This window comes from Labrus bergylta, chromosome 20 (genome assembly GCF_963930695.1).
Source record: "Labrus bergylta chromosome 20, fLabBer1.1, whole genome shotgun sequence".
NCBI lineage: Eukaryota > Metazoa > Chordata > Actinopteri > Labriformes > Labridae > Labrus > Labrus bergylta.
In genome coordinates this window covers 3,608,737-3,669,684 of record NC_089214.1, presented here as the reverse complement: position 1 = coordinate 3,669,684, position 60,948 = coordinate 3,608,737, and the positions used below count along the sequence as shown (strand labels likewise).

Sequence of the window (60,948 nt, the reverse complement as noted above, 5' to 3'; positions counted from 1 at the left end):
TCAGCATGGTGAAGCTCGCTGTGCAGGAACACTGTTTTGAAGCGATATGGGGAATTCATTTTAGATTAAACAAATTGATTTTATTCTGGGCTAAAACATGTTTATACTCAATTGGTGGTTAGATTATCATTCTCACCATTTGGACATTTACTCTAAGGTTGTATTAGGGGCCATTTTTAATACTGGTAGGCACAATTTATTCTTTTGAGCAATGGAAAAAGTAATCACATTAAATTAAAATATGTCGGACCATTGAGCCGGTTGCATCCTGCAGATGTCCACCAAAATAAATAATCAGCAGTTTCTGTTTTCTTTTACGGCCCTCACTCGAACTGATAAAGCATCAGTATCCCTAAGTTGATTTAGCATCAGGAGTTATCTATCATGTGTTATTCCATGTGGCATGCTAATGCCTTAGTAACATCAGACAGAATCTGTTCTACTAAAGCTCTAATCATGCAGTCACATGTGAGGGAGGGAGAGCGGGAGAAACATCCTCTCTTTCTGCCAACAGAGACCCTGAAGAGAACAGAAGCCCCTCTCACCATGTTCTCTCCACTCAGCACGGGGTCACTGTGGTCAAATTAGTGGCAAGACATGAAACATAACGGGACGCACCATTAATGAAGAGATGGAATAATAATCACTTCTCGCTGGGCTCATGTGTCCCGGCGTAGCGGGTCGGATTCGGAGCATTTCCTTTGATTCATCCCACCGGACAGAAAAGTGAATTATTGTATGACAAGCGAAATTATTCCACAGGAGTTTTACATGTGAATTACTGCTTTTTTTTAAGATGTATGACTCTTCCACACATTTATGAGCAAATACTTTCGACATGCCCGAACCGATATTGTATTTGCGGTTTATGAAGATTAATGCTTCATTTTACCCACAATCAATTCAATAATAGAGAAAATTTAGTGGCCGGTTATTCCAATGAATGTTTATGTGTTACCTCAAGCTTAACAACATCAACAAGCTGATGAGAATAAAGAAATAAAAATAGTACATTTATAAGAAGATTGTGCTGTTGCTACTGAACTTAATTAGTGCTTGATAATAGTGGGAAGTTTGAGAAACAGACAAAACATTTAAAAAGGAATGAATTAGCATGTGCTCATTTGTTCAATCACACAACCTGAAAGTCCCCAATCACCATCCTCAGAGTTGTTAAGGAGCTGGCTGATCTACAATGAGATACAAAGATGTTGATGTATTTACAGTAGGTTACACTTTTGTCATCCTCATTAAAAGCTGAAAGATGATAACTATGTGAAACACAATTTCCTCTCCTGTGTTAAGCAGTGTGCCCGCTGGAATCTGCAGCTGTGGCAGGAAGGTGACATGAAGCAGGTTAGTCAATAATAACTGTGTGACGGTGAAGATCCGTGGTTGAGGTGCAGCAGGGAAACATTTAGATTCTACAATCTGATCAGCTAGAAAAACGCAATTTAAACTAATTTTGATTTTCTTTGATTGTACACAACATTTCAGAAAGGTTTTGACTGAACTCTCTTTAAAGCCTTGGTGAGGGTTCATATAATGGAGTGAATCATTTTGGGGGAGTGGATGAAATAATACCAACACCTATTATTGCGAGAAGTTTAGAGCAACACAAACACGAAGATAAGTGTCAAAATCTTAAATAGGATTTGGTAGAAACAACTTTTTCTTATTGTTAGCAGAATTTCCAATGTCTACCTTCAGCTTAACAGCTTAACTATAAGTGTTCAAGGTCCCTGTAAATGAATTATTTTCTTTAAATAGACAGACTAACTAGATTTGAAAAAGAAAAAGAAAAACAATTTTATTTGGCAATTCAATCCTGTGGGATTGGTGCACATTTAGAAAGTATTTCAGGAAGCATAAATCAGAAAAGAGGACAGGTGCTAAATTTGCAGAGCTGCAACAGTGAGCTGGCAGCTGCTAAGATTTTAAACCAAGTGAGGTGACGTGAGACAGGAATTGATTCAAATCTTTTTTTTTTTTTTTTTTTTATCTCTACAGCTGCCCAATAATCAGAAAATAACTCTGCTGATAAAGACAAGATCGGCAGCTAAATGTGTAATTAACCACAGGGAGTCCTTTGTTCTTGAATTAGAAAAAAAAGAAAAAAAAAAGTATTTCCCAACTGAGTGTAATGCTTGAAGTTTTCTCTTCCTCTCTAACAAACATCAAGGGGAGATTTAATCATTGTTGTCTCCAAACAATACCTGTTACTCATTGAATGCTTTTGATGTTGGAACAGCAAATTATATCAAACAAATAGATCAATTTTGAAGTCCGATTTTTTGAAAGAAGAAATCAGAATCTTAACTGAAAACCCAAACAAAAAAAATATCTAATCCATCAAATCGTCCTTGAAACACAACTCATTTCTCCCTTCACAATTTAAGGTAAAGGCAAGATGACATGTTGAGCACAATGTGATCTGTCCTGGGCTTTAAAATATATATAAATATATGTATACCTGGTGGTGTAGTGGTGCCTAAAGAAGTGGGTATATATAAGTTTTCCATCCAGCAGAGTATAAATGGCCTCTGTTATAAAAAGTGCCATGTAAGCATATTTGGTTAGTGGGTACCAGCCAATTAGAGGCCGAGTAGGGAGGACCATTCCTTCACCATACTGGGAACAAAATTATAGCATACTACTGAATATTATTCATCAATCAATGCTCAATTCATGAAGTGAGTGTACCCTATGGAGAGGTATACTCCATATACCTGTGTGTACCCTGCACTACACTGACTGTATATACCACAAGTAGAAACAGTGATGCATCATCACATACATTACTTACTCACAGCCACAACCAGGAGATCAAGCCAATTCTAAAAGTCTTACAGCCTGTTTAAATGCACGTTTTTCCAGGTAATAGCCAGGACTGGAGTAGCTGAATAATGGCAGCTACATTTAATAGAAAGATTAAAGACCTCAGTCCAACTATTTCTCCCCTCTGTCCTTAGTATCTGTGTTACTTCTTTAAAACTTTTCACTTTTAGCGGTTGTTCAAACAATGAAATCAATATTATTATGATTTTTTAACGTTCTGGTTTTGTGGAAATGTGTAAAACATTATATAAAGAAAGATGTAGGCTAATAACTGCGATACGTCTGTGCTTAACTTTGCCCAATAAACAAAAAAGTTGCCAAACACACAAGACAAATTCATTGTTTTTCTCTTGATACTGCAAGACAACAAGATAGACAATGTATAGCATTAAGTCATAGCCCAGCAGGCAGACATGAATGGAAATATCACAACAAACCGAGGCAGTGGTTGAAGCAGCTTTGCTGAATCCAGACAGCTTATCAAATTCAGTAGCAAGACGGTTATGCTAACAGGACAGATAGATTTTTAAATTCAGTCCTGTGGTTTTCAGGCAGGGATTGAAGGGAAGTCACATTGGTAAAGATGACTCACTCTTTGGCCACCACTTTTCTTTTTTTGTTGCTCTCTGTGCATAATACAAATGATTTCCCTACTGAACGTGAGTGCTGTTATGGAAACCTTAACATGAACCATGACCCAATATTCTTTATGTCTGGTTATCATTAATAAGAAAAGGTCTCTGTTACGTTGCTCACAGACAGTTATATAAATGTTATCATCAACCACTTGTGCATCGTCATGGTTGAACAGGGTTCGAAAATGCATTAAATAGGGATGCTTGATTTTATTATCAGTGTGTAGTTAGGAATATAACGATACCTCGCGATACAATTGCAAATCGATGTGAGCATGAAAAATTAAACCGATATGTACTATGAGTGTATCGTTACATCCCTATGTGAAGCAGATCCTTTATGACCCTTAATACAACACCTCTTCAGTTTATTTTTTTTACATCATTTTATTAAGAAAATAAGTATAAAAATATAAATATAAAACAATATGACTCAGCATTCAAACAGCGTGAAATCAGTGTATGACAGTTTTGCCTACAACATACACTTTCCAGTACATTTTACACCTATATGATGAAATGAATTCACAGTTTGACGAATAAACTGCACCAACCACTCACATGGACATTGCTTGTCGAACAAAGATAGCAAATAGTATATAGGGTGTCCATCGTTTTAAAAACACTTTGTACATATACAGTTATCAATGGAGGTGGCTGGAAATACCACTCGACTCCACCCCTACAACCCCCGCCCACTCCCGCTCCAGTGCCATTAAACATTGATAGTATACAATACTACTATCGCTCATTACAAAACACATTGTCCACACCATTGTTCACAAAAATCCTAAAATTCAAAGGCATCTTCACTGATTATGACCAAAAAACGGTAAAACTTTGAGAATTATACTGCATCTCCATTAATGAGAAAACTCAGTTCAAGTCTTACTTTTCCGTTTATTTTCAGCTTCCACGGGCGGACTGCAGGAACTGTTGTTTGTGAATCAAACAGACTACTAGTTAACCAGCAAGCTAGCTAGCAAACTAGACGGATAAACAGATAGATAGCTTGATAGATAGGTAGGTAGACAGACAGTCAACTAGCTGGCTAGCTAACTAACTAGACACAGAGCTGTCTGGCTAGCTAGCTAGGAAAAACAGACAGAAAAGAAAATGGGCTTGAGAAAAAGAGACTCGTGGTGACTCGGCCTAGGTCTCTCTGTCGGGGCTTTTCCCTATGTACATCTCCGCCAGTTTCTTGAATTGTGGTCCCCAGTTTCCGAGGTAATCGTAGTCATGGTCCCCCTCAGTGGCCGCGGACTCCAGAGAGCTGAGGGATTCTGCCAGCGACCCACTGCCCTCATAAGCGTACGTGGCCAGGGAGTCATATGGGGGCGCCGTGGGGTCCGAGTCGTTCTCCTGCAGCCTCCCGTTAATGAAGTCTCTGACGTCCGTGTTATCCTTTAAAGGTGACGTCCTCCGAAAGGGAAACAGCATTTCGGGTATGATGTCCCTGCGTAGCTTGTTAGCGTCCATCACCTCTGGGTTGCGCAGCGTGCCGATATCAAAGGCCTGAGTGTCCTCCTCTCCACCCCCTTCATCGTTGTAGCTGACAACGTTGTCTCTGACATCCTCTTTGGAGATGATCAGAGGCTCCTTCTTCCTCTGTCTCCTCAGGGCGGCAAACAGCACCACGATCACTACACAAAAAACAGTTGGAAAGACAGAGAGAGAAAGCTCAGCGTTAAGACGTGTGCCTCATAACATGTGTCATGCATTAAAGAGCACGAGGGAGCAAAGGCGCAGAGGGAAGACACATTTGCTAGCAGTGATAAATCCCCAACACTGCCTCAGGCATTCACCTCATATTATTAAAGATTCAGTGAAAAAAGCGTTCTCTTTCCTTTTCCCTTGAACGGCACATTCACTGTATGAAACGCACAGAGGATGGAAGATCCTCCCCCCCCCCTCTCTTTTCATCCGGCGCACAGCCTCATATCTCACCTCATTCTCTCTTCTTGTTTCCAGCAGAAGACTAGAAGAGATTGCAGAGTGAGCATGTTTCCAGAGAGTGGCACTGTGTAATAAGTTTTTTGAAGCCTCTTGAAATTCTGCTTTGAAATGCTACCAATGTGCATGTAACATAAAGGTGTATAGCCTTATTAAGAGTCTAGAGTTGGGTTAGTTTAAAAAGAACCTGCATACCTATTAGAAAATCCAGATCACAAAAAAAAAACTTATTATACATTCGGCTTGAGAGCAATGGGGTAAAAAGTCTGTTTCAGTTTTAATTATCATCTTGCAAATGCTTTGCTATCCAAATAGTTACTTAGTTAACTACTTAGTAATACTTTTCTTCATAGCTTACCTTTTTAACTTAACTTAAGGCAGTATTGCATTGCATACATATCACAAATTGTATATTCAACATATTTTACTTGTATTTGATGCACGTTTGTGTTGCTCTATGTTGCTCTTGAATTTGTGCGCAATCTGAAATTTAGAGATTTATTGAGATTAATCTAGACTTGTCTAATCTAAGTCTATTTTACTCTATCATACATGATGGTTTAACGTTAGCATATACATAAAATGCTGGCTATTATACCCCTATTTGCTCTGAAAGCTGTGGATGAATATTGGTTCCATGTTATGAAGGAGTAAGGATGTAATGATACCTTGCAATTCAAATAAAATCTACACAAATTTAGACCATTGAAATCTGTTACAAATTAGAATGCAATGACCTCTGACCTCTAAAACAGAAGGTTTTTCAGATTTTACTTTTTTTTTTAAATGATGATAAATCTTGAACCCAGTATCATATCCAGTATTGTGAGTTGAGTGAATCGTAGCATCCCTATTAAGGAGATTAACCACTTATCTCCAGCCTTAAAAGACACTGCAGTTAGCATTTCAGTTCATTCTTGGCTTGGGAATGATACTCAAACTTGATGTGAACAGCTGAATTTGTTGCCATGTTGCTTTTCCTTACAATTTAATCTTGAAACTCAATATCAGAAAAGTTTTGAGAAACTTGAATGACAGCAAATTGTAATATTTTGTAGCTTTGTATACTTAAGTATACATTGCTAAAATGCTATTTGAAATGTATAATTATTTGCAAGAAGAGGAAGTAATCGCTTATTTTGGACTGGTCTAAAATCTGCTCAACCTGTGCTCCTCTTTTTTTCCTCCTTGCCTTTTTTGTCCTACCAGCAGGCACTATAGTCGTCTAACTCGCCTCCCACCTGGGTGTTAATTACAATGCCTTCATTGTGTGTTAGATGGAGGGTGTGAGTGTCTGTTTATAACGTCATTCATGGACATTTGCAACTGACCAGTGCCACAGTTTTTAGATAGTGCAGAAGGCTGCAATGATGAGGAGCAGATAGGGAGAAGTGATCCAGCTCAGCGGCTGCCTGTCGGAGTCAAGCGGAGGTGAATGAGACAGCCTGCCGGGGAGGGGGGTGGGGGGGGGTTCATGCGCGAGAAAGCGACGGATAATGAGCAGATGTCACGGTATTTTGCTCAAGAGAAGAGCATGGAGTTTAACCTTCAGTACACCCGATACGTGAGAGAGGATCTGCCCACCATCAGAGGAGGAATTTAAAAATTTGGAGTCAAAACAAGCAGATGGAAGGAAAGCTGATCAATACTAATGTGCTCGTATCACAAGGTTAGTCAGGCACAGATCAAATAGGACACAAACTTCAGAACTAGAGTTCATGACAGGAAGTGGATTCAGATTCAACCCACTGAAACAATTACAGGCTGACACACACACACACACACACACACACACATACATGAGCAGTTTCCTGAGGAGCATTTTGTTAAATATTTTAATCACATTTACCTCATTCTACATTCACAATGTCTACTGAGCCATAATGCTCGCCACCACGCTTGGCCAAGCAAAGGTGAGGTTCAATGGCAGTTGAAGCCCATTACTTATTGATACGCCCTTGACCATGAGCACTGCACATTTGTGCTTTTTTGCTGGGTAAAACGATAGGCACTGATGCTGTTTTGCCCTGTATGCTGTTACATACTGCACTGGGATCATGTGGCGAGCTGAAGTGGTGCTTTAGAATGTCAGGCGCTAACTAACATACTTTACCTTTGAGATACACATCGAGCATTTCGTTAAGTGGATATATCTGCTAATAAAATGAGCTTAAAACCCCAGTCGGTGTGTGATTTTCTCAGGGAGCTCTGCAACATTTATGTGAATATGCAAAGCATTTGGCCTTCATTGGACCTGCCTTGATTACTAATGACAGCTTACATGTTAAAAGGAACCTCAAACGTCCTCCTGGACCTGGATCAATCATTTCCATGTCTTCTTATAATGATCAATAGAATAACAACTGTCCTCCGCAGAATGAACAAACGCTGATTTGTTTTTTAGGTTTGTGATCTAGACGCAGGTCATCATTAATTGTTTAAAAAAAAAGAAACGTGACACAGGTTAACCACAGGTTTCTGCTTCAGTGCTTTGGTTCTTTTACACATCTCAACCACTCGTTTCTATAGCTTTCCATCAAGCATCCATTCACCCAGACCTCGACTCATTCAGCGCATACTTCCCAACAATACAAGCAAGGACCTTTTAAAGGAAACATACTGTTAAAAATTGTTAGATTTTATTGTCGCTATAGCTTCCAAGCCTCCTCCAGCCGGAGTACGGACCGCTGGCTGAATTGCATATTCTACAGAAAGCTTCTTATTGATTGCCGCGAGATGGGACTCCAAGGTTTCACTCAATGCCCTGTTTGTGATGATAGACCTTGTTATATCAGAGATATTCACTGGTTTTTGTGTGCTCTCAGCAGCACATACTTGAGCAAAACAACTCACTCTGGGCCATGTTATTGACTTCAGCAGCCTGAAATGTCTGCAGCAGGGAGTTTATAAAAGACAGACCTGACTGGAGTGCTAATGTTGCATGTTTTGTGTGCTGCGTATCCACAATGAGATCAACTTTAGAAAATACATAAACACGTTAAAATAAGTATGACTGAAGCATAAAATGAGGATTTTGTTATTGACATTGTTTTTATCTGATCTTATTTGCTACAAGTATAGACTTGCCATAAGCATCTCTGCACATACACATTCTCATACAGGCGGGGGGGGGGAGGGGGGATGGGGGGGGGGGGGGGGGGGGGGGGTGACTTACTGAGGAGGATAACGACACAGAGCAGTATGGCCACCAGGGCTCCAGTTGTTAGACCGTCTGAGAAGGGCAGGACCTCGGGGTTGCAGGTTTGCATGTTTCCGCGGCTGTCGCAAGCGCACACGCGCACTATCAGCGTGCTGGTGCTGCTCTGGATGGGGAAGTCGTTGTCTGAGATCACTACAGGCAGGAAGTACATGCTCATCTCACGCCGGCTGAAACCTCCCCTCCGCGTCAGGATATTAGCGGTGTTATCTGCAGGAAGATGTAAATGGGGGGGGGGGGGAGCTTGTCAGTGTGAAGATGTTTCACTTAGCTAAATGATCATTGAAAGAGCAATATCTTCTCCTTCCTCTGTGTATCCTGTAACAGACAGCTCGTAATGATTTTGCCAGGGCTTTCTAAATTCACTGTGAAGACATTTTAGAGCAATCAAGAGACAAAAACAAGCATATTTATTACAAGTTACTTCGCTCACCGACAATATTCTTCAAAAACAATTTCTCATATTCGCTTAATCAGTAATTATTATATAGTATTCTCCCTTTTAAAAGTACACAAACATAGTGGTCACGCACGGCCACTCGCTCCTGCAAAACTAATTAAAGTCCAAAATGTGTTTATTATTCCATGAAGCCTCCTCTTCCTGGTTTCCTCTTAGAGTCTGGGCTGCAGTATTTTGTTTGGCTCCTGGAATATATTGCTCGCTGTTGAAGAGCTGTCTGCCTATAAGCTGAAACTGAAGTCTAACATCGTCTCATAGCTTAATGATATCATCAGTCAATGACTTTGCAATTGGTGTAAGAATTGGTGTTGAACAGGGTCAACATTTATAGTCTTCAACAACTTTTCAGTGGAGATTATGTCAAGCTCCAGGGTGAAAAATGCCAATAAGACAAACAATAGTGTAGAAACTGAAGCACCTTTTGGCCTCTTGTGTGCAATGGTTTGGGTTGTCTGCAATTAATGAGTCCATATCTTTACCTGGGTTAGCATTGTGAGCCTCTACACTTGCTTTTCTGTCCTTCCGTAATACTTAAAAATCCCACCATTCTGTCACAGTCAACCATCCTTGCAACAGTCTCCTTACAACAAGCATAAGCCAACAATAGCATCATAATCAATGAGGACACAACAGAAGTTCAAGTGCTTTTGGATGAAGGCCTCTGAGTGTGCTCCTTTTAACATCCGTTCAGCAGGTATACTTCCTGTCTTGGGCTGGAGAGATCTCACTCTGGTTGGTTATAGTGTAACTGTAACTTTTACACGATTCTAGGAAAAGTCGAATAGTATTGATCACTTTTTATGATACCACAGCAACAAAAATAGAGGTGTTCGTCCCCGTATTGGGTAATTTCTTGTTTTGAATGACCAAACGATTGAACACTGTCTTCAGTTGGACAAATATTGGGGCCAATGGCGTTGCAATCAGATTTGCTCCCCATATATGGAGGCTTAAGTCCTCCAAGCTGGCAGCCTGGCTTCATGTCCAGCCTGGGGTTCCTTTTCTGTTTGTCCCTACTCTTGATTTTCTACTCTGTCCACTGTCCTGTCTAAATAAGTAGACTAGAAAAGCACTATAGAAGCTCACGTCCATTCACCATCCAACCTTTGACTGCCAGCATGCTTAAGTGTAACAACATGTTTTCTCTTCCAAATACTTCTTATTCCAATGAGATTTATTTTCTATGTGACAGAAAAACCAAAGTCTGTCTGTAACACAATGCAGCTTATATGTGGGACGCCTGTCAGATGGTTTGCTTTCACAAAGACTCTTCTGTAAATGCACTTCGCACAACAACTCCAGTCGTTTAAATGCTTTTCAAACAGTCAATCAAAAACTTCAATCGGACAAAGAAAAAATATGTTCCAATTTATGATTTTCTGCAGCATATTTGAGGTAATGGCTCTTTAGATTGCCATCATATGAAACCCCCTCTTTCGCTCATTCCCACATGAACATCTTCAAAGTTTAACTTTAAAATACACAGAGAAGCACTTTCATTTGGTTTTCCAATAAAAATGCAAATCGGCTTATCTTACCTTCCCTGTCAACAATGGTGAAGTTCGGGTTGGTGGCACTTATACTAAAGACAAACTTGTGTCCAACAAGGGGTTCATCTGTGTCAACAGCACTTATTGTCTGAATCAGCTGCCGAGAAAAACAGAACAAGGGATCAGAAAAAAACACATTTGAGCTTGTTATTTGTCTTTTCAGAGAGAGGGCGGGTATAAAAGCATCTTATCTTGAACTCATGAAAATGGATAAATACATCCGAAACTTGAACATTTCATGCATTATAGTTCACTGACTTTCAAAGAGGACTCGCACTGTAGTAAGAAAAAAAAAACAGTCACTGAGAAGAAACTCAAATTACACTCATCTGCATGTAGTGCGAGGCGTTTGGGATTCGCTGCCTCTCAAAACTCAACAAACACATACTCTGCAGTGTGAAAGACTGTCCCCCAACACAGATCTATCAGTATTCAACACGCACCGTGAGCATTGTGGGTCACCTCCCCTGTACATGTCAGGAAGTGACCGGCGTGAAACTCCTCCCTGAGCCTCCCTGTTGTTTACTGCCAAATTTTGTTTGGCCTTTTGCCCAATAACACTGGAAATATGTTTCCCCCAAATGGTTTCCAAAGACTAATACATCCCCCCGATAACTACAGGGTTTTCATACTTCAAGGTTATTTAAGTTAAATGCATATATGTATTCATATATTCTGGTGATTATACGTCTCCCGCACACAGATATCAATTTCACTTTGACAGATTCTCTCCGGACTGTAATCCGACTGAGGGAAAGTTACTAAAAGTCATCTAAGTGCAGGGATGGCTGGTGTAAATGTGCTGGCAGGTCTAAGCCCTTCATTTCTTATACAATACATATAAGAAAAACAAACTTACAACAAATTGTTTTAAGGTTTGGTAGAACCTCGAGTAGCAACAGAACAGAAAAGTTTCAAGAAAAACACCTGATATCTCTAAATGAGCTAATACTTTTTTAAAGCTGCTCAAGCACAGCATTCTCTTTCATTCACTTCCACAGTTAAAACTAGCGATATGTGTCATGGTAAAGCCCCTTGATTTGCTGATCACTTGGGCTAAAATCATTCAGCCACCAACTTTTCACCAATGACACTACGGTAGTAGTGCCAAAAATATGTTGACACGTTGGCATAGCTTTAGATTTGAATTGACTTCAACTTGTCCTTAAACAAACACATTCTTTGATTAACATTTCAAATATGAGATAATAAAATTGTATTACCTGCCCTGCTTTGACGTTCTCACAAACAAATGTATCGTAGGACATTGCAAACTCGGGAGCATTGTCATTGACATCCAACACCTTAATGAACACAGGCACTCGAGTGGTCTGACGTGGGTTATCTGAAATAAATGGATTTTTCAAATAAATCAGCGTGTTTTTGAAAAGAAGTCAGAAAACTGTTGAAGAAATAGAAACACATCTCACTTATTTCAGTAGCCACCACAGAGATGTTGTGCCATTTGGACATTTCTCTGTCCAGGGATTTCAGTGTAGTGATGGTGCCATTCACAGAATCAATGTTGAACAGCCTCTCGAGATCTGTATGCCGATCGATGGAGTATCTGAAAGTATGAGACACAGAGACGACAGAGTAAATACAAAAAGAAGGAAAAAAAGAACATTTTGTGAAGTGTAAGGATTTAACACTTCACTTAAATTAGACTAGCCTGTATTCATTCAAGTGTTTTCACCTTCATATTTTAAATTATAGGCAGAAAGCAAATCCCCTCGTTGCAAAAAAGAAAATAAAGAAATCTATGCGAGAAATCTCCTTATTCACAGTTGATTAATTACCTCAGAAAACATTTTCTACCGACCGGTTTCAAGCCATTTTCATATTAGAATGATGTTCATTAAAGTTAAAGTATGGTCCCGTTTATGTAAAATAAACAACAAGAAAGAAGCTGGGACTACTTAAGTAGTGATTAGATTTAAATCATGTGACTTGACTAGAGATGTAACATTACGTTAAAGGACACACAAGACTCCATAGCAGTATCGACGAGCTCAAAAGTGATTGATTTTTCAGGTTTTGAAAAATACAATTTTGATCCCCTTCCCTAACTGCGACTCGGTTTTTGAACATAAACAGCTTTCAATTGAATTACAAATTAAAGTAAAAGCTTTAAAATTCTTTCTTCTTAGAAAAATTCAATTTCCACCAAACATACTGAGCACCCAAAGTACATCTGTACTTCATAGAAATCTGCTTTATACATTACATCACTGTTGGTTTCCAAAAGACAGATTCCATATTCCCCCATGTCTAAAGATGATATATCTTCCCTCATGCCAGCTCATTTGTCATAGTCATCTTTCATATTCCACTGAAATTTGAATATGCAATACAATACGCCATGTGGCACGCGCTGGGAGTGGCGTATCTCTGTGTCAGAGACGGGCAGGCGCCATATGTGTGGAATGGCGGCACTAAACTGTGTGAATCGATACAGCAAATGAAGCTCTTTCACTTTGACTTTGTGCAGTGCCACGGCGGGCTTACATAATGCAAAGAAATAAACAGAGTCTGTATTCACTTCACAGGTCGGCCGCCATCTTCCACTGGGGAAATGACCAGGAGAGAAGCATGAATAATATCCTTTTTTTTTACCCTTCTCCACCTACCCTCCCTCTCCTCCACACTGACACATGGCAGCACTGATGGATTAGATTTAGCCAAGTGGGCACATTTTCAACCTCCTGCTAAAGAAAAAAAAAACTGATACGAGGAGACTTTGTATTTCTGCCTTGCTTGTTTTCATATTGATTTTAAACTAGTTTAATTAAAGCTGGAACAATGAGTTTGGGAACAATCAAATTGACACAATAAGGCATTACACCCTCCGGGTTGGCGAGGAAATCTTTGCTTAAAAGGTAATTGATTATCTTCTAAGTTTGCAGAGTGGTGAGTGCTTATTTCCTCAGGGGTAAAATTGTGTTGTCGAAAAATTGGTATAGTTAAGGTAGGGTAGTTTAGAAGAAGAAAAGGAGGAGAATAAATCCATCAATGCAGACAAAGCCAAGGCTTGCACACGTAACCTAAGCCACAAATAAAAATGATGAAAATGACGATGATTATTCCAAAGTTTTGCTGCTATTTGGATCTTCATCAAGTGAGAATGTTTGGAAAGTGGAAACCACACTCACATGTTACACTCTCCACATCAATAGTCTCAAAAGCTCTAGGATATCACTAGTGCTGGAGGCTTAGATCAATTGTTTCAAAAGTATTGACTTTGCCTTCATAACCCATTCATTCATGCACTTCTGTTTTGAACCCAAGTTGAACATTCAGCCAGCACGGCTTAAGCCAGAGGTCACGATATTGGACAGTTTGGATACACACTTCAACAACTCTATCCCAGATTAATCCTGGTTGTATTGAAGAACACTTGAAACTAGTAGTGAAGACCATAAACTCCTTAAAGGAAATGTTAATAGAGGTTATGAATCAATTTTGAAGTAGGCTCATTTTCTGATCTGGTTCCAATACAATTGGACCATTTTCCTTTCACGTTGGCTCCTCTTTAAAAGCAATTGGCAACACTTATGTCTTATACGTATGTACGGGTCAATGATTTAAACAGTCCAGGGTTGTTAATACAATAAAGTAGTATTCAGAAAAATGAACATACTTCAAATACCCATATAGAAATCTGCACCTACTCATTCTGAGAATATGAAGTTGGAAAACATAATTATGTGAACAGGTCTTGTTTGTATACCATATTGGATACAAACAATCAGGAGAAATCTGTTTTATAGAACAAAAAAAAAACAGATTTCTGTGCAGGTTGTTAAAATTAAAAGTAGGAATGGTAGTAGTATAATACTTTCACAACCTGCTATATTCATGAAGAAACACTGTTGTTTTCTTATAATCCTGTGGAATACCTCTTAGTTTAAGATTGTAGAGGGTTGAAATTAAACATTTTTGAGGTACGAGTGAGTGTGCAGGCTTTGTTTTTTTTTCATAAGGAAAGAATGGGACATTCGGCTTTGCCTCTGTCTAAGCTCCAGGCACTTCTCTCTGAGTCTCATAACATACTTGACTGGCTTGTTGTCGGCGTCAGGGTCCCTGGCCGACACCGCACCGACGAAGCTGCCAGCAGCCGTGTCCTCGTGCACCTCGATGATGTAAGGGTTCCTGGTGAAAACGGGCGGCTCGTCCACATCCTCCACCGTTACTTTGACTGTGGCATAGTCTTTGAATTGCAAACCGTGGATGAACCTTGCATCTAAGTACGTGTTTCTCACCTCCACTCTGAACTCATAGTCCTTCTTACTTTCGTAATCCAGTGCCTGGAGATGAAAGAGCATCAGAAGTCAAGCTTTAGACTTTTCCATAAAAGAAAATATATATGAAAAAAACGTCTGCCTCCAGGATTCTGATAGGCAATTCATTGCGTTTCATTTGTCTGCCTTTATCTCATTCACACTCTAAATTCGAAGTTACAAATCCAAGTGAGGAATACTGATCTGGGTGATCTTCAGGGAAAAACTAAAAAGTGTTTCTAGCAAAAAAGGGCTTTATATTATTCATTTCACAGGCTTAGGCTATCTGATTCTACACTGGAGTTCAAATATATATTCCGTCATATGTCTTTATTACAAGAACAAATGTTATCAGGGGGCTGTTTCTAATCTGAAAGTGTACTATTCTGTCTTTCCATTGAAGTCAAATGTACATATCTGGTCGAGATAAAACGAAAGCTCAAATTTTAATTAAAGCCTACACTACAACTTGGAAAGCAAAGAGAAACCCCTGAACTTTGAAGAACTGAAATACCTTCTTTTTTTTTTTCTTTTTTTTTACAGAAATAACACACACAAGCACATTCCAGATTTTTACTGCATGTATATTTAAGTTTCTTTCTGGAGTTGTGTAATCATATTTCAATCCAGGTTTAACTCGATGTATTTTCCAATCTATTTATTTCAAAGGGCTCAACTTGAAAGCCCTTCAGCCTGTCTTGAAGGCAGAAAGATGTTTCATTGGAGCTGTATGAAAACATGTCACTTGTCACTCGATGTGTTATGTCTGATTGCACAGCCATTAGCAATCAAATCATAGTTACATAACAGCTAAGGGTGTCTGGGTTTGATGCTGACTGCGGACTACAAAGTATGAAGAATAAGGACATGAGGGACAGAAATGAAATTACCTTTTTGATTATGATGACTCCTTCCTGTGTGGTTTGGTCGGTGATGATGTTGAATATGTCATGACCGCCAACAATACTGTACTCCATCTCTGCATTGCGCCCAACATCTGGATCATCAGCCTTAATGCGACCGATGGCGCCACCGATCTCTGTGGACTCCACGGAAGTCACACGAAAGGAATCTGCACAGGATCAACCAGTCAAATTTGAACTGTGTAGAACTTTTTATCACCAGCAAATACATCAGAAAGTGTTTCATAAGCCAGATCAAGCAAAACAGTGTAAAACAAATATATACCTTTTTATAAATACCACACTCATAAAGAGCAATTTTCAATAAAGCCAAATAAAAAAAAAGATTCATGATAAGTTTTAAGAAATCACATTGAATGCTACTGAGAATTTTAAACTCTAACTTTGTTTATTCCCACATTTATACAAATGAGTACAAGTGACTGAAATCCTTAACTATATGGATGAATGAATAATGAAAACTCAATTAAAACCAGACTAAATAGGTGAAATCAAATAATTTGACTGAAAAATTCATCAATGCAAATCAATTGGAGCCACACTAAATAGGTAAATAAGACTCAATTAAAAGCTGCTCTTTAATGGTCATATATAACATAAATGGAATAATATATAATTAAAACTCAATTAGAAGTCCGACTTAAAAGCTAAAAAACACCTCGAGCGATAAATGAATGAATCACGATCAATCTAAAGTTTCACTGAAAAGGTAGAATAAATGATGTAGACTGATTGAGCCGAGCAAAAGAAGTTGAATAATGTCTAGAAGTCTTTTTGAAATCGGTCGTTGAACCCCATCAGCTAAAGGGAGTAACAACTTTCTGGAGCTCAGAGTGTAGCAAACAGCCAGCCATGAAGGACCTCAGGATATGAATCCCATTGACTTTGTGTACAATCCAACTACATACATAAAAAGTGAGAATGGAGTTAAAAGGTTAAGTGTTAGGTAGGCCTGTCCCCGACTAAGGATTTACATAGTCCAACCTGATTCGTCAGATTTTGCCGAAAGTCAATCAAAAGTTTTGTTGTTGTTTTTTTTGCGCTCAATGATCCATATCTTGATGTGAATTTTTTTTGTAAAGATTTATTTTTGGGCTTTTTGTGCCTTTAATGCAGAGAGAGGACAGTGGATAGAGTCGGAAACCAGGGAGAGAGAGCGGGGAATGACATGCGGAAAGAGGCCATGGGTGGAAGTGAACCTAGGCCTCCCGCTTGAGATGAGAGCCTCCATACATGGGACGCGCGCCCTAACCAGTGCGCCACCAGCGCGCCCCATCTTGATGTGAATTTAATCAGATCATTAAACTATTTGTCTTCTAATCTTGGAATTACAATTCATTCTACAACAGGTAATCGTCTTATCATAATAATCCACCAAAATGGTTAAACGGTTTCATCTGAACACATTTCATCCACAAAGATCCCCAGACTGCTTAAAAAAAACTCTGCTATTCCGCTGACCTTTGAATGACACCTCATTACAGCCTATAACAGCCAATGACAGCCTTTGAAAGGAGATGACACCTCCTGTTCTGACATCCAATTGCACGCGACTGTGCCGATGACTGACATCTCGTGTAGCCAATGACATTTCCAAACATTGATATGCTGCTTCTATCAATACTACTAGGTGATTTCTTCATGCACACACTAATGTTACCAACAGAGGCTAACTGTATGAGCCATGAATTATTTGGAGAAAATGGGCAAATCTATGCAAAAATTAGACATTAAACACCCCCATTTTGCTGGAATGGAATAGTCCTTGTGCGCGACTATGAGAGCGGCAGTCGACTGAGGCTTTGACGAATGAATTGTTGAGTACTCGACCATATGGAGTCACCCCTAGTGTTAGGTGAAGACAACATCCAAGAGTGGATTTGAAGCTGCTCTTTAATGCTGATACATGTCAAACATTAACTTTGGGTTGGATGGTTCAGAGATGGCAATAAAGTGGAATCTGTATTGCATCTTATGTAGATCTAACATATATATCCTCACACTCAGATTCTTTGTAAAACCAGACAAGATGCAAATCAATGCAGCACAAATGTAGAGCTCTTACGATTAGCGAAGCGTGGTGGGCTGTCGTTCACATCAGAGAGCGTAATGCTGACCGTCGTGGTTCCTGAAAGCCCGCCCATCTGACCGGCCATGTCTTTAGCTTGGATCACCACCTGGTAGTTTTCCTTCACTTCTCTGTCCATGCCGGGCAGGGCTGTCTTGATGGTGCCTTTAAAAAGAAATAAAAAAAAGAAAGAAGAAATTATTTCCAGCACTTTTTCCAATTTAAAAAGAAAACTTCATTTTGGTGAAATTGATTTGCCGTCTTGTTGAAAATGAGATCAGATTAAGATCAATTCGATCTCTGTTCTCAACCACGGTTCCCAGAAAATTGCATTTATTTACAGCTAATTAGGTTTGCCAATTACGTTTTGAGGGGAAATGTAGCTGCTGCTTGGCTTATGTTCCCTGGCAACGCGCTTCTAGTGTCAGATGTGCACTCACAAGGTTGAAGGGTGAAGGAGTATAGAAAGCAATGACTTTGGCATCCAGAGTCTTGAACCTCATAGTCTGTACTACAGAAATGCACCAAATGCAAATCCAAATGGCTGTTTCCTATTTAAGATTTCTTCTTGTTTGAAACCTGTAGATACATGCTGTATATTGTTCCAACTTTTAAGAACATAAGTTGACAGCAAAAACAAAAACGATTTTTGCAACTTTTAAAAAAATGTAAATTTAGTTTGGAGTTTCATAATATCTTTATCCCTTGTTGTTTAATATTAACAAATCAAATCAGAGTAACACTTTTTACAGCTCTATTCTCCCTGACTCCTGAAGAAATGAAGGATTACAAACAACTACAATCAGTGATCTCATCTTACGGCTGCTTGCCGTCTATTAGCCGTCTGCCTCTCTCCCCTCACTGGCTCTGTGACCAGTATTTGTGGTTGCACAGAGTTTTTAATCATTTTTTATATCCACTCATTTTCAATATTAATCTATAACCTCCTACAAAGTGATAACACACCAGATCAAACTTTAAAACCTTAACTGTCTTTCCCAAGAGAGCATGTGAGCTGAGTGGAGCCCAAATAATCAGGGAAGAAAAGTCTGGACTGAGCACAGAGCAATTCTGTTTTTACTCTATCCTACTTGAATTTTGCAGTGGCACCATTCACACCATGACTTCAAAACATGCCAGCCCCAGAATCCAAGAAAGCATGACTCTATGTATTTTGCAAGCAGTAATATTATCTGCACATTATGTTAATACAACGTTTTTTTTTCTCATTTCGGAGTGTGCCATGGATATTTCTCGCTCCGCACTCCACAGGACGTCTGATTGAGCGAGGAGCAGCTGTGGGTCAGAAGAAACGGATATGAATGCTGACCCACAAAAAACCATATCTGATGGGCTCGCATCTTAACCCTTTATCTGACTGAAATACAGACACAACCAGCTGATTGACAGTTTGATCGACTGGACTGGGCATGGGTTGTTGGAGGGTTTAAGTGTTTGACGGGTTGGTTGGCTGACAGTCTCCCAAACAAAAGTTGATATCTTGAATTGTATGTGCAACCTCTCTGAATATGAAAAAAAAGAAGTAATTATATCTGCACCACCACCAATCGGAAAGGGTTTAGACTTTGAAAAGTCCTTGTTGGCCTTGATTTAAGGTCACTCCATTTCTGCTTCACCTCTCACACTTATTCTTCTCTTATCCGCTCACTATCTTTGTGATTGATGGCTGTAGTTATTACTTGCCATCTTCCAATCTTTCTTCTCTTGGTGATGCTGTTATTGAAATTAGATTTGAGCTGTTCTATCCTTCACAACACTTCATAAAAGTGAAAATGATTTTTTTTTTCTCTTTGGATTCTAATTTTACAGTTTCTCATCTTTGAATATCAGAAATAATAAGCATCTTTCCATCAGTCGCAACATCACAGTGACTGCAAGACTGTAAGAGAACTGAAGTATGGCTTTATCATTATTTCAGTATACATATTGACCCCTATTGGCAGCCACCAACATCGCCAACTACAAGCGGCTTGACACGATGGATTATTCAGCCCCATTTATTGTGTATTGCAAGCAACGCATTCACTGCCTTAAACATGCTGGGATTCAAAGTGATGCAGATCAGGCTGGGGTCGCAACTTTTACATTTCTCTCCCTCATCAGGTCATAGTCATGCATTTGAAGAAAACAATGGTATACTTTTAAATGAATAAACATCGTGGAGCCTGGTTCGATTGAAAATAATGAATAAATGAATGAAACACAACAAGTGACCAGCAGAGGTGGGCGGGGTAACCATAGACAGAGAGCTTAACTACTGTAATGGTAGCTACCTGGATTGTAAATGCAAAACCAGAAGGAACTAAATAAGCAACACAAATGCACAGAAACTGAGTGTTGTTGACTTTGCAGACCACAATGGAAATCACACTAGAAGACAGTTTTAACCCTTTTCCCTCTGGGAGACCTGCAAAAACAGTCTGATACACTGGTGTGTCTATATTCCTGTATTTACAGTAATTGTTGTGATGGTAAGGTTATTTACTGTAAGAGCCACAGCTCTCACGTGTAGATAAATGCTTATGCTGCTTGTTTATTGCTCAGAGATACTTCACATTGCAGTGCAAGAGAACTGTTTATATCCATGCTTGACATTAAAAAACTGAATCCAAGACATCCTGCTGTGTTTGGCTTACCATTTTCAGAATCTACAGAGAAATAGGGCTGTCCCTGTAGGATGCTGTATACAAGCTTGGCGCTGTTCCCGTATGTTTGATCATCAGCGTCAGTGGCAGTTATAGTAGCAACAGATGTGCCTGGGAAAAAAACAAAAGGAAGAGCAAACAAAGTCAAGTTCAATGCCAAAATCAGCGATTACGACACAATATACCATCAAGTAACAGACTTCACTTATTTTATGCATCCACTGTTCATTTAGAGAGAATGTGCTGTTAATCTGACAGTTCTTTTCAGCAATGCAATGAGTCACACCGACTGATCTTCCATCGTCATGTCAAACATGAGGGATCTGCAGAAAATCAAATAGTCGGCTCCACAAAGGCTGAGAAGTCTGAGTAAAATCAATCAGGATTGTAACATTTGCAATCCCCCCTTGGTAAAAAAAACAACATAGTATAGATACTGCAGATTTGCTCAATTATTCATAAAATAAATGAAAGGCTTGCAGACCATAACTGAGTCTCTTTTTGTTAGTTTTAGTTCAAATTATTGCTTTGATTAAAGCCTCTGTGCTGCTCGATTGATGTCTTAAATAATCGTGAGAGTGAAAGTGCGTACGTCATCAAGATATCGAGTGAGGATGTCTGCCTCTATGAGTAAGATATTTCAGGTTGTATGATAAATTCAATATTCGCTGCGTCCTGTAAATAAATCATATGATGTTGTTGTTTTTTTAGTTGTCTGTCTCAATATATGGACTCAATGTAATGAAATATTTACAGATCATACAGATCATACACATTTTTTTCTTTCTGCAGTTATTATGTTTGAAAGAATTCGGGCAGCAACTTACCATCCTTTCAGAAACTACTGATTATTTTTCTGATTGATGAATTAATTGCCTTGTTCATCAAATATTCAAAACGTTGTGAAAAACATTCACATCAATTTATAAAAGCCCACTGTTTGTTTTGAACTTTCTTCTTAAACATCCAAAGACTTTTAATTTGTAAAATGATGAGAAGTGGGATACATTTAGCAGCGCTCTAAAGTTCACCTCTGTAGACTCCCATGCAAACATAAATCCATACAAGCAGGGCTGTTTTAAGATAAGCAAGTCATATTATGGTTGCATTTCTTTTTCTGACCTCCTTTGCCAGAGCCAGAGGTGCAAAATCCTACTCAGGAGCTGGGATATAATTACTGTTTTCATCGATTTTCTTTGAGTATATGTGCTCATGGATAGTGATTTTTACAGTTTTACAGTCTGGGATTAAATCTCACCGTTCTGTTCTGAAAGTCTTATCTGGCAAAAAGTAAAAACCAACCAAAGACCTTCTATGCACATATCACACATTACACATTAAAGTGATATGTTCTTCATTGCATGATAAATGTTATTTGTGAGCTAAAGTAAGAGAAAAAGGAAATAGATAGAGATTTCAGCCCTTGCAGAGCCCAGTTCCTCTCAGACTCCCTGTCATTGACTCACTCCCATATTAAGTCCTACATAATCCACCCAAGCGTTTCAATAACGCCACATTGGAAAAAAACGTCCTTGGCATTCAGGAGACCTCTGCCGTGTCCTGTTTGGGTCCGACTGTCTCCATGCATACTAATGAACCCTTGAACATCTGTCCCACTTAGTCCCCAGCACTGATAGCATAAAAGGGAGCTGCTGATTTCTCATGGCTGGCTGGCTGGATTAACCAGCGTGTTCAGTCTGAACGTATAAGGCACTTTATTAGCCCGGAGATGAGCAGCGGTGACCCTGACCCACCTTTAGCCAGTGTGCATACAGCTCAGAAATCTAAGAGCAGCGCACATTATGAATCACAAACAGGCCATTGTTATTTGTCAATTGGGTTTTTGATTCACCCTTGATTGCTCCTGTGTATTAATTTGCGGTTGCATAATTGAGGATTGATTTCAAGTTGCATGCATTATTTTTTATAAGCTTTGTTTATATCCATGCCAATTGGTTTATTTATATTACTTGAATGGAACGAAGTGGAGGGCAATGAAGCAAGTCCTTAATTGGAAAGACTGCGACAATTTAAACTTTCAATATTTTCCGCTGCCTATTAAAAAATGGCAAATGGCATTACTTGTTATGCATGCTCAATGAGCCTGACTAAACAAATAAGGATCACACAAAAAAACAACTCTGAATACGGCATCAAAAGAGGCAAGTCCAGCTTCTTCACAGCCATGTAAGGCAGAGAACAGCTCTAAAACGACACATCTGCAGAGCTTGAACCAGAAGATGTTGGGCTTGATTGCTGAAAACTGCAGTGATTTTTGACATGATATCCAAACAGTGGCCCATTAAGTAGAAAAAAAAAACTAACTTACCAACTTCAGACATCTCAGGGACGCTGGCAAAGAAGATATCCTTTTCGAACTTTGGCGCATTGTCGTTGATATCGTGGATTTTGATATTGAATTCAGTGTCAGGCTCCAGCTCTGCATTGGTGGTCCTATCCAACACCTTTGCATGGAGTGTGTACATTGCCTTCTCCTCTCTGTCCAGCCTCTTGGTGGCGTGAATATCCCCGGACTTCTCATCGATCAGGAACAAGGTGCCCGCCCCGTCCCCGGTCAGGACATACCTCACGTTGCCTCCACCTCTGTCCATGTTTGAGTGCAGCTGAAAATTAGAGACACGGGTAAACTCACACGGAGTCAAACCTTTATGAACACAAGGGGATATGTTTTGATTCCAATGGCAACAGGAAATAGAGCTTTAAATCTACCAAAAAAAAATGAATGAAAGAAAATACAATCCGGAATATATACACAACACAATCACCTTGAACACACCTCTGCACAAAAACAATTCCTTTCCCTGCTTGTTGCTCACATCAAGTCTATTTGTAATACTGCATGTTGTTTTTCGGACTGTGGCTCAACATTTTGTTCTTAAAATAAATAGAAATGTGCACCCATGGGCCTCCCAATGTTGTAGGTAGTAGGAGTATTGCCAAGGTTCTCTTGTCTTTATGCATTACAACAAGGAAATGTGCTTTAATGAAATATCTCCTCTTTCCTATGCCCTGACAAATTCATCTCTCTCTGAGCCTTCCTTCAACAAAAACTTTCAGCATTCCAACGGAAACAGCAAACAGGTAATCTTTGTGTAATTTAAACCCCTCCAATTAAATATTACATGAAAAAGTCAAGGTCTTTTAACTTACTTAAATGTCTATCCTCTGTTGGAATTTTGGCTTTGCCTCTGCTGTCTTTAGGATGTTTGGACATTGATATGAGAATATGATTTACTGGACTAATTTACACTGGATATTTGCGTGTTCCAAGTCCCAAACTTCTTGACACGCCATCGAATGTGTGCTCAAACAGGCCGTTTGGAGATTTTCCCTTCATGACATCACAAAGGGCAGTAACCCCTCCCCTAGGTAGCTGACACTCCCACAGCTATAGGGTGTTTGTTCTGCCCTCTGAGTCCGCCTACTCACCGTTAACAATTGGGCATTGGCCACCCAAAGCCCTTCCAGAGAGGGGGCGTGGTCAAACACAGCTCAATTGCATTTAAAGCTACAGACACAGAAAACAGCAAGAAACTTCACAGACATATTTTGGGTTCGACATGCAGGTGGCAGTCCCTCGGCTAGGCGTAAAAGGACGCACTGAGACTTGTTTACACCTCTCGAAAACGAGCTTATGTGACCAGCAAAAAAAACTCCTCGACAGCTCAGTTGATGAGTCAAACGTATGATGTGCACCTGTGACATCAAAAATGTTGCTTATTCACCGTTCCCTTTAGCTCTTTCCATCAACTTTTCAACCGGTAGCTAGTTCCTTTTTCCGTGCTTAAGTTAATGTCATTACTTTGATCAATCGAAAGTTTGTGTATTTTTAAAGCAAACTCAGCTTAAGAAAGAACAAAATCCAAAATCCAAAAAGCATAGAAAAAACTGTTTTGAAATGCAAAATAATGGAAAGGCAAACAGGCAATTAAAAATATGATTCATTGCGATAAATTATTGAAATTCAGCGATAAATTGCGATTAAAAAAATAAATGGTTTGACAGCCCTGATTTAAACCATAAAAATGTTTTGCAGCTGCAATACATTAACTGAAAAGTATCATTCTTTTGTAGCGTGTAATCTGCCTTGTTTTTGCAACCAGTGGAGGCGCCCCCTTGTGGCAAATAAAAATAAGGTTTCAAGTTTTAGACACTTCCACATTTGCTTCACTTTAGCGATCAAAGACTAAACTAACCTTTTTTTCCTGTATGTATAGTGTATCATTTACACTAATGTCTAGATTAATTTAATAGAATCCCAGCTCTGTTGTGAACACTGAAATAATGGTGTTAAAAAACCCACCGAAGAATCAGTGTGTGAGAACAGAACATGGCCTTGGCAGTGTGACACACTCCATTAGTTCAGATCAAATTAGTCTTAGATTTTTCTTCCAAATTGCGCCTTTTGAAAAATGATGATAACCTGACCTACAGCAACAACTGCTAAAATTAGTCACCTCTGACCTATCCATCACCTTGAAGCCCGCTCTGAGTGTCACTGAGGAGTAATGGCGGCCTGCTGTGACAGACACTTGATTCAAGCTCATTACTGTACTGGAACTGTCAGCAGATATATTTAGAGCACTATCTCATGGGCTCACATTTAAAATGACATGTAGTTAGGGACACAGAATGTACGTCAGGAACTTATTAATATTAATATTCTGCATGCTGTGAGGAAACTAATTACTTTTTTTCCCCCGCAGTTGGGAGAGCGATGTCAACAGCACAACTTTCAATGGAAAATCTGGAAATGTATTGCCAGAGCGCTGGCAATTTTCAGGCCGAATTAAGGAAATGGGGACGCGTGTGAAAACAAGATGCTGTCAAGTTCAAGATGAACAATATGCACTGACTTTCAGGCTGTGTTTGGGAATATTTGAATGCAAATGAAGCCCATTAATCCAAAGTCTATTAAAGAGGAGCCTTCATTTTTCACATGTGTTTTTGTTGTGGGAGAATCTATTTGTTGTTTCTGAATATGAATTCTCTGCTCAGTTGTGGACAAGTGAAGCGAGGATAGTTTATGTGTCTAGGATGTGAAGGCTGCTGCTGCTATTGACTGTGAAAGTCAGGCTTATTTTAGTGACTGAGAGAGTGTTAGTATGAGGTTTTTTGCATCTTAATGGCCTTCACATCATTGCACATTTTCTCCTGTGAAGTGAGCCTTCTGTAGTACCACGTCAACCTTTTTTCTACTCTAAAATTCACTCCACTCAATATTTTTCCAGAGCATTTTTTCATTCCCAGTTCTTAAACATTGATAGAAACTCGATATCATTTTGTTTAAAAAAAAAAAAAAGTACCTGTAGGGTATCATTACAGAGCTCAACAAGACCGACCACCTCTTCGGGGGGCTCTGGTTCTGAGAGTAACATCGTCCATTGACATTTCAGAAAATCCTTATATCCATATTTTTAATCCTGGAACTAAGCCAACCATCTCCCCCGAATACTCGTGAATATAAAACATTTGTTTTGGCACAAAAAAAAAAAGATTGGAAATTGTAGAAAAAGATAAAGGTACAAGACTGTATACAAGATTTTTCATGTGAGAAAAGGAACTACACATCCCACAATTCAGTGTAATTCCAACAAGAATCAGCGATCTATAGTTTAGCTGGCTTCTTTCTGAACGTACACGGTCGTCCTTAGCAGCTGCAGCCCCTTAGCTCACTGTGTGTGTTTTAATAGTTTGAACTATATCTCTCAATACAGCCTTAAGCGTGTCTGGACAAATATAGAGTCTTGACATTTTGCTAACTTACCGGCTAACCGGCTAGCTAGTGGTAGCAGTTGGTGCATAGACTACTTGCCTTTACCTGATACCTGATCCCACATTTCATTATTTGATGTCTGTATCGGAGCAACTGTATGAATAATGGCTGTAATAAACCGGTTCACTTGGCAGAGCATATTTCATTACTGCTGTTCAGATTCATTGCAACACACGCACACACACGCACACACACACACACACACACACACACACCAAAATCATTCCATTGTAATAATTAGGACAATACAATTTCGAACAACAGGAAATGCATTTTATTCCAAATCTTTTGATTGTATCCTCAAGGACCTTCCATCTGATTATTACCATATTTCCTTTCTTTGTAGTTAATCCTGCAAAAAAGGAACCTGAGAAGCAAAAACAACAAACAAGGAGCCATCAAAGGAGTCTCTGCTGCAGTCCCAGCTGTCTGCAGAATAATAGGAACTTTACAGAACCTTGTGTTCCGTATTTTACATATTTCCCTCAGTCGACGTGGGAGCGTGCAGGCCCTTAGCTCCTGCGCTTTGCTAATTATTGGATGTCTACATAGCGTCAGCTTCCTAATCATATGGGTAAACAGATCTGCTCCCCAAGGCCATATGGATTTCTTACTGAGTGGTAGTGCAAGTAAGGAGGTGTTTCGCTGAAGTAAGCACCCCTGTTGTGTTATTATGGAATAGCATCTAAAAAAAGAGTGCTCCTGTTCATGGAACTTATGCAGGCACTGTGCAAACGACATGGAGGTTAACTATTTGATTTTCACAGGGATGTCTGGTAGAAACTGTATGGATTCAATGTATACACTGTAGTGACTTTGAGTTCAGAAGCTAAGCTAAACAGATTTTTGTACCAGAATGGAGATATTAAATGTCCAAATGTAGTTTAAAACCTACTACATCCACTACAGCCTTTAAAAAACTGTGGCATTCATACTCTTGACAGAGTGTTTTCCACACAGCCTTAACAAAATCAAATGTTAGCAGCGCCCAACTATATTTGCAGGGATTTAGTGGCTCCCCTTTCAAGGCCTTGCAGCACAAACACAGCCCTTTTCAAGGCCTTACAACAGAAGCACAGAAGAGAGCCTTGATGAGTTAAATCGCCTTGCACAAACACTGAGGAATTGTCAGTAAAGCAGCAAAATCATTGGCAATTCTTGTCAGGTCTCTGGTAAGCATTGCTCGCTGCTGCAAGGGGGAGATAGCAAAATAGAGCGCGGAACGGATACAGGATAATTACTCTTCCTCACTCGCTTCCTCTGTCTCTCAAGACAGAGCAGGAATTCTGTACTATTGGAAAACATCAGTATAATGCACCGGTATACTCTGCAGGTTAAAGTTACAGCTTAAGGTATCTCTAGTATGCTTTGCATTTTCTTACAAGTTCTGCCAAAAAAATTCATGCAAAAAAAAAAATGTATCGAGCAAAAGGCCCCCTGCAATATCTCAAGGATACTTATTGGCAAAATATTAGCACAACAAAGCGAGCTACCTTGAATATTGTAATTCAGGGCAGCACATTTTTCTTTACAAGGCACAAGACAATGAAATGAGGCAGGAATTTAATAGGATTTTGTTCACTTCAAACACGCCACTCAACTGCTCCGGGATGCAAACTTTGGGCTTGTATTGCTCAGCATTGCAAGTGTTCACACAGTCCACACAGTCCTGCTTAAGAAGTAGGGCACCACAGCTGCACACAGCGAGCGCTCACACTCATTAATGGCCCCGTGAAAGTCAGTTAGAATGAGATTTGAGGGGTTTTCTTTTTTTTTAACGCTTGACGCATGCAAAGCCACTGCGTAGTATATTTACAGGAATAAAAAAATGTACTATGCCTCTTTTTTTCAGCGTTGACTATTTCTGCAGAGTAAGTGCTTGAATAGTGCTTTAAACCGGCCATTTTTTCCTGGTCATTGTGCGAGGTATCAGTCAGCAGCACTCAGTATGCGAGCCTTAAAGCGGCTTGCCTTTTTCGACACCTTGATAAGCAGTAAAAGCTGCATTTATTATATGTTGCAGCGGTGAGTAGTGCTCTCTTTTCTGTTACAAAGTGAGAGTGTGACTGTTCTTTACATCCATCTTTTGATTGCCCTAATCAAGAAATCAACCTCAAGTGACAGTTAGTGAGTGTGTGTGTGGGTTGATTGGAGAGGTTTGTTCGAATGTGAAATAAACAAGGCCTCCCACGGTGCACTGCAAAGGCCATTAAGTGATCTTTATAAGGAAGACTATCCAGGCTGTGATGGCTTTGTGCTGGCCTTGAAAGTGCTTTATTTTTTTGCATTTGGTCTCAATTGTACTCTCTCTCTCTACCTCTCTAGTCTCTTTGCTTTTCTGTTTATGTGTTTAAAGGTTTCGAGCCCTCGTTTGATTGCCTCAGCTCTTTCTGTCCGTCTATTCAGTCACAACATAGTTGGTTTAAATTGACAATAATTCAGTCTTTAATGTTTTAGTGACATCCACAACTTAGACTTGCCTGCTAAGTTTTGCTTAAAAAATAAGATAATACAATAAATCAAAGCTCCTGTGAGGACATTTTAGCAGGTTATGAAACTGACTGAAATGAATGCTGATGCCTTTGTATGACCTAAAATAGCAGACACGACGATCAGGTATGATATCAATTAATTCATTAATGAATTTCTGTAGGGTTACTTTTTAAAGCTGCCACAGGGTGGGTCTCACCCAAGACAGTTTTACAAACATCCTTTACTCCTCTACTTCCAGAAAAGTTTTATACAGATATCTACATCCTGCTAAATGTCTCCAGAGGATTCCTAAGTCTCTCTCTCCCCCTCTCTCCCAGTGCAGCATGTTGGCATGTAAACATGATCTCACATTATCTATCTTTTTGGAATTGATGTGTTTTTCTGATTTTGTATCCAGGAAGACAACTCAACAACATTTCCAATTTGTCCTGTTGATGTCGATACGGGCACCTGACCCAAATAAACTCAGTTGATTCAGAGATTTAAACAAATAAAGCTTTAAAGCTTTACGGTAATAAACCGTAAAAAAGAGTTGCCGATCAATCAGGAATCATGTATGGTCTTCAGCTCTGCTTGTTTGATATCTATCCATCCATTAATGACCTGTTCTCCATCCATCGCGGCATCTTTTCAGAACATTGCTCTCTGTACATCCATCTCTGCTTCCACTGTCTGTTCCTCAACTTAGAACAGATCAGCTCTTACAGTTATCCATACGAGTAGTTTTAGTACTTCTTCCTAAAGGACAGTAACAGTATGTAACTGCTTCGTCCTCCCCTCTGCATTAGTAATTTATTACAGCCTGGTGTTTTTCTGACAGTTTAATAGCGACTGATATTGGACACAGGAGGAGAAGAGGAACCTGTGAACGTGATTGTTGTCATGGTGCAGAAGTTTGGCGCCAGAAGGCGTCAAAGAAAGGCGAAGAAGAAAGCCACATCGCACCCCTCACTGACACATCAAGGCATGGCCCCATTTAGAGTCAGCATTTGCGTTTGCTGCTTCATCACATAACACAACAAGGTGAGTTTCACCGGCCGTCGTGATTGATATGTTTTCGTCTCCCACCTCCTGTTCCCCGTATTCCATTAATTTTTTCGCTGTTCCTTCCTCTCCACCACATCAGGATGAGGCTTTCTGCAAAAAAAGAAGTTGTCATATCCCCCTACTCAACCTCGCACAAGACACTTGTTTACTCCGGAGAATGAGGTGTGTGTGATGAAAGCCAGCTTCCTCTGAGAAAATTGGCTGTCGACAGTCACCTCATTTCCCTCCCTCGAGTTGATAACTGTAGCGTTCCCCATCACACCTGTCTTTATAGTGCTGGCACGGGTGAGCAGACAACAACCTCTCTGATCTGGCTGGGTGGGAAGGAGGAGCATTGTCCAAAAAAACTTTTAATTTTGAGGGGGGGGATTATTGTGAGGAAGGTGTCTTGCAAGTGCTGAAGTTCTGTTATTTAATTTGATCTACAAACAATTTTCTCACTGCTGGGATCACTTAAGTCTAATGTCTTAAGTTTGACTCATCTCTGCCTTTAAGTTCTTCATTATTAAATCGTCTATAGCCAAAAAAAACCCCACAGAAATACAGGCTCTGTCAAACTTCCATACAGACTTATGAAGATTTTCTATTTAAAAAAAAGCTTGTAAGGAGGATGTTGTTTTGTAAGTATGTTTTCCAAGTGTGTAGAGCGTTTTATTATTTTATTTTCTTCATTTCGGAGTGTCCTGTGAATGTCCCTCTTTGCTGACCCATTTTTCATTTTCGAAAGTACACCACTGTCTAAAGTTTCCTTTCTTTCTGTACTTATGCTTGCTATTTTGGGTGCATTAGAACATTCATGAGACAATCGTGACAAAATTCAGTGCACTGTAAGTAGTAAAGCACTCGTGATGCACAAAACTTTAGTGAAGAAACATCTGAAACTTTCTTAATAATGGTCACCATGTTTGCTTAGCTGTTACATCTTTAAATCACATGCCACAGGGGGCACACAACAACAATTTAAAATGATAGTTAATTCAGTTTGAATCTTCACATATCTTCACAGGAAAAAAACTGTAGTATGGTGGCGTAATTTAGCAATCCACCATTAGAAAGAAGACGACAACACCATTAAAAGTTGCCACAGCTATTTGAGTTTAGTGCCTAAAAGCTGTGTTTTAATGGTGAAAAAAAGTTACCTGTTGAAAGTCGCATGCTACTCTAGCACATACAGTACACGATACACCATCCCAACAGGTGTATATGAACTAAATACCCCCTTGTTTGGACTCCAAAGGCCAAAAAGTGTCTAAGTCCTCAGTGTCTAAAGTTACTGATTGGTGACATGTTGATGGTTTGGGGCCCTAGAATTAGCGTCCTGGGCCTACGCTGACTTTCATTGTGAGTTGACCGTGCACATTATCAATACAAGAGATAATAGCATTGATAAAAGTAGAAAAAAGTCATCCATGAACGCACTACACACCACCACCCTAAAGTAGGCAGCAGAGGGAAACGTCCCATGAACGGAGACATGAAGAGCGATTCATGCAGCCTCACTGGATCAGAGCATTGACTGCTAATGAAGGTGGATCAGAGCAGCAGAGCAGACTAGCATGAGTCAGCAGTTTTTATAAGTTTGTCTCCACAGAGTTTAAGAATCACAAGCCTGAGAGTACGAGTATATGGTGTTGGTGTTGTGTGTTAAGTATAATAGGTAAATTAGATCATTGTAATGCTAATTCCGTTAGCCAGTTAAAGGCATTTTCCAGTTCAAGCTAACGAACGTTGATATAGGCAACATCCCGGTCCATCTTGTGCACCCCCGCAGAACAATACACCAGCTACCATTGCTCCAGAGAACACATCAAAGTCACTCAATTCAAATCTAGTATTTGATATCTATATTGAGTATTTTCTTTAATGACTGTGGTTTTAAAAAGGGCTCGCCAAAATTAAGTTTCAGCCTCATTGGCTGATGACTCATGTACCCTAGAATTATTTAAACTGATTTGATGAGGTGTCTGATGAAAATGACTTAAATTCATTGTAAGATGAACCGCCGTTGCGATCCCAAAAAAGATATGAATACATTGATGGCATCTGCTCAACAACAGATAAAAGGGAGTTTGAGTTTTTTTGATCTAGTTATGTGTTTTCACTGTTGACACAATGTGATAGAATGCATTCTTGAAAAAGAACGGTGTAAGGCTGCGGGGCGGAGAGAGGAGTTAGTGTTCCGTGTATCTGAAAGCTCCAGTTAACTGTGCCTGTAACAGCCAGATTCCTGGCAGCCCCATTCGTCTTCAGCCAATTACATCAAACACTTCTTTAACAAGCTAAAACCTCCTATAATTAGTCTGCAGACAATGTGAGTGGACACGTTACCTTGCCGACATATTGATGGTCATTTCCTGTGTACTCCTCCAGCAGAAAGAATTGATTCCACATCCATCCACGTTTGGAGCGCTGCAGAATCCTCCCGTCACTCTCCGACATCCCAAACAGATTCCCTATAGTCCCAGGCGGGAAAGGCAGGGCAGCGCTGGGCCACAGGATGGAGAGCATCAGGAGGAGCAGAACCTGATTGATTATCATGGTATCCAATCAGCTGGGAAACGTCCTGGACGACTTGTGAATTATGGTAATAGGCTTCTTGTAGGATGTGTTATCAGAACAGACATTGTATTCCTCTCTTTGATGTCCTTTAGATCCCTGTGAAAAGAGGAAGCTTCGGTTAGGAAGCACGTCCAGAACACTTACACGTACGTCTTTAACATTGAGCTTTAAATCCTATACGGGGTAGAAGAACCGCCGAGACAGCTTAGACACCACAATAGGGCAACACTTCTTTGGATGAAACAGTCATACCAACATTCCTGTTCACTGGGTTTCTGTTTAATATTTTGATTTAACAGGCAGCAGTTCTCTCTTCAAGGCAAATACAACTCAAAGGTCAGAAATGATGGAGGCAACAAAATACTTAAATCAAGTCACTTCTCATGAAAACAAGAATCTTACACAACAAAGTTTTACTTTTAGTTGGTGGCAGAGAATCCTGAACTTTTTTGGTCGTCTTAGCCTCCTTTAAAAACCCATCTCTAAAAGTACCACCTCTACCTTAATAGAAAGTGGACTTGTGGGTGATGTATGCATTTGGCATACTATGGCCTGCACTTCATTTGGTAATATGGGTCACTCCTGTCTATGGTTCAGAAAATTACACTGCAAAGACTCAAGTCTTAGCCGATGTATTTGTCCAGGTCCAAGGCGAGACCGTCTAATAACACTAACTTTGTGCCACATTCATCCGATAAGTCCAGATAAACATCCTATTTCAAGATGTTTCCAGCAAATTGAGACATTACATCTCGTTTCAAGGAACTTAACAAGTGTATTTCGATTACTGCATTGGCAGCCAGCTTTACTTATTCCAAGCAATGCGATGAACATTGCTTTAGATCACAGCTGGGCACACGTCCATTAATCCATTCATTGTTAGTTATTGACAGAACTCTGCAGGGCTGCCATGGGAGGGCTACTCTCCAGTGCTGGGAGAAGAGAGCCTATAGGTAAGAGGTTTCTACGGCTCATGAAGAGGCATGAAGCCCTTGGTTTCATAGCGGGGAACTATCGCATGATTTGCAGGAAAACCTGTTTAGTTCCCTCTTCAGATGTATCCTGGGATTACTCAAACATGGGTTTACCTCATGATCTAAAACTTTGCCCATGTTTAGTTTGGGCATCCAATATGTAACACTATTTCAATCAGTAGAGGCTTAATTAAGAATGAACAATAATTTATTCAACAATATGGGAAATAAATGTTCAAAGTCTAGACACTGTTGGTGATGGTGAGGATAGGAGAATGCAGGATGTGATGGGTTTCTGGAATGGAGGTGACTGGGGCGGAGGAGCGTCGCAGCGATCACACTGAAATTACAAATTGACTGTGGAAGAGAGAGAGAACAGGTTTTCAAATTTGACCGCGGCAAGATGATTGGTTGGGAGAAGTTGTGGCAGAATCGGGTTGGATTTTTTTAACTTAGAGAGTAAACGCCCAAAATCAGGTGATCACCAGAGCAGGGAGACGGAGGAAGTGGTAGAGAGGGAGTGGCTAAGTTGTAGGAAGAAATTTGATAAATGTGTCAGTGTGGGATCAGAATCATTGGTCAACTGTGAGATTATTTCTTATTCCTGTAACTGAAAAACAATATCTGCTGCTTCCAAACATAAATGTAACTTATTAGATAAGTCTCAAAAAAGCAGAAAACCATTCACAAAAAGGCTCGAATCCAGGAATACTGTAGTAAAAAATCTCAGTGGGGAGAGAGAAGAAGAGAGAACAGTCTTCAAGTATTAAACCCCAAATTAGAAAAAATATTTGGATAGGTTTTATGTCATAAATTTTTTAATTATCCAATAAGAAGAAAGCATGCGAAACTAATGGAAGTGATTAATGACTAAGAGAAATAAAAAATAAAAAAGCCACTGCAGTGTAAGAGGCTGCAATCACTGTAGTGCATCAGCAGCTAAATGAATGTCAGACCCAAATGAAGTTTAATAACTGCAGCTACAACTCGCTTGTCATGTCCCCGTCTCCCTCTGTATTTGAGTTGTAAAGGAGCGAGCCGCACTAATTATAAGTTGCATTACTGATCCGCAAACAGTGCTTCACAGCCGGTGAGTGTGTTTGAACAGCATAATACAGGCACCTCCAGGAGCTGAACGCTTCTGACAGGAGCAAAAGGCACTGCTGTAAAAACACTCCACTGAAAAGGCAGCTCTTCTTCTTTTTTTTCTTTTTTTTTATGTCCTGCAACGCTCTCTTTCGATTTCTTACGGACACTACAGAAGGAAAAAGTGCTTCTTTTTCATCTTGTCTGTTCAATTTTTTTGTCCAAAAACTTTAACTTCTATCCATGTGTGCAATACATCTGGGATGGCACGGTGTTATTCAGATAAGATTCAATGATGAACAAACAGGAGAATACGTCTAAAATCATCAAAATTATCCCACTGTGTGTATGTGTGTGTGTGTGTGTGTGTGTGGGTGTGTCAGATTTGTGCCTATAATAAGGTTTCTCCTGTTATTGGTAAGACTCCTTCCAATACTTCACTAAGGCTCTGTCCCTATTAGGACTCATCCTGATAGGTAATTTGGGTATGCATGCATAATTGATGCTCTTTTGGAAGTTAATCCTCATAAATCTTGCCTCTCTTTCTAATAGAGCCCATTTAGTAGTTCCCCCTGTACCAGAGTTATCCAGACAAGCTTTTCACTGAATCCCTAAGGGGGAGGGGGGGTGCTGCGTAAAGGCACATGCTACGTCCACAATGCCTCTTTGCTTTTGTTCGGCATGCGCTTAAATAAGGACTTTAATGTCAGCAGAGGCATTCGCTATGAGCAAATTAGTATTAGAGTTCCATTGATGAATATAAATGAATGTAATCCTTTGAATAGAAAATCAAATAAGTGAGCTAATGAGATCCCCACGTAAATCATTCTTAGTCGCTCAGACAGTTTTAGCCAATTAAATCGGCAATCGTTTTCAAAATGCCACCCAAGTTTACATCGTTTTTTTTTTTTTTTTTGTCAAAGTTTGACTCATTGTGCTTCAAAAATCCAGTGAAACACAAAGAACTATGGGGGATATCTTGGTAGCAGCTACATGGGGGCACCAGAGCTGACTTTGACCTTCAATAAAAAGTCCAGAAACATGTTGAGTTGGATAACTAAAATATGAGTTACAACAGTGGTTTCTTTATGTGATGCCAGGACAGAAAGTACTGAGCACATCAGTGCTACATTTTTTAATGTTACTTCCTTGTGCGCGCCCATCGTGTGGCTCGAGCGTGACACGTGCATTCCCCGAAATCAGGAAACGCCGCCTTGCAATTAATCTAGTCTGATGCTTGTGATTGCATTTTCTAATTATCATTCCAGCCTGTCCTTGAGTTTTAATAGCATTCTGGATATTAATCTTTGATGTGGTGTGCCTATTAAGCATTAGGGGCGAGTGTGTGTCTTTCCCGAATTCTTCCAAACACTCCATTAAAAAGGATGAGCGAGGAGCTGAATCCAAGCCAGATCCTATAGACTCAAGCTGAGTTATCTCAACTCATTTAGCCCATTAAACGCCGTCTTTATGAAGAGAAAAAAAAGTTGTTTATGATTAGATTAAGTTAAAGACAGCTTATATGGCTTGGCATTTAAAGCCAAAGATGTGAAGGGATGGGGATAGTTAAATATGCTTTTTAAGTGTTTTTCCGCGGCTGTTATTCTTAATCTTGGCTAAAGCGCACTCTGGCGAGAAGAAGCTCGGCTGTGCCCCACTTCTGTAATCTGCAAAATTATACATTCTTGTTTTGCTGAATAAGAATATCTTTGATCAGATATAAACTAGCTGTTCATCAGGATATGCTTCCTGGAAGAAAAAAAAAAAAGCACAGCCTTGCACATTAGTCTGTATAAATTTGTATGCACATGCAGCTTCCAAAATTGAACACGCAGGCTTTCCCCCCACAAACATTAAACGGCGCGCTGCAACTAAGCACTTTTTAGTGCTCCTCTGACTTTAGGAGGACAATCATTATAGGTGCAATGTGCAGCACAAGTCTGGCTGCATGGTAAACCTTTTTTTTTTTTTTTTTACAGAGGTCTTGCATGCATAATGAATCGATGATATGCCATATATGGGAGACTATAAATACCTAAATTGACCATCTGCTCCTGATGTTGCTGCAACCTTTCGGCACAGATTATTGTAAACATCTCCCTCTGTCTGCATGATTTTAAAGCAGCGCTGTACTCTTTCCCACAAACTCCCATTACATGAAACATTTTGCTTTTTTTTTTCCTGCAAGGAAAATCTTCTGTCCTTAATGGATCCCTTTATGAAGACACATATGTGACAAAAGTGTTCCACTCATTACAGTACTGAATGTACTTTCCTTTGTATCATCTACTTTGTCCCATTTCTTGGCTCATTTTCTCTGCTGCAGTAATTACGTCATCATATGTATTATTCTTCTTTCTTTCTGTGCAATGCATGATGACCCTTTGGTTGTACCCTGCCTTCGCCGTGCATTATGGGACTTCTTGAATCCACCATGTGATGTTTAATAGTTATCAACCATACATCCGGGCACTACCACAAAACAGAGAACTCACCATATAACTGAAGTTACAGTAGGATACTGCAGAGAGGGATTTGGGAAACAGACCATTTTTTAGATATTTAAATAATCAAATGTATGTATATTAATTGGTATACATTGCACATGCATATTAAACATAATGTGCACGCAACTTGATGCAGATATAAAAAAAAAAATGTTTTATCATATAGATCACATTTTTACAGAGATTCAGCTCCTCAGCATTCAAATTTCTTGTAGTGCAATGTACAAATTTTACATCATATTTTAAAACATCCTAAACATTTACAGTATGCATACTGTATGTCTGTTATGCAACTGTTTTTTTTTATTATTTCAGATGTTTACTTATGATTTTGTCTGCATGCATTTCCATCCTAAAAATAGATGCAACTCAAACTTGACCCAATTTCCCCCTTGGGATCAATAAAGTCTTTTAGATTCCGTTCCCACATCTTACCACAGAAGCCTTAACCCCCCTCGAACCTAGAAAAAATTAACACACAAGCACACTCGCTCGAACACAAATGCAGAGCTTCATATGGATGGCACGGCATAATTAAGCATCCGCCATCCAAATCCTCCTACCTTCTGCATAATTTCAATGCAAATGTTTCAACTGCTGGCATTGAAGCAACATTTAAATTACAGCTTTCTGCTTTTCTGTTTGAGGAATCCAACAAGTGGCTGTATTTTTAAGAACCATAAATAATCCCAGACGGATATGGATTCATTAGGGGGGATGCTGAGGTAAAAAAAAGAAAATGGAGAGAGAGAGAGAGGGCAGTGGAAGGGTTGCAAGGTCATAAACCCATTGTCACGATTTGTCCGCGTGATCATTTTTAACCTGCAGCATTCTTCCCAGAGCACGATTTACAACTGGGTAAATGCAGTTCTTTTGCAGCCACAAACACTAACTACACGTAAGAGCTGGCTGCAAACTAGTGTGATGTGATTGGCAGTTTGAGTAGCTCCAGTGATTGCTCGCCGGCACTGACAGACCAACAGAGACAGAGAGAGAGTGTAAATCTAGCATGAGGGGCGTCGATGCACCAAGATGCAGCAGCACCTGTGCAAACCTCCACTTGGTGGAGCCCTAGTCCTTTCCCCGTCTCCTGTCTACCACCGGCTGCAGTCTTTGGCAAACCTCAGCAAGCTTTACTCATGTTTTGAAATCCTCTGAGCAGTTTTTTTTCTTTTTTTTTTTGTGATACAGTGCACACTTCCTTGTTGAAAAGCTGCTTGAAGAAAGGGAGGGAGGGCCACTTTTTTTTCTTGAAAAGGGTGTATTGACTGTGAAAATCCAACAAAAATTTTCAGTCGATTAGGGGAAGAAAAAAAATTTCCAATATTGGGATGACCTCAGGAGAATTTAAACATATTGAGGAAGGAGAAGGGGGAAAAAGTAAACACTGCATGTCCTTTTTTTCCTTAAAGCTCTAACAATAGTCTGAAGGAGATTTTATCTTCACCAAATCACAAGAAAATTCCTACAGCAAAAAGATAACACTTGGATCTTAAAAAAAAAGGGGCCTGGTATTGAAGCAGAAATGTTCTTATTAAGTCTATCATTTCTAATATTCTCTCCTCTCTGTGTTCTATTTCCTCCCTGACATGCTACAACAAATAAATATTCATGCTTAATCCTCTAAAAACCAGCTGTGTGAAAAGCTCCTGAGAGCCTCTGTGCCTGTGTGGGAGAAACACATTCCCCACCTCTTTCTCATTCCAACGCCGAAAAGGTCACCCCATATCTGACTATAATTCAGGGCGCGTGTTAGTGGCTAATTTGCGCTAAACAATAATGGCTTTACATGGGCGACCTGGAGCACACTAGCATACCCTACAATATCACTTTAGTGGTTGTAAAGCTGTCAGAGTGCGAGAGCAGCAGGCAGCACACGGAGGACTGAGGCGCTTACAGCAAGAGAGAGAGATAGAGAAGAGGGGAAGAAGAGAAAAGAGTGAGCGGTTGGATTAAGTTTGTGCTGTGGAGGATATGCACATGTACATACTCGGCAACACTGCCGGGTGCGCTCGTCTCGCTGCTCGAACACGGCGATAAACACCTCCATGCGCTTCTTTTTTTTCTTTTTTTCGGGGAGATATCAATGGTACAGTGCCTCTCCATCAAATCTGCTCACAAAGTGTGAATTGCCGTCACTGCCTCATCACTCACACACACACACAGACACACACACACACATAGGAGACACTAAAACAGGTGCACAAACACATAGAGGCATTCATTTATACATTGCACATGTGTGCACATTAGCCGAATGCATCCACCGGTGCACAGTATGGATGTCAGAACAGCACTTAGTTGCATGCTGCACTTTGGAATGAGTGACAAAGTCAGTGTGAGTCTTTACAAACACACAGGCTGACCCTTTAATATAACGTCCACATCAAAGTGACTTAATGCACTATATGACATGTGTCATGGACTGATTATTATGACATGTAGAATTCACACATGCTAAAACACATACTTTAACATGTTTTTTCTATGTGCTTCATCAGGTTTTATTAACAGAGAATCTAAGAAAAAAAATCCACATATGAATTAAAATACTTTTTTTGAATTCTGCTCTGGTGCTGCCACAAACACTTTCATTCATTCCTTGTCAAGCACACCTCGTACATAAGTAAATCAGGAAGACAAATACGAATGTTCTCACTGGACAGAAAATCACATTTTCTCTCACTTCAGTCATTTTTATCAACCTCTTTGAAGTTGCAACACTTTTTTCTTTTTCTTTTTTTTTTCTTCCAAGAGCTATCCACACTGATGCATCCGTCTGGCTCTGTCACAGAGCAGGAAGCAGATCATCACCCCCGGAGTCTGGAGGCAGACAAAAAAATACAAATATGTCCTAAAACATTCATCAGAAGAAAAAAAAGCCCCTTACCTTTGGTTTTTCACAGCTTAGCATCCATCTGTGTCAGGGAGTGCGCGGCGGCTGTGTTCCTACTCCTTAGCAGTGCTTAGCGGCGGAGAATCTGACTCCTCACGGCAGTGCTTACATTCCAAGACTGACAACAGCACAGCTGGTGCGAATGTGTATGGGAGTGTGTGTGTGTGTGTGTGTGCAAGAGAAGAGGGGAGAGAGAGAGAGACTCCTGGCTGCTTCCCTCCCTCGCTCTATGCTTCTCTCTTTCTCTCTGCCCTCCCTCGCTCCAGTTCTCCTCCCCGCTCCCTGGCTTCTCTCCCTTTTTCCTCCTCTACACTTTCTTTCTCTCATGTCTCTCTCTCTGTATCTCTCTCTCTCTCTCTCTCTCTCTCTCTGTCTCTGCCCCCCTCCCTCCCTCCCTCCCTCCCTCCTCCACTCTCTTTCTCTCTAGCAGTGCATCACTTCTGGCGGTGGATGTCACCGAGGCTGAAGCTGAGGCGACTCTGTCCCTGATTGGCTGCCATTCACAAGTTAGTGATAAAGAAAGAAAGAAAAGGGAGAGAGAGAGAGAGAGAGAGAGAGAGAGAGAGAGGAAAAACAGGAAGAAAAGCAAAAAAAAAAGGGGAGGGCAAGTAAGAGGAGGGGAGGAGGGAGAAAATAGTGCCCTTACATCCCAGTGAGCATCAGTTGACTGTGGAATGGAGAAACGGGGGCTGAAGAAGAGGGTGGACGCTTGGATAAGGCACAGAGAGGCGTTTTTTTTTTTTTTCTTTATTTTTCTTCTTACTGTGAATGCATCCAAAAAGCCCCTTTGCATAAGATCCTGCTATGATGGATCATCTCCGTGATGTTTGATGTCTAAAGCAATCGGCCCCATCTAATCTCTTTTTCAATGACAGTGGAATGAAGGAGAAAAAGGCCATAACTTGTAAATCAGCCACACAGTGATGGCTGTTTGAAAGCGGGGAGGTTCTTTCCCCCCCACCTGCCCTGTTCATCTTCATCTTCATCCCCCCTCGTCCCTGCTGACTTGGCCGGGCAGTATGTGGCAGGTGCACACGGCGTCCAGGCACTCTGTCTTCTCTTCTCATTACATGCCCCATGTTGGATGCATATCAATATGTCTCCATATATTGAGAGTGATATAACATTTTAATTCAACTGAAGGGGGAATGGAGTGATAATATATCAGGGAGCTGTTTGACGCTGAGGGGGGGGAGACAGTAGAGGGAGTTATTAGATGCCGATATTGGTCCCCCCCCCCCCCCCGACGGGTACCTTGAGCAGATAAACGGCTGCTTGAAGTGACTTTGAAATGAATGGGATGCCGTGAACTCGGAGCCAGGCCCTGGCCTGACTGTGGATGAATAATTGAGGAAGAAAAAAAAGGCGCAGTTTTTCGCTAACCGACCTCGTCTGAGCTTAAGTTTTATCTCTCAATATCAGTGTGAATAGATAATCAGCTCCAAGTCTCTGCAGCAGATAAATAAAAATGCAAACAGGCCAAACTAATTAACATTGGAACAAGCGGCGAGGTAGCCTCCCTGTGATACCCGGCCAAGTCCTCGCTGTTCATTATTCACTCCCTCGTTGTGTTTACGGTGCCCAGAGATTAAGAAGTAAGTGTGTGCGTTTGTATTTTCTGTGCATATGTTTGCCTGTGCATGCGACTCGGGGTGGGGGGGGGGGGGTGGGGGGGGGGGAGGTGTGTCATGTTTACTTATACCCATGTGTGCACAGGGTTGGATTTGGAGAGAGAGGGTGTGCTTCTTGCTAACAAGCTACTGTGAAAAATTTAAACGAGAAGCCCTAATTTGTTCATCTCTGCATAGAATTAGTTTTAATTTACCTGCTATCTACACCCCCAGGGATGTTAATAACACTGTTGTTACACAAACCAAACAACTCTGTGCAAACATCAGAGAACAGCAACCGGCATTGTACCCAACAGTTTCAGAAAAAAAACATCGAAATCTGTGTCAGTGCCAGGATTCTCCACTGCTAAATCAGAGGAATTAAAGTTCATGCCATGGTCTAGGGGGATTACTTGCATCCTGATTGGCTGCAAAGAGTCAAATAGTGGACAACCGAAGTAGATCTGATGAAACTGCGATGAGCTTAAAAGATCCCATTTGCAAAGATCTTTTAGCTTCTGGCTGAAGCTGACAGTAAACAAGCTCCATCATTGGTTTGGGGAAATGTTGATGCTGATTTTGGGAGGGAAATACAATATGGCATTATAGCTAGCTAGTGTTGTTGTTAAGGAACAATGTCAAAATTAGCTGTGGATTAGTCAGCGGCTGTGGATTTGTTGGTAGAGTCGGTCTTCTCTCAACAGGAAGGTTGGGGGTTTGATCCCCAGCTCCTGCAGGCAAATGTCAAATGTGTTCTTGTGCAAGACCCAAATTGCTGCGTCAGAGGCGTATGCATGTGTGTGAATGGGATTAGTTACTTCTGATGGTCACTTTTAAATAGCAGCCTCTGCCCTCAGTATGTTAATAAGTGTGAATGGGTAGGTGTGACCTGCGGCTTAAAAGTGCTCTGAGTAGTCAGAAGACTAGAAAACATGATAAAAACATGAATAAAAGTGAAGTTGAATATAATGATGTCCTGCATTCAACTGATTCGCATGGTTGTGATATGAAACATCGATCCTTTTCTAGAATGCCTTTACATTATTTTCAGAATAATTTAGGTTTATAGGTCTTACAATTATTAGCAAGGTTTAAGTTAGCTTTTAACTGAACAGCTGGTAAAATGTCTTTCAGAGGATACTTTTTTGGGGCGTTTTTATGCCTTTATTTCACAGATAGGACAGTGGATAGAGTCAGAAATCAGGGAGAGAGAGAGAGGGTGTGGAATGACATGTAGGAAAGGAGCCACATGTCAGATTCGAACCGGAGGACTATAATCCCCGTTCATGGGGCGTGCACACTGACCACTAGGATACCGGCGCCCAGAGGATTATTATTTACATTAATTCCGTTAATATGACCGTTCAACGCTTTTCCTTTCTAAGTTTTCCTTCATTTAAGAAGTTGAATCATCACTTGTACTGATGAGTACTTCTGCTTGTGGACTTCTTCCTTCTCCGTGTTTTATATGCACCAACAGAAAACCCATTATTCTCATTTACATTTCATAGGCCATCCATGCAAAGACTTTCCAAAATCCTCATTGTTTGTTTTCTTCTTTTTAGCCTGCTGATTAGGACTTCATTACACTAAATCAAAGTTTTCCAGGCTGAGGAAACAGCTTCCTTAAGTAAGGGTATCTCCCGATCCTTTCCCAATTCTCGGTGTCAGCTTCCATCAGCGTCACCAGCTTGTTGCTCTCCCAGTCCCCTCCACAGTCCTATAGCCGCTGCTGATTAGTTCTCTGATTTCCCCGGGCCTTCCCGAAGGATCGCTCAAGAGCGGATGTCTACCCACTGTTTGCTGTGCTAGCATAACAACTGCAGCTGCTGATGGGTTATTGATATAGCTCTCTGTGTGGCAATGACAAGGCTGCATTGGGGCAGAGTACTGAAAACACAAATCCTGTCTCCTGTTGCTGCCGTTGAAGGCCACTTGAAGATTCTTTACAAACTATATAAGGATTATTGGTGGTCTATTAAAATACACAGCTCATACTCACACACAGACATTTCCAATAATGATGGGAAAGTGCTTTGGACCTATTTTTTGCCACTGTTTAACTGAAACAGGTATCAGTATTGTTGGTTTTATATTAGTATCATATCATATTAGTTTGGTCATGGAATCTGTGCTAGACTATCTCTTTTAAATGGCAGTATCCACTCCCCCATCAAGCATTTATCAAGAAATGAATCCAATTGCTTGTGTTTCAAACGCATGACCCAGTTGGCATATCGAACTAGCTTTGGGGATCTGGGGGTGGTGAAATACCAAGAGCACCTTCTATTTTTGCATCCGTGTACAGGATTGAAATTGTACTGATTGTACTGAAAATGGTTACTTGTATATCAACCTGTGGTAGAGCTTATTATGAATACCATGTTTTTGCACATATACAGTAATTCACTTGATATTAAAGCCAATGTAAGGATTGTTAACAACCACAAGTCTGCAAATTTAACCAATCAGAAGATAACCCACTCTACCTCTAAGCTATCATCACTTCTGTACAGTGGAGTGATGACTCGGAGATGCCACCCTGATGGACCATTAACAGTTGGGCAGATTGGAAGCCCTTTTGTACGCCGTGGGTGGTGAAGGTTGCTGTGCCCCTTTTGAGTTGCATATCCCCCCCTCTCCTCATTGAAAACATTCCTTTTAAAGATTTTAACAGGTTCTATTTCAACCCACTTGCACATACAGTAAACGTACTTCCTTTTTGTATGAAGCTGCTACAGGTTTATTGGGTATGGACCAAGTTGAAGAAAAGTGTCAATCCGTCCAAGGGCAGTCATTCTTTTTTTTGCCTGAATAGCCCATACACAGAATAAACCAGAACAGTTTGACCTTGTATGTCTCTTCAGAAATCCACAGCTGCCAGGTGTGCAGCTGTGTTTTGTGGTTTGTGGGTTTTTCTTAATATCTGACAGCATTGTTCACAATAGAAAACTCTATATTGCTGGAATTGCAGAAACAAAATTGACTGTCAGCAGGAGGCTGGGTTTGTCAAGGCCAAAACTAAGTAAAAAAAAAACAAAACACTTATTGTCTCGTAAAAGTGTAACCTAAGCTATAGAAGATTTAAGTATTACAAAGTGACATTTGTCTTTTTCTAAGCCAATTCTGATTTTCATGTTGAGTGCAACAGGTGTCTCAATTACCTCGCTTAATAACTGCAGAGATAGAATACTCAAACTCAAACTGCTTCTCCAGTGAAAAGCACAGCAGTAAATTAATAATGATTCTCCATCGCTTTCATACGATTGGAGATGCTACAGAGCTGGGTTATTATTTGGTGAATGTCAGAAACATTCTCGCTGATTACAAACTGGAGCATGTAAACACAATACCTTGCGCAATCATTTGATTCAGAATACACAGTGGAGTGAAGTTGTTTAATGTTAGAATTGATTTTTTACAGCCATCTTCACAATGAAGTAGATAATTGTTATCCATAGAAGTTCACAATAATCAGACATGTATCACCGTGTGACTCAAGAATCAAACGTGCTGTGTTAAACTGGATTAAGACAACATTTTTGTGTTTAATTTTTATTTTTTTTACTCTTGGAAAATTCAATGATGCAAAATAACAACTCGAGAATATCTTTAATTGAACCATAATTTTAAAGTGAGAAACTGGAGTTAAAGTGTGACATCTGCTCTGAAAGTTGCAATTTTCAAAGCTTGATCAAAAAGGCAGCTGGACTTAGTTGAAGATGTTGAAGATGTAGCCAGTTGCCTTTGGATCGAGCTTCAAATTTACCATGACCTGGAGGACTGAGAACCTACACAGACAAAGTTTCATTGTATACCTGTCAGGGGCTGCAAGCTAAACTGCAGCTAACATCACATGAGGCTGCTATGAGCTTGCCTCTTTCATCACATCAAATATTGATTTATGGACTGATTGATTGATAGAAGTCTGAAATTTGTCGTGTCTGAAAAGAAAATCCAGGTCAGGGCCAGAAGATAAATCCAGTGTTTTTGTCTAACAGACATAATTCCTTAGTGTATAAATTCCCCAAAATAGCACATGAGAAGAAAGTGCTGGAGACAATCCAAAATTTGGTGCATAAAATCATTTATTGTATCCATCCAAGTAATGCAAAACAATAAACTGAGTTTATTTACCCGGGCAAAAGAACTGAAAAATGGCTTCAAAGCTTCATATTTTGCAATTCAACACGTCTGCTGATAAGGAGAATTAGTTCATCTTGGTTGTCCTTTACTGAAGAGCCTACTTTTTATTTGTCAAATAAATCATTTTACCATGTATTAGTATAGTTGCCATCCTGAATTTGACACCAGGCTGTTCAGGGAGTAAATACGTTTTTCTTACATTCTGACACTCGATGTAACTAACGGTGCGTTCCATATGATCTTGGAGGTCAGACATTCCAAGTTACCGGTCTGATATGTCATTGGGAACGCCCTCCTGATGTGGGGCTCGAAGCAACTTCAGTAGTTGGAGTTAATATCCAACATGGCAGCTTTGTGAATCAACAATAATATTTAGGCTGTAACTATTGTGTTTATTAGCAGCTTAGTTTTTTCTGTCGTGGGTTGTTATCAGGTATAAGCTAACAAAAAGAAAGGTACTCCTGGTGGCGTCAATGTTGCTTGCCCAAACTGGGGAGTGACATCATTCCTAGCTCCGAGATCTGAGTTCTTGGGTAAATAGAAAGTGTCATATAAACTCCAAGAAAGTTAGCTGGAATGTTATGAGACTCAGGGATTTGGGAGTTTTGTGCGGCACTGAGATTGAATAGAAAAGAAACAATCTCACTGGACAGAACAAAGCTGATTCAAATAACACAATTGCTACACGCCATTCAAAGAGGGCTACAAGGCGAACACCCTGCCCCCACTGGGTAAATCAGACCATTCTGCCATTTACCTTTTGCCAAAGCACAAACAGACTATTGTACGTGAAAAGGTGGTGACGAGGCAGGTTAGGCGCTGGAACGACCAATCAGAGGCTACGCTGCGAGACGCTGTGGATGACGTCGACTGGGGCATGTTCCAATCCAGCTCGAGTGACGTAGACAAGTTTACGGAAGTTGTGACGGACTTCATAGCAACGCTGGTAGACGATGCCGTTCCTATGGTGTCTGTCCGGTTTTTCCCAAACCAGAAGCCATGGGTGGATAAATCTATCCGCACTGCCGTGAACGAACGGAAGAACACAAAGTGGCATTTTACAGACTGAGACGAGCAGTGAAAGACGCTAAGCGGAGGTACAGGGACAAAGTGGAATCACAGTTCCAGCAGCGTGATTCAAGGAGCTTGTGGCAAGGACTGCAGACAATTACTGACTACAGGAAAAGAGCCCATGTCTAGGTGAGTGCAGACGCCGCTCTGGTTGACGAACTTAATGACTTTTATACGCGATTCGAGGCTAACGCTAGCACCGCTAATGTTAGCATGCCAACTGATGCAGCCAGCAGTATCTCCGAGGCCGGAGCGGCACACTCGCACCCGCTCACTGTGTCAGAGCACGACGTGAGGAGGACACTGACAAAGGTAAACACCAGGAAGGCTGCCGGGCCAGATGGTATTTCTGGCAGAGTGCTGAAGTTCTGTGCCGACCTGTTAGCTCCTGTGTTTACCACCATCTTCAACCTCTCCCTGAGTCAGTCTGTGGTCCCCACATCCCTGAAAAAAGCTACTATTGTCCCTGTACCGAAGAACGCCTCTCCAGCTTGCCTTAATGACTATCGCCCAGTAGCACTCACCTCAGAAGTGATGAAGTGCTTTGAGAGACTCATCAAGATGCAAATCTGCTCCTTGCTCCCTGAGTCTCTGGATCCACTTCAGTTCGCATACAGACTGAAGAGATCCAAAGATGATGCTCCCAGGTACTGCACACCACCCTCACCCATCTGGACAGAAGGAAGGGGGACTATGTGAGACTGCTGTTCATTGATTTTAGTTCAGCTTTCAACACCATAGTCCCCACCAACCTCCATTCCAAGCTGATCAACCTCGGACTTAACACCTCCCTGTGTGCTTGGATTCTGGACTGCCTGGCGAACAGATCCCAGGTGGTCAAAGTGGGCAGACACACCTCCAGCCCCTGCACCCTCAACACCGGAGCACCACAGGGCTGTGTCCTCAGCCCCCTGCTCTTCACCCTGTACACACATGACTGTGTGGCCACAAGTAGCTCCAACATCATCGTGAAATTTGCAGATGACACGGTGGTTGTTGGTCGCATCAGCAACAATGATGAGCAGACGTATACAGGGGAGGTTGGAAACCTGACACAGTGGTGCCAGGACAACAACCTGCTCCTGAAAGTCAGCAAAACCAAGGAGCTGATTGTGGACTTCAGGAGAGGACTGCAGAGGGATTACACCCCACTGAGAATTGATGGGACGCTGGTGGACAGGGTGTGCAGCTTCACGTACTTGGGGGTGCACATCTCTGAGGATTTAACATGGACAACCCACATAGACAGTCAGGTGAAGAGGGCGAGGCAGCGGCTCTATCACCTCAGACAGCTGAGGAAATTCAAAGTCTCTGTGAAGGTCCTGAAGACTTTTTATTCCAGTGCAGTGGAGAGTGTGCTGACTGGAAACATCACCCAGTGGTACGGGAACAACACTGTGCGTGACCGAAGAGCCCTGCAGAGGGTGCTGAAGTCAGCAGAGCGTACAATGGGTACAACACTCCCCACCCTCCAGGACATCTTCACAAGGAGGAGCACAGCCAGGGCAAAGAGGATCATGAGTGATCCCCACCACCCAGGTAACGGACTGTTTACGTGGCTACCCTCTGGCAGGCGCCTTCGACACATCAAGGCGAACACATAAAGACTCAGGAAGAGCTTCTTTCCTCAGGCTGTCCGGACTGTTAACTCCACTCTCCTCAGTTAAAAACAAAACAGAACTGTGATGACATGATGCACACACACCACACATTCCAATCTGCACATTGCACTTTGACACCCTGGACACTTTACACACTGACACTTTACACTGTTTACATTATTCTATATTTTATATTTTGTATATTTGAATAATTATTTTTTACATTTTACATTATATTCTATTTTACTGTATATATGTGTATTAGTAATTTGAGTGTTTATTGCATGGCCTTGCGGAACAGTCTTTACATTTCACTGCACATCTGTATGAGCATGTGACAAATAAAAATCTTGAATCTTGAATCTTGAATTTGGAGTCAGGCAAAAGCCTAGTTTGCTAACAGGGTAGCGTGTGATCCATAATGATTAAGTTTCCTGCATTTCACAGATATCCTGCTGCTGAGGCTCCAGCCCTGACCATCCAACACCGGGTGAGTGTTTGTACACCAAAGTCTCAGGTCCTTCATCAAGGACACCTTCAACTTTTTCTTAATGGACACATTTTAACCATTACCTGTCATTGAACCTGAAACATCTTGGTTTTATAAACACAAGCCCAGCAAGTCTTGGTAATTTATTTCTTTTTTTTTGTTAATATCTAAGGTTATTCAGAAGTCATCTTCACTTTGAATGTAAGATATGTGATTAGTATTTCATTATGCACCTGGCTCTGTTAAAGAAAAATAAAAAAAATAATTTGGATTGAGGCCATTGCAGTAAATTGGGAGTCCTCTAAAGCAGAAGAGGTTCTGCAGTATTTTTCATGCTTTTAAGAAATTCTTGTTTTGTGAGGGAGTCTGTAGGCTTCCACGGAAATAATGGATTGGTTACCTGCATAAATTCATTTGGAACTCGATAGTTGCACAGATGCTTTCTGTTAATTAGTCTCTCACTGTTCCATTGGATAAAACATTTCTACCTAACAAAAAAGTACTCTTGTTCTATTTCTGTATTGCTACAGTGCTACTGAAATTAATAAAGACATTTTAGTCAAATCGAGCAACAAATCATGTGTACTTGTGTTGCTAAGAAAACCACAGCAGGTACTGTTTAAATACAGGGCCAAATGCAACTTCAAACAAGCCAACAGTGTTCCATGTTAGTTTTGGAGGGAACCTCCATCACTCGTAGGCATAAATCCACACTAATGTTCAGTGGCATTTGTGTGGAGTGAGGTGGTGTGTGGGAAGAAGTGCTGGATGATGGTTTCACAAGAAAAAGCCCCAAGGACGCTCCTGTCCCAGCCAAAGTGATGACACTTCACTCCGTCTGCGAACACTTACTTATGGAAGTGCTCAGCAGGCAATACATCTGCTTTTATTGACTAAATTGCTACTATCATAAAAATTTCACAGTCCACTCCCTCCTCGTGGGCATTTCCTCGATTTTTATTGTGGTCTAGGCTCGGCTGGGGAAATTATTCATTTACTACTGGGGAAATAATTATGCTGAGAAGCTATTTGCATAATATACCTTTATTTTTAATGAATTTTTCTAAACAAGCAAAGATCAAGTTAAATGAGGAAACAATGTTTTTTTAAGCAATAAATTGACAAGTTAACTTTCCCCTTATCGCCTCGATAAAAAGCACATTTTTATGCAACAAACAATAAATGAGTGTCAAAAGCAACAACTTTACAGAACCTTGCTGGAGTACAGCTTTTGCAACAAATAAGCCCTGATCCTTTTGTAGTATATTTTGTCACTGAAACTACAAATCAATAGTCAAACTCCCCTGCGACTCGTTCACTGCAGGACTTGCACAAAAATAAACACACCTTCGCTTTTCAAGAAAAGAGGAAAGAGGCTCTGTCTCTAAATAAACCATTCAAGCTATTTCCTTTATTACAGCATGCAAGGTCGTCCTTAAAGTTTTCAATTTCAAAACGAATTCCCTGTGAACATAGTTCAGCAGAGTAAACAGAGAGAGACAGAGCAGAGCTTTAAACTGGTTTTTGAGTGAAGTGACAAAACGTTAACAATTGCACCAATTTCAAAGGATGCAGTCTTATTTAGTGCTTTTGCTTGCATGCAAACATGATGTAGCTCAGCTTGTGTGCAGTTTATTTTCAACTGGACCAAAGCAAAGTGGGTGGAACACAGTAGGAGGTTTGTCAATATTATCATGCAGCACCTGTGCAGTGGGCTTAATGTCAAAGGATTACTGTGAATTTGATCTTGTGTCATCCTTTTTTTTTTTTTGTCAAAATGTTGGCGGTATACTGTGAGGTCATCTTCTGTGATTTCAAGGTTCTATTATATGATGCACTTGTGAGTAGTTCCCTTTAAAAATCATCAAAGTGTACCAGAGTGAAAGCCAAAAGGAGAAAAAAAATACACAGGGGTATTTTTGGTTTTGAGGTAGTTTGGTAACATACTCCAATCACAGTGGGGGAAATGCAAGTCTCAAGTTAATGATTAAGGCCTGTGTTCACCTAGAGTTGTATTTTTAGTTTTTTGTTCAGAGCACCAGTGTCTTTTTTTTTTATTGTTACCAATGAGGAGGGAGTGTTTGCAGCAGCAAGCGGCCGATGAAATTTAGCTGTGCTAATGCTGACATATGTACGTAACTTAACTGATGAGCTGATTAATGTGCACAGTCATAATTACTTTTTTTAATTTTATAAATAAATAAATAATGTCTTTAAAAATGTAAATGATATATTGAATTCGGTTTTACCATCCCACAATATTTGTTTCCCCTTCCTCTTTATAATTCCAAAGCAGCATTCAGAGAAGATGTTAGGTAGAAAACATTGACTATATAAATATGGACGTAGTATTAATAACATCAGCTATCTGTTTCTGAATTGGAATTTTGAAGCCCAATACTGGCGGTTGCCATGTTAGAAATGCTATCTAATACAAACTGTTTACCACATGATTATACATAACTATAAGCCTTCATATAATCAAAACCGATGAGTAAATCCCCCTATGTAAAGAAATAAGCCATTCGGTCCCCAATATTTTTTGTCCCCAGAATGTTCGTTCAACAGATTTTTATTTCTTTAAAAGAAAAAAAAAATGTGTATAGATTTGTTGGCCTTCAGGGGTTTTTGGAGTCAGTCTCAAATGGATACTTGAGGAACTGCAATTCTTTTTTTTTGCATTACTGAGATAACCAATGGCTCAAATATTTCAATTAAAATAAAAGTTTTTCCAGACCTATAAAAAGAAAGTCACAATTTCTCTGATATTTATAGGCAGCAGGATATTTGTGAAGCCGACTCTGTGGTGTATGGGCGCAGCATTAGAGGTTGGTGTTGAGTTTTGTTTGTAGTGTGATAATGTAAAGTGTAATCTATGGGGGAGGCAGCATCCTAAATAGATGTGAGAGACTGATGACACACGCTGAGGGAAATGTGTCACTTCCACTTGAGGCTGATGAATACATGTGTGGCACAGCTCTGTTCCTATGTAGTTTCATTTAATATATATGTTTTAATCATCCTGTTGATAACACACCTCTCACCACGGATGTTGTTTTTTGTATGGGAAGAAAACTTCATGACCCTCATGACCAATCTGTCCTCCAAAATTGACATGGATTGTAGAATCTCTAAGTTGTTCTTTGAAAGAGAAGGTGATGTGATTGTTCCAGACAATCTTGATACAAGCCTCAACAGCAGCTTCTAGCAATGTATTCCTCCTCTGTGTTTCTCACTGTGCGGCTGTTACACAACACACCTCTTGACCGGAGTGCTGTGGGCAGTGATTCTTGAAAATAGATCTTAATGAGAGTCAAATTGTCTTAATTTTGATCATTATTTTCTCTTACCTTTTGCACAAAAGATTGGTTTACTTTTTGGATCAGAATAACATTACTAAATCCAAAATGTAATCTCATAAATGACACTGAGTAGAGAATGGATTAAGGCATCACAAAAAAAAAAAATACTTTGTTAAGTTACCAAGACGAAATACAGTCCAAACAAATGCGAAAAACATCACCCCAAAAAAAACAAGATTATGCTTTCATTTCCAGCACCAATAATATATTTTTTGACTGTTACAGATTCACATATCAGCAAAAACAGGAATCCAAAAAAAAACATAAAACATACAGGCTGTAAATTAAAATTGAACACATAGCCCTGAGGGGTAAACTCAGACAGAAAAACAGCCTGAGCTCTCCTAGCCAACAGCCCTGAGTGCCCTCACAGGATTGTCTGTATACACACTGCATGTCAGCCACTTTCCATTGTTGGAAATTCACACCTAAATGTTTCTGGAGGTTTCACCATGGCTGCCTTTTTGTCCCTCCAACAAACTCTCTTTTGAATTAGAAGTAGATAGTCCTATTACTGTAAGAGTTGGCGACTTACAAATACAGCGGTGTAAAAGATCAATATCAGCTGGAGCTCTCGCATGCCCTTTTATGGACACCAAGGACATGTGCTGTCAATCATAGCTAGAAGAATTAGAGAAGCATTGCTTGGATATATGTTGGGTTCTAAGCTGTAAACACTACTGATATTCATTTGAAGACTTTTGTATTATTTTAAACCTCAAAGCCCTTGTATAGTTTTAAGTAATTATGTGGGATTTCTATACTAAATTAAAAAGCACATGAAGCTCATAGCCTGAGATGTCCAAAGCTTTAACTGTTAAGTTAATGCAGGGTCTTAAAAAGTCTTTGTTTATATACCGTATTGGTCCGAATATAAGACGACCCTGATTATAAGACGACCCTCGTTTTTCAACACTCATATTTAGAAAAAAAAGATTTGCAGACCAGATCTTGTTTTTATAAAGAACTTTTTTTAAAGAACTTCATTTTATTTGAAAATAACAATATTAAAAACACATTGAATTAAACACCTGTTGTAGTAATAATTATAATAATAATTAACATACCGTATTTATCGGTATAGGCCTACGGCACTTTTCAAAACAAAGTGTTTCACAAGGGCGAACTATGTACAGTATGATTCAACATTAAAATCGATTAACAATCAAACAATATTATCAACATGTTTTTAACATTTTGAAATAACAGAGGAAATACAGGCAACGTTTTTAACTAAACTACCGCTAAACTAAAACTCTCCAAACTTCTCCTCCGATGTCTCCTCTCTATTCCTCACACACACACACACACACACACACACACACACACACACACACACACACACACACACACACACACACACACACACTCTGTCCCGCTATGTACATTTTCAACCCATGAATGAAGGACAAGCATGCAGAAACTTACGATTTTGAAAAATGAAGCCAGTTTGGAAAGTAAAAGAAAGTTACAGTTCCATGAGTGTCCACTTGAGGCTGGTTCCAAAAGATCCTTAAGTCCCATACACACTCCATATCAGAATGTCCATTATCACATCAGAAATAAACATGCTTACAGCCTCGTACAAAACAATGATTTTGGTCTTGTGTCTCTATCGGCAAACACTGTACTTAGCGTAATAAGACTTATACATAATATGAGACGTTCCTGACCTGACTGACAGGCGGAGGTGTTGTAGCTTTTTGTCAGAAGGCTAAAGGCCCACCTCAGCTCCAGCCTGTTACTACGCTGACCGAATGTTAGTTTGAAAAAGCATTTCCAACATGGCGACCACCATCAATGGGCTTCAAAAGTCGCCTTTAGAAACCAATGGGCGACATCACTGAGACTACGTCCATGTCTCTACAGTCTATGATGACAAGGAGCAAGAAGGAGACGAAAAAGAAGATGGTGAAATGCAAGAACAAGGCAATTTATTTTAAATAGTCATTAGAAGTAGTTTAAACACTTGACATGTTATCATTGAGAGTTCTTGTGTGGCACAATATCCATCCGTGGTTCAAGTATAATGCCTTCCTCTCAACCAACTTTGGGGTCCCCAAGGGGTCCCCCAATGCAGCCCCACATTGGGTTGCTTATAATTCAAATGGGGTCACCTGAACTTTGTATTAATTGATTAAAACAAGAAATATATTGTATATTGAAGTATATTGAACACAGTTTAGTGTGGGCCATAGCCAAATCCAAAACAAGAAACTTGCGGAGTGTCTGTCTGTCTACCATTGTGCAGAAATGTCACCCCAGCCTTTCTTCCTGTCCAGAATAACATACACAAAAAAGCCTAGATGTGGCTTTAAATGAATCTTTTCTTGCAACACAATAGAAAAATGATGACATGATTTAGAGTAAAAAGGTGTTTTTGGATGTCTGAGTTCACCAGAGTTGTGTGATGTCAAAGTGGGGTCACGAGCCAAAAAAACGGTTGAGAAGCACTTCTCTAAACTGTGAAGGAACCCAGTTGAGATGCATCTCACACATCTGATCATGATTCCTCCCTGCTGAGGTGTTCTTACTGGCCAAATGTGAAGCCATGCTGTAGAGAGCCCAGAACACACTGCTGGGATTAGACTCTGAATCCCATCTAGCCCACAAATACACCAGGATCTCCAAGGATAGCCACAGGCAACTAGCCAGGGAGATGGAATGGCTCAGTCATGGATAAGTGCTGGAAAGTGGACGGATTGATAGGATCATTTGCTCCCCTAACATGTCTCACCAAAAAGTGGATATCACAATGAAATGGTGGGTATATGTAAGGTACACAGTTACAACTAAAACAGCACAGGGCAAAAGTTAGAGCTACAATGTAAGAGTGTTGGCTCACAGATTTTCACTTAAAACAGTTTAAAGAAGAAAATCTGATCGAGGATTTTAAAAAGGTGACGCAAATGTCCGACCCTGATGCCATTATGCAAATTTTAAATCACAATTAATTGATGAAATTCAGTGATTAATCACAAATGAAAAAAATGTATAGCTTGACTGCCCTAATATAAATGTATTATTCTGAATTGCAGTTTATAAATAGAAGGGATTTTAAAGATTAATCTAGCATTTAAAGACGTTATTCCTCTATGCCCATGTACACAAAGTCATTTTTCTATTTCCTGAATATCAGTCAAGCTTATTGCAAGCTTGGATATGTATATAAATAAGATATGTCGTGTGGTGTCCAGCAGGCTAAAGTAGTTTAACTTTTTTTTTTTCAAACAAATGTAAAATAAAAATCAGAAATAAAAAACATGTGGGAAAAGTTTGACTCAGAACATCGTTTATTATTGACTTTAAAACATAGCCAAAAACATATTTCTCTATTAATGGAGCTATGACTGATAATGCAAAGCAGAAGTTAACCTTAACCACTCTCAATCAGTAAAGAGATTTTTTTCACATACTCATATATGAATTTGTCTTTTACGTCATAGCTAACCCGTAAATAGATATACAACATAGAGGACACTTGAGTTCTCCCCCCATTCCCTTTGGTTCTGCATGGTGTGACCCATATATCATTTTATTTGGTATTATTCATCTAGAGGATTTTACGTTATGTAACTCCTTTTTGTGTAAAATTGTACTGTACGCATGGACAGGCTGAATATGTGGTGGGAGGCTATTATAAATACAACCATTCATCTCTTTCTTCTTTCGGCAAACAATTATTTGTTTTTCAGAGGTCGGTGTGCATCGCTCTGTGGATTTAAAAACCATCCATGTAGCTGTTTTTCCTTTTTTTTTAATTGGCCTTGTTATAATTCTCTAAAAACAGTCTGACGGTTGATGACACATCCGGACATTGACACCTACATGCAGCAGATATTTCTCCCCTTCCATGTTATTCATTTTCTAATTAATTTTCTAATTCTCCGCAACCAAGTGCCCTGATAAACCAACGATCCCCACACATACATCCATGCATGCATTCAGTGACTATTCATCCAAGATAACGTTATGACAAGAAGCACAAATATGACAATTCAGTCCTTCCAACCTGTTTCTATTCAATGTTTTGTTCCCCCCCCCCCCCCTCCCCTTAGGGATTACATGGAAACAGCGTTGCCATGACACACTTTGGAGAGGTTACAGGACATCAAATGAAATGATGATGGATTCCGAGGCCTCATTCCTGTTAACATTTTTTGTGAAAAACAAAGGAATGAGTGGCGTTAAAAGAAGCAATAGCATATCCTATTTCTCCATCTGGCTCTCAAAGGACAAAAAAAAAAGAAAAAGGATTCTGTAGAGACAGATTTGCCACAGAAATGTTGACATGTAGATTAGTTTTTTGTCTCTTTGGGTTATTCATGACATATACAGTAGGTAGGAGGAAAAACCTTTTTGCACTGTGAAATGTGTTATTTTGATATTTGTGCTCTCTCACATCCATGTTTTCTTTTTTTTTAAAGACATTTATTCCACCCACAAACCCGTGTAAACACATTTCACCTGAAGGACATAAGCATTTCAACCAGATACTAAAGCCCAGTAACATTCCTTGAGGGCACAGGGGGACAGCTGTCCTTAAAGCCAACCATTCAAAAAAAACGCTTTCCTCCTCTGTAAGCTTGCACTCTGTGAGGATAAGCAAAATAAAAAAGAAATAATTCTATCGACAATTCATGTTTCCATCACCGCACGCTGCATTTTTGTCTGACAATTCATCTTGGGGATTAGGCAGACAACAACAGCATCATTCAGCGTTTTGTCTGTGCGGTAGGACATGCTTACAGTTAAGTTTCATATCCAGACATGCGTGAAAGCAGAATAAAAAATTTAAAAAAGCCGAGCAACAAATACGACATTGTGTGTTTCAATAGATTTCCTGCTGTGAAATTTCATGTGCACCGTTTTCATGGAATTTTCTCATTCAATCACACATCCCAAAAGCGACCGCATGCTGCCATCGTAGAGGTCGAGCAGACTCACTGTGTGGAATCATTTTATGTGCATATGTAACGTAAGGGAAATGTTTTATTAAAAAAAAAAAAAAAAACATTGCTGTGCAGGGCTGTAACATGTTAAAAGTAAATTAACAAACAGATTAATAATATTGTAATTCTTGACAGTGGATAAAGTCAGAAATCAGGAAGAGAGAGGAAAGGAGCCACAGCCGCCGCACATGGGGCGCACCAACCACCAGGCCACCAGCGCCCCCTACTGTGCGAGTACTTTAGAGGGATTTATTAATCCTTGCCTCTTAATGCAATGGCCAATGGGCTTTAGTGGATAGAAAATAAAGTGCTTCTCTTTTTTCCCCCCACTAACCACACAAACTACAATAACTTAATTCCACATGAGACATGCGTTTGAACATATGTTTCTATACAAAGAGAAAGGCATTGGATCATCTAAATGGCAAACTGTTGAGAGCATAAAGAACGCATTCTTCCTTCTAATTCTATGTCTGCAAAAACTTAAGTTTTGAGCTGATTTTCTTTGAATGCTTTTATCAACATTTAGTTTATTCGTTTATTTTGAATCCGGGGCAGTGTACCAAAAAAAGTCTCAGAGAAGAAGAGATGCTTTGTACCAGATTTAGCTTACTATCTGATTTCCATCTGTTGTCCCTGAACAGATAAACACTTGTATTATTGTTCATCCCTTGAAATTGATTCAGAAATTCCAATCAAGTTCAGAGTTGATCGAATTTCTTAAATACATTTAACACATTATTGCTTATAGTGGAATTAGACAGTCACGCTGCCAGATTGCTTCAATTGTCTCCATATCTTTGAAGTTTGGATGAATTCCTTGGGGAGAGCGGAAACACGTATATAGCAACTCAGCAATAAGTTTGTATTACCTTAAAGAGGATATTGCATTTCTGAAGAGTTGAGCTACATATTCAGCAGATCTGAAACAGAGAATCACATTTTTTGTCCATATAGTGCCATTATGTCCAGTACTCACCTTCATTGTAATTATGTTTTTTGTACTCTTTTGGCTAAATGAACCAATATTTCCACCCACTACTCAGTAAATGTTGTTTGTCTGCCATTTGGTGATGGGCAAGGGGCACATAGGGTTTTTTTTTTTTTTAGAGCAAATTCACCAAAAACACTAACATGAGTGCAATCAAAGCAAAAAAAAAAAAAAGTACAGTTGTGAGACTGAAATGAAATAAGCGTGAATAAATCGTGAGCTGACAGAAACTACATTTACTTTTTATTTAACCTTTATTTAATCAGGAAAAAGTCCCATTGAGATTAAAAATCTATTTTCCTGGCCAAGACAGGCAGCAGCACAATTACAGGGTTTCAGACATAAAACACTTAACAACAATGAACATAAACACAGGAATCACAAAAAGAACCAGTTCACCAGAATCTGTCAGAAGTCATCAGCAACAAAGCGATCAAAAAGGGCAAAACGAGTGAGCTAAAACATCTACAGTCAGATGTTTCTGCCTCCAGATCATTAAGTCGACCTTTAAAAACATTCAAGGAAACCAGCTCCTGAAGATTTAAAGTATCTTGCAACCGATTCCAAGAAGAGGGAGCAGCATCCTTGAACGCCCTTTTTCCTAATTCAGTACGGGCTCTAGGGATGGTTAGAAGGTATAAATCCTGTGAGCAAAGATGCTAACTTCCAGTACTTTTTTATAAAGTATGTAGCTCTGTAGGTAGGATGGAAGCAAACCGAAGATAAATATGCCAGTGGTTTAGTCTACGTGCAGACAAGGCAGACCAACCAACCCGAGCACACAAGGAGCAGTGGTGAGTAAGGGCTTTTTACAGTGATGAAACATAACTATGAGGGACTCTACTTGATGTATCTTGGAAACACCAGAAGTAATGTTGTTGATAATTAAATTTACCAATTCCCAAAAAAATAAACTGAAATTGGGAAATATAGTCCATCTGCCACATGGGATATGAAAGAAAGAGAACATTAAATCAGATAAGTGCAGTCTGCTTATGTCTGCATCATATTACTTTGTTCAGTATTTCAATGAGGATGATGGTGAATTAACAAACCTTAGAGAGTGCATATTATCTATAACTCAGTTTTTATTTCTATCTGCTGATCTTTGTGTTTTATGCAAACCTTGTTTTTGGAACTTGTCCCTTGGCAAGCCAAAACATATATTTTTTAAACCACTGAACGAAGAAGGCAGAGTCAACCATCTTCTTGGCTTAGCGTAGGCTCTATGAGTCAGAAAACAAGCCTTGGACGACTTCTGGCAAGACTGGGGAGACATAGGATCGAGGTGAGTACCACATCATCATTGTTAGATGATAATCAGGTCAGGCACTACAAAACCAAGGATACTAACAGCATCATGAGGCAATTTAATCAGAAACTCTACTCATCAAAAGAAAGTGACTCGTCTGATGCAAGAGGAACTGATTTTCTCAATAGGCTGCCTCTCCCATCCTTATCAGAGGAACAAAGGGAAATGTTCAACTCCCCAGTGTCTGAGGAGAACCATAACCTCCCTCATGGGTGGAAAGGCCCCTGGACCTGATGACCTCTGTCTAGAATTCGATCTTATAGGTCGACCTCGTACTGCCATGTTCATGGACTCCTTTGAGAATGGACCCAGATGTGGTCTCCTTTTCTTGGTTACTTATCTGGAGAATTGACTCTGCTAGAGGTAAGAGGCCAAAACTCCATCAAATGGCCAAACCTGTCTAGGACAAACTCATAGAAGTCATCCATCTTTACCTCTGGAACTCCCTCCCACCACAAATCCGTAATATCGACTCTCTCTCCATTTTCAAATCTCATCTCAGAACACATCTTTTTAAACTGGCATATTCAGTCTAATCATTCTCCACCCGGTCTCATAACTCCTTTACATCCTATACATTTACATTAATTTTATCGTTGTGTTGGTACTTTGTTGTTTTTATCTCTGCTCTGTAAGGTTCTTTGAAAGGCGCCTTTAAATAAAATGTATTATTATTATTAATTTAACTTAAAATTGAGTTCTAATTATTTCGCTGAGTCAAAAAAGCTTAACTTCACATTAAGGGATCACCCAGTACATCATTTAGGACTATCGTATGCATCTAGATGAAACTCTATTTATTTGATACATGGCTGTATGGATGACAGTATTTCATTTCAGTATTGATTGTCGTTGGGTAAAGACTCTTGGTACAAAAAGCCTGCTGTGAAATTATTAATTTTGGTCTGACATCCACCTTTCCTCAGTTTTTTTTTCTTCCTTTCATCAGTTTCTGTGGCCAACAGTCTATATCTTTTATTGAACTCTTGCTTTCCACAAAGCATTCATCCGACATCCAGCAGAAGGTTCCTTGTAAAACTACTTTTGAGAACATCTCAGGCTCCACAGTTACACCTCCACTCCTCTTTCTGACAAGTGGTGACACAGTAACTGTCGATCTTTCCTCCCCCATTAAGCAGGAGGTTTCACATTTCTCTGCTCCGGGCTGCCAACATACCTTTCTGTCTTGGATATTCCTCTTTGAAACTTCCCACAGACAGAGAAATCAAATTGTGACGTATCGAAGAGCACTGCTCTCAAATAGTGGCTTCTCTGACAATGCTGCAGAAAAGTTTGGATGACTGGTTTGGTATATTCTTACATTTGGTAGTTGGCTGTTATCCAACAAGAACTCTCTTTCTCTCTTGTGTTTTTTCTCCTACTTATGTTGTGTTTTTATGCAGATTTGGTGCATCATGGGCAATGTTTGGTATTATTTATTGTTTGTGGTTTTCATTGGTATGT

General features: G+C 40.0%; 1 protein-coding gene across 1 annotated transcript; it reads right to left on the bottom strand.

The window, feature by feature from the left end:
- Positions 1 to 3,207: 3,207 nt before the first annotated feature.
- On the bottom strand, positions 3,208 to 40,245 carry cdh10a (cadherin 10, type 2a (T2-cadherin)). Its single transcript, XM_020648183.2, has 12 exons — positions 39,944 to 40,245; positions 32,256 to 32,582; positions 22,920 to 23,214; positions 20,582 to 20,701; positions 17,922 to 18,089; positions 15,824 to 16,005; positions 14,707 to 14,960; positions 12,084 to 12,220; positions 11,877 to 11,998; positions 10,642 to 10,750; positions 8,602 to 8,853; positions 3,208 to 5,116 (listed from the first exon to the last, which is right to left on the bottom strand). Exons 2-12 carry the CDS (start codon positions 32,463 to 32,465, stop codon positions 4,626 to 4,628), a joined length of 2,340 nt encoding a protein of 779 aa, XP_020503839.2. The 5' UTR covers positions 32,466 to 32,582; positions 39,944 to 40,245; the 3' UTR covers positions 3,208 to 4,625.
- Between the last annotated feature and the right edge of the window lie 20,703 nt (positions 40,246 to 60,948).

Coding starts and splice junctions, on each gene's coding strand:
- cdh10a (XM_020648183.2), bottom strand. CDS start 32,465: ATGATAATCAATCAGGTTCTGCTCCTCCTGATGCTCTCCATCCTGTGG. Junction 16,006..17,921: donor CCCACCACGCTTCGCTAATC/GTAAGAGCTCTA, acceptor GATCCTGTGCAG/ATTCCTTTCGTGTGACTTCC. Junction 5,117..8,601: donor CTGTGTCGTTATCCTCCTCA/GTAAGTCACCCC, acceptor TTTTTTGTGTAG/TGATCGTGGTGCTGTTTGCC.